This window comes from Hypanus sabinus, chromosome 25 (genome assembly GCF_030144855.1).
Source record: "Hypanus sabinus isolate sHypSab1 chromosome 25, sHypSab1.hap1, whole genome shotgun sequence".
Taxonomy (NCBI): domain Eukaryota; kingdom Metazoa; phylum Chordata; class Chondrichthyes; order Myliobatiformes; family Dasyatidae; genus Hypanus; species Hypanus sabinus.
In genome coordinates this window covers 34,544,953-34,605,900 of record NC_082730.1, presented here as the reverse complement: position 1 = coordinate 34,605,900, position 60,948 = coordinate 34,544,953, and the positions used below count along the sequence as shown (strand labels likewise).

At 41.3% G+C, this 60,948-nt stretch overlaps 1 protein-coding gene across 5 annotated transcripts; it reads left to right on the top strand.

Annotated features, from left to right (window-relative positions):
• The first annotated feature begins 292 nt into the window (after positions 1–292).
• On the top strand, positions 293–46,296 carry LOC132381159 (peptidase inhibitor 16-like). Of its 5 annotated transcripts, none has more exons than XM_059950442.1 (8): positions 293–1,323; positions 5,331–5,549; positions 9,111–9,220; positions 9,474–9,562; positions 23,481–23,501; positions 27,595–27,612; positions 29,212–29,235; positions 44,266–46,296. In XM_059950442.1, exons 1-8 carry the CDS (start codon positions 1,171–1,173, stop codon positions 44,367–44,369), a joined length of 738 nt encoding a protein of 245 aa, XP_059806425.1. In that variant the 5' UTR covers positions 293–1,170; the 3' UTR covers positions 44,370–46,296. The 5 variants fall into 5 exon arrangements, with proteins under 5 accessions (XP_059806425.1, XP_059806428.1, XP_059806426.1 ...); XM_059950445.1 differs by having other exon boundaries at positions 27,546–27,612; positions 44,266–44,376; XM_059950443.1 differs by lacking the exons at positions 23,481–23,501; positions 27,595–27,612.
• The last annotated feature ends 14,652 nt before the right edge of the window (positions 46,297–60,948 follow it).

The window sequence follows — 60,948 nt, the reverse complement described above, 5'->3', positions numbered from 1 at the left end:
GATATCATGGAAGTGGGGAGATTTTAGGACACCCATTTAGAACAGAGATAAGGAGAAATTTCTTTAGCCAGCAGGTGGCTGAATGAATATCTATAGAGAGAGAGAGAGAAAGAGAGAGACAGAGAGAGATCTTAAACTTCATTACCATACTGTACATTAAAAAGACAGATAATGAATTTCACGATATATGCCGGTGATATTAAATCTGATTCTGATAACGGGTTTCTATTTAAATGCAATACATATATGTTGCAGAAAAGTTATTACTCGGACACGAAGGGAGATTGCTTTTGAAAGTCTTTATTAAAACATGATACGTTTCATGGAGAGCTCAACCTCTTAGAGTTCTTGAGACTCTCCCCGAGTACACAGGCTTTTATCATTATATAGACATAGTGTACGTTATCAAAAGCTTCCAAGCATGTTTGTGAAATACAACATGCAAGCAGGTAATTCCTTTGCTCAATAATCATGTCTTAGCGCAGTAAAAAAAAATATAATCAGGGTACTGTTATCTTTATCTATTCAAAGCTACTTCTGCCTACAACCTTGAAGTTCAGCTATTTCAAAAAAACAGAACATCACGTGATTATGCTTTGATTCCTCCCTCTCTGTTAGCCCTTTACAGCAGTCCTGCAGAAGCAGTTTGAGGGTGCTGCGAATTAAACTCTCTAACCCCTTATAGTATTTAGCTAGTAACAAAATTTCTTCCACTATATATATATATATATGTATACATAAGCACAGTGTATACATATATATTTCACATCAGAATGGATGTGCAGTGACACTAAGTCTACACTAAAGGTCTGCAATAGTTCAAGAAAACAGTTCAGCACCACCTTCTCCGAGACAACAGGGGAAACTGTCGCCCTTGTCAGCGGTGTTCACAACACATGCACATATGTACATCGGCTCCCCAAAAGCTCCTTTCCAGGAGATCACAGAGCCCCACCTTCAACATCTGTGTCTCCTGAATCAAACCTGTTAGTAATTGCCACCAGCCCCGGTTTTGGTGCTGCGAAATAAAGCGGAGGCGTCACAAAGCCGAGGCGTCACCGTTTCCAGGGTTATCATCATGGGCTCCGCTTCCTCCCCCTCAGACCGGGAGTGCCCACCTATAAAGTTAGGTGAAGCACTTCTGACCCGCCACGGGAGCAGCGAGGAAGGATGACTCCGACTCTGCAAGTACTGCTCCTGTTCATTGCACTGGAACTGCCCCAGACAGCCCCCGCTCTCACCTCTGCAGAGAAGAAAGCCGTGCTTAATGCGCACAATGAGTTTCGCTCCAAGGTACCCGATGCCGCCAACATGCTGAAAATGGTAAGCGGAGTAAATTCTTTCTCACCGAATCTAAATATAACAGAAATCCTGGCGGGATTTGTCGCTGTCACTCACAATTTACCTGATGTCTCTTCACCGACATTGTTTTAACTACTTGCGGCGAGGGCGCGAATTTCGACGGTCTGGTGGAGTCTCGGTTTGCGCACTGAAGTTCGCCGCGATGTCCTGCCTCGTTTAAATGCAGCAGGCGCACGTTTTCACACCCGTAGCTTTCCAGCAGGGAGAGGATTTTGACGAGAAGGAAACAGCAGCACCGGAGTGAGGTGGATAGTGTGAATGGAAGTTGAGTTTACCTGAGCTGAAAGGGTCATGACCATCAGATGGAAACACGGAGGAGACGAAAGGGTGCTTCATGAAGAACGGAACGGCCGCAATGGGTGAAACTTGCAAGGTCTCTCCATACTGATTGGCTATAACTTTTCTGGTGAGACTGAGTCCGTCCATGTAATATCGACATAGAGATATCTTAATAAACACACGATATTCCAGAGTAACACACACAGAATGAGAAGGAACTCGGCAGCTCGGGCAGCGTCTATGGAGAGGAAAAAGCGATCGACGTTTCTGGCCGAGACCCTCCTTCGCTCTGTCCGCAACAGGCTGGAAAAGCGGGAGGCCAGCCACTTTAATCCTACTTGCCATTCCGATTCCGACGGGTCGGCATATGGCCTCCTCTGCTGCCATTATGAGGTGACTCTCGGGTTGGAAAGCACGACTTCATATCAGAACTGGGTCACCTCCAAACCGACATTGATTTCAATAACCTCTGCAATTTGCACCCCTCCCTCCCTCCCCCACACACACCTCTCTTTTTCTATTCCCCATTCGGGCTTACACCTTCTCGGCACCTGCCTCTCACCTATCTCTGTTGCCCCTCCTCCATCCCTTTCTCAGGTTCATGTTCAGTTTATTGTCATTTAGAAACCACAAATGCAATGCAGTTAAAAAAAATGTTACAACGTTCCTCCAGAATGACATCACAAAAGCACGTGACAAAACAGACCACACCAGAAAATCCACATAATGTTTGGCAATCCCCAATCCAGAGTCCGGAGAGGCTGCTGCGTATCAATATCGCGCTACCGTCTTAGCGCGTTCCCCAGAAAGGAGCTCCAATTCCACCAGACAAAACAAGACCATAAACTAAAGCTACAGGACCCGCACAAAACCACATAATTACAACAGTGCAAACAATAGCATAATTGATAAAAAAAAACAGACCATGGGCACAGTAAAAACAGTCCAGAGATGTTAAAAGACTATAAGTTCAAAAGAAACCACCACACAGTTTCCACAAGTCCTCTCATGGTTCGCTCCACTCTCCTTTTAAGTTCCTCCTTCTTCAGCACTTTACCTTTTCCACTAACCACGGCCCAAATTCTCTCCACCCCCACACCCTCACATGGTCTATCTAGAACTTGCTAACTTGTTCTCCTTCCTCTCTCCCCACTGTTTTCCCCTTTCTGTTTCTGTTCTGAGGACGGGTCATGTCCTGACACATTGACTGTTTATTCTGTGATGTGCGATGAACAAACCAGGGGCAGATGGGGTCCAGAGTTGACCCCCATGTGAACTATGCTGTTAACGAGAGAGAGAAAGAGAGAGAAGAAGAGGGGGGAGGCATCCTGCTGCAGATGCTGATAATGAGAGAGAGAGAGATGATTTAGTATCATGGCTTTTTCAATAATTGTTTTCTTTTGCTCCAAACACACTTTTGCCTACTTGTAAGATTCTTGCTGAGACAGCAAGGTGGGACCTGGTGATGGGCAGGATGGATGGCTGGTACCCCGGCAGGGCAGATAAAAAGCAAGCCTGCTGAGACACAAGCAGTCACACCACGGGACACTGAAAGAGCGTTGTGCACCCACAGGAAGGTGGGGGTTTGGAGGATCGATTCGGGGGAATCGATCAGAGGCTCACGGTGTGTGAAAACAGACCGATGGGGGCTTGTGTGTGTGTCCACCCTCGTCTGGGTGACAGGCTCACCACTGAAGAACGGTCTGGCCGGGAACCGAGAGGTCACAGTCAGTGACCACAACAGGACAAGAAGACAACGGAAGGTTTGCCTGCTGCAACGGTATCACCTTTCTCTCTCTCTCTCTCTCTCTCTCTCTCTCTCTCTCCAATGGTACAGCAGCAACTATCTTGACTTAAACTAAACTGAACTGAACTCTGCACCATCTTAAGACTATTCATTTACCCCTAGACTTCAATAGAGCTTGGTTTTGATTCCTATTTCCACACTTCTGTATATATCATTCCTAACCTGTTCTATATGTATATTTGCATTTTATTATACTGTATTACTTAGTTTACTAATAAACACTTTTAGTTACAGTACCACCAGACTCCTATGTATTATTCCATTTCTGCTGGTTTGCTAACCCGGTCACAGGGTACGTGACAATTCCTCTCCACTGATGGTGGCTGACCTCCTGCGTAGCTCCAGCATTTTGTGCTGTTTAGCATCTATTTATTTTTCTTTGATTAAGATCTAAGGGCTGATCAGATTAATGCTAATTTACACATAATTCCTTGAGATAGTTGCAGTTTAATAGCTGCATTAGGAAACACAAGTAAAGATGTTTTTGAATATACTTTTATAAACAGGGTGGGGAGGGTGGTGGATAGAGGGGGTGTTAGCAGAGTATTTTTATTATAATTCAGTAGAAAAGAAAACAAAATGGTCTAAGTTTGGACTGTTATTCATAAAGTAGGTTATGGGTTCAAAACCAATTCTAGCACATGAGCTAAACAGTACCAGTAATGTAGTGAGTGATTTCTGCACTGTCAGAGGCGAAATCTTTCAAATAAGTCTGCCTTTCCCAGAGCTTAGAACAGTTTTACAGGTCTATTTGGAGAAACAAAAATTGGACATTTTCTGACCAGCTATTGATCAGTCATCATTTTCTCCTTTGTGGGATCATAGTACATGTAAATTAGCTGCTGTACTAACTTGCAGAAGTACAAAAATAATCACTATGCATGCAGCACATTTGGATTATCATAGGGCATGGACAGTATCATATATGATTTGTAATTATTTTTCAGTTAAAAGAATAGTGAGGCGTCTGCTAGTTCAAAATACTTTGCACAAGCATAGGACCCTTCTGATACAGGTCTGTACTTCCCACCAGATGCAAGGTGATAATGTAATGTAATCTAGTGTAGTTTTTTTTCTGTTTTGTTTTTTACGTAGTTCAGTCTAGTTTTTGTACTGTTTCATGTAACACCATGGTCCTGAAAAACATTGTCTCAGTTTTACTGTGTACTGTACCAGCAGTTATGGCCGAACTGACAATAAAACTTGACTTGACTTGACAATGACTTATTGTACAATTGTTTGTATCTGATTCCTAGCAGGGTAAGGGAGTGTAGTTCTTGTTACTGATTCTGCAGGGTTGTTTCACTGTCCTGTTGAGGTCTCTCACAAATAAACCTCACTAGTAGTGGGGAAACGATTGTTGAATTCAACAAGACTTGGACAAATAAGTATTCATTGAGCTCCCTGCTTGTGAGGGTTGCTGGAGGCAATGAACAATGAAGATTCAAGATTGTTTAATGCCGTTTCCAGTACACAAGTGGAAAGGAGAATGAAATAATTGTACTCCGGATTTGATGCAGCACAAACAAATATAAGAAAGTGATAATTTATAAAACAAAATAAATATAAATACATAAGATAGCTTATATACACAGAATGATTGCCTATCTGTAAAACACTGGGGCATGTCTGTACATAAGGACAAGAAATAAAGTTGAAACATAAAGACTAAATTTTGAATACTGTAGACTGCATTAACAACCTCACTATGCATAACCACTGTTTTACATAATATTATCAAACAATGTCTCATAATGTTTATCACGGAGTGAATTTTATATCGCCATATTTACTTGCTCAGAGCAGGACTGAGTTACTGCTGCTTGTTCAATTCTGATAAAGTCCTGATTTTACATTTTCTGATCAATGGATTTACTTTTAGAGATGGGACAGACAGTTGGAGAAAATTGCTCAAAAGTATGCAAAGAAATGTGTGTGGAAACACAATCCAAACAGAGGGAGAATAGGAGAAAATTTATATGCAACAAGTGGTCAACTAAATCCGGTAAAAGGAGTGGAGGACTGGTATCGAGAAGTTAAAGATTACACATATGACACAATGGCATGCACCCCAAAAAAGATGTGTGGACACTATACCCAGGTATGGTTTCTTACTTGCTTCTCAAAACTTTATTGTATTTTTTGCCTTAGTATTTAAAAGCTGTGCAACTGTGGTACCTCATCAAGCTTGGAATATTGTGAAATTGAGGAAGTTGCTTGATATTGATGAAATGAACACTTTAGAATAGGTCTGAGCTTGCTCATACAGTCTAGATACCCTTTTAAATTGTGTGAAGTGTGTCACTACCATATAATTTCTTGCTCTGTGAATTACCTTTATAAAAGTGTTGAATCTCTTATTTAATTAGAGAGAAAAATGAGAGTATGGGCTTTCCATCTCTTTCATGTCTTAATCTTAATGCAATATGAATTTCCTCCTCATAACTTTACATTTTATACCTGATTTGTTGCTGAATTAGATTTGTTGCAGACTTTGGTGTCTTCATTCATTTACTTACAATCGTCCAAGTTCAGGAAATGCACACTTGCATTCATTGCTCACACATCCTTCCAAGGAATGTGGATCCTTTTCGACTGCCCTTCCAATTCAAGGGCTAAAATCACATAAGCAGCTTCTTAAAACTTACCTAGTTTCATAAACTCTGCTTTTATAAGTAATTTTAAATTAGCTGCAGCACTTGGGTCAAAGTGACCAATGCTGCTGCAGAGCTCTCTTAAGTATCCATTTTTGAACCACCGAATTTTAAGCATCCATACAGTTCTCTTCCATCATTTAAATCTAAGCATAATATCATAATCGGTTTTCATTTTGCATTCAAAATATGACTCATTATCAAAGCAAACTCTTTTTCCTCCAACTCTGGAGTCTGTCATTGCAACTACTTTTTTCATTTTTTGAGTATCTGTTAATAACAATTCTCAAATAAATACTTTTCGACATCATAGCAGACACTGCTATCTTGGGACATCACTGATTGTATTTATTTTGTCACCTGCTCATTTATTTTGCTCATTATTCACTCCTATTTGCCCCTAGACCTGGGTAAACATATGTATATCACTTCCATATATAAGGTGTGGGTGTGGGGAGGGCAGGGAAGGATAATGAAAAACAAATAGAGCTGTTAAATTTATCCTATGCCCATTTATATGTTTACCTCTCTGAGTCAACGTATATCTGATTCAAAGACTCCTGTTAGCTTAAAATTAATCAAATTACACAGCTATAACATGTTGTCTATTCTGTATCTTTGAATACACATCTTCAAAATTAAAGGTCTTTTCATCACTATTACTGACTTCGAAGTGAAAGTTGCTTATATTCACAGATCTTGCCAAACTAGAAGGGGCAAATGAATCAGATTAGAAATAACAGAATGGGAAGGACCAAGTGTGAAAATTGATATAAAATGACATCTCAAATTTAATGTGGGACAGTGTGAATTTTTGTGTATCGGAATGTATCAGACGCACATGCCTAATAAAAGATAATTCAGAAGAATAATCAAATGCTGAACTACAAAACCATGGAAGGAGAATACAAACACCCCAGCATCCAGGAAATTTCAAGGAACAATGCCTCAAAAAGGCAGTGTCCATCATTAAGGACCCCCATCACCCAGGACTTGCTGCATTCTCATTGCTATCATCTGGAAGGAGGTACAGGAGCCTGAGGGTACAAACTCAGTGTTACAGGAGTAGCTACTACCCCTCTTCCATCAGATTTCTGAATGGACGTTGAAACCTTGAACACAACTATGCTACTACTTTTTTCTTGTTTTGTACTAATTATTTAATTTAACTTTTTACATCATATAGTTTCAGAATTAGGTTTAATATCACTGGCATATATCATGTAATTTGTTATGTGGCAGTAATACATAACAATAAAAACTTTAAACTATAGTAAGAAGAATTTCACGACATATGCCAGTGGTATTAAACCTGATTCTGATTCTGAGGTTCAAGTTAAGGCCTGGCCTTGTGTGCTTTGTCTACTCTGATCACTAAGCAATGCAGAAGCGAGCTGTGCTGTTCATTAAAGATATCACAATTCAGAATTATGAGGAGCTATTTAGGCTTTTCGGCCCTGAATGGAGGCTGCTGAGAGATGATCACCTTAAATTGTGAAACAATTAACAGCTCCAGTGACCTGGGTTCGACCTTGACTTCCTGTGGTGTCTGTGCAAAATTTGCATGTTCTTTGTGTATTTTGTCTAACATTGGTCCAGTTTTCTCCAGTATCCCAACAACATGTAGATTGATACCTGGACTGACAGCACTGAGAATTAACATGCTGCTGCTGGAACCCCTTTCTCCATCATAATTCTGCAATCCCTTGTCTCTCAGATTCCACCATCAATCCTTGGATCCTTGGAGCCTTTATATTCCTCCCACCCCATCTTCCCTGAACGCTCCAGCCCTCCTCTCTCCTCAGACTCTACCAACCATCTTCCTCCCTCTGATCCCATTTCCTCCGACCTTCCCCTCTCTGAGGCAGAACGTTCTGCCCTCAGTAAGGGCCTCACCTTTGTCCCCCCTGTGCCTGCACCTCAGTGAGTTCTGTGCCCATCATGATGCTAAGTTCTTCTTCCACCACCTCCATCTCCATGCCGACTTCTTTGCCAAGCACTCTGCAGCCTGCACTGATGACCCCCTCATCCTGTCTTCAGCACTTCTCTTCCTGGACACCCTACCCTGGTTTTTAACCTGCTCTGGATCTTTTTATTGCTAACTGCAGATGAGACGTCAAACATCTTGACTTTAACACTCTCCTTCCATTCTAACTTCACTCAGTCCTGATAAAAGGGTGATGCCCGGGACATTGACTGTTTACTCTTTTCCACAGATACTGCCTGGCCTGCTGAGTTCCTCCAGCATTTTGTTTGCGTTGCTTTGGATTTCCAGCATCTGCAGATTGTCTTGTGTTTTTAGATTGATAAATTAGTAGGCAATGTAATTTGCCCTGATGGGGGAAGGAAGGGAATGAGATTATTGCAGAAAGGTGCTTGAATATCTTTTGTCCCAGTGGGCTGAATGACTTGTTTTCATGCTATACGAAACTATTAGAAATAATTGAAACTGACGTGTGACATTGAGGCAGAGGTTTAAGTCTGAGAAAGTAAGTTATAGGAGTACTGTAATCACAAATTGAATTATTGGCATAGGGAACAGGCTTCTCCACAGAATGGGGAATGTGAAAAACTTGGAATAATGTAACAGTCATTAGGGAAATTTGGATCTTCACCAGCTGAAAGCTAAAATATTCCAAGTTGCCTTTCCCAATGTTAATAATATTAGTTGTGTTTACTTGAATGATGAATGGTGGAACTGCCAACAGTAAGCAGGAGGTGGAGATTTTAAAAGAAATAAAACAACAATGGCAGGATGGAAAAACCATAGGGTTAACCAAAACTGTGGAAATTTTCTAGGTTAAAGTTAAGATTTCAACAGCAGTTTATAAGAAAACAATATAATGGTTTCTTGTGCACATCAGAGGCTCTGACGTGTCAGAACTGATCTGAGGGCACAACAATCATTCTTGATCATAAATGTCAACTAACTTACCTCACATTTACAGATCATTGTAAGCTCAGTTTAGCAAAATATTCAATTTCACATGTATTCCATTGTTTTACAGGTAGTATGGGCCACCAGTGACAAAGTGGGCTGTGGTGCTCACTTATGTGATAAACTGCAAGGTCTGAATGGTAATAAACTCACTATTCTGGTATGCAACTATGCACCTCCGTAAGTACAAATTACCTGCAAGGATCTTTTAGCCAGTCTAGAATAAAATACATTTCTTATGTTACACCTTAGCGTCTCTGATCTCTTCAATTAATATTCTACCATTGCCGATGAAGTAATAATATGCCACCATTAATGTAAATAAGTGCATAATGAGTAAAAGTCACAGATCCAAAATATCTTTTCCGTTATTTGTGAATACAAAACAGTTGAAAATTCTGATCAGATTTTTGCATGGTATTTCTTTTCTCAGAGGTAATTACATTGGTTCAAAACCGTATAAGAAAGGAACTCACTGCAGTGCCTGTCCACCTGAATATAAGTGCATTGATAACCTTTGCAGTAAGTATGCTTTTGCATGATAATTGAAACTAAATTGTCACTGACTTATTGTCTTCATCCACTATTTATCTCTCTAAAATATCATGGATCTTGAAGTTGTTCTAACCTAATATTCAAAGTTTGCAAACTATTATCTGACATGATTTATACCAGATCTATTTTGGTGAGACTCTAAGTGCAACAAACACTCTCAAGTGGGTAAGCTGTTGCAAAAATTGGCATGCTGTACGATTTGATGCTGCTCTGCATTCTAGACCACTATGACCTGACTAGTTTTCTTTCTGATATTTGTACAGCTAAACAAGCAATCAGTGGCAGTGGGCCTACCACTAGCAATATGAAACAAAATCACTGTTAGTTGTAAATTGATTACTATTGACTTTTTTTTATATAATTCTATGTACTGAACTCTAAAGGGAGGAGCGTGGTAAAGGAGAGAAGGCTTTTACAGAATTATCCTGAGCAATTTTCAAACTTTAACATGCAGGAGACATCTTGCTGTTTACATGGACATCTTCACTTAAATCTGCTGCTTGTTTGAAAAAGCAAAAAGCAGCAGGTCATAAACAACATTGAACTCCAATCCAGAGAGAGGGCCTCGACCCAAAATGTTTTCTTCCATAGATGTCACCTGACCCACTAAGTTCCTTCACCAGTTTGTATGTTACTATATTGTTGATTCCAGTCAAGGTCACACTGACCACTGATAAACTCTGTTCAGAGAACAGATTACAACCTACTTCCTTGCTGTAGAAGGTCGAACTTGGCAGGAGAACATCTCAGCACCAGCAAGCTTCATTTGATCCTGTCTTCTAAAGTTGTCTGAATGGAGTTTGCACTTGTTCTCTGCCTGGGGTGCTTGGGCTCACTCCCACATCTCAAAGCCATGTGGGTTCATAGGTTAATTCCTGATTCGAAACTAGATGGATAGTTCAGAGTTCAAAGTTTCACCACCAGCTTCTCAAAACACTTCATCACTGTGGATGTAAGTGCTACTGGATAATAATTATTAAGGCAGGTTATCATGTATTTCTTAGGTATCAGTATGATTGAAGCCTGCTTGAAGCAGATGGGTGCCTGAAATTGCCAAAGTGAGAGGTTATTGATCTCAGTGAACACACCAGCCAGTTGATCAGAACAGGTCTTTAGTACTTGGCCAGGTACCCTGTCTGGGCTGGATGCTTTTCGTGGGTTCTCCCCGCTGAAGGTTGCTCCCGCATCAGCCTCAGAGACTGAAATCACAGGATTGTCAGGGGCTGTGGGAGTTTGTGATGGTTCCTCCATGGTTTGTCCGGTCATTGTGAGCATAAAAGGTATTGAGCTCATCTGGAAGCAAAGCCCTGCTCTCGCCTATGTCACTTGATTTAACTTTATAAGAGGTGATAATATTGAAGACCTGGCACAACTGTTGAGCATCCTTTGTTGATTCAAGTTTAGTCTGGATTTACCACTTTGCCATAAGATAGCTTTCTGGAGATTGTAACTGGACCTCTTGTAACTTCTTTTGATCAGACTTGAATGCCTCGGATCTGGCCCTAAGCAGTTGCAGATCTCATGGTTCATCCGGGGCTTTTTATTGGGGAAGACTCAATGATTTTGTGGAAACTCGCACATCTATAACTTTTCTTTTTTAATAAAGTCTGTGACAACCATGGTGTATTCATTCAGATCCACAGATGAGTCCTCGAACACGGCCCAGTCCTCTAGCTCGAAGCAGTTTGGCTGCTCCTCTGCCTCCTGCAAACTCTTTGTTGTCCTAATCTCTGGAGTGTTGCTCTTTAGCCTCTGCCTGTCTGAAGGTAGGAGAAGGACAACAAAGTGTTCAGATTTACTGAAGTGCCGTCTGGGCATGGAACATGAGGAATTGCTTATCTTAGTATAACAGTGGCCTAGTGTGTTGGGACCTCTGGTACTACAGGTTATGTGTTGATGCTAATTGGGCAGGGTTTTCTTCAAACAGGCCTGGTTGAAATCCCTGACTATGATCTGAAATGCATTGGTATGGACTGGTTTTAGTTTGGAGAGGGAATCATATAGCGTCTCATGCCCTTGATTATAATCAGTCATTGGTGGTATGCAAACTGCGGCCAGGATTATGGAGGAGAACTCCCTAAGTGAATAGAATGAATGGCATTTGACTGTCAAGTGTTCAAGGTTAGGGGAACATGAGTTTGACAAAGCAACTACATTGGAGCATTACCAAGAGTTTATCATGAAAGACACACCTCCACCATTTTATTTATTTCAAACCAGTGGTCTGGACCATACAGCAGATCGAGAAGCCTTCCAGTTTGATCGGTGTATCTGGTATGCCTGGAGAAACCCAAGCCTCGCTCAGACATACATAGAATATGCAGCAATCTTGCCCTCAGGTCCTCCAGCAACTGCACATTTGCTAGCAAGATGCTGGGTAGTGGGGGCCTCATCCCTCTGCGTTTCAGCCTGGCTTGGAGTCACCCACCCTTGCTGGCCTTGCTTTCAGCCATGGTGATGAACCTTTGTCCGCCTAAAGATGCCATACCTGCTTGGTCTGTTGAGTCCTTCAGAAGTTTATGAAATCGAAAGAGCAAACATGAGGAAATCTGCAGATGCTGGAAATTCAAACAACACACACAAAATGCTGGTGGAACACAGCAGGTCAGGCAGCATCTGTAAAGAGAAGCACTTGTCGATGTTAAGGGCCGAGACCCTTCTGCCTGGCCTGCTGTGTTCCACCAGCATTTTGTGTGTGTTGTGAAATCTAAAGTTGATTTAAAAGGACACTACAAGCTGCAGGTTGCAGTGAGAGTAATTCAAAAGAGGTATATTTGGAAGCATTGTACATAGCCTGCAGAACTTCTCCATGAGTCACCAGCTCTAGCTCGCAGTGTAGAGCAGGGAGCTAAGCATGCGCCCCTTTGGTGCTGATGGAGGTTGTGGAGGAGATACTGTTGCCAATCCAAATTGCAAGTGAGGAAATTGAGGATCCAATTGCAGAAGGACGTAATGAGGCCAATGTCTTGAAGCTTATTGATTTATTTCCAAGGGTTAATATTAATGAATGCTGAGCTGTAATCAATAAACTGCATCCTGATATATGCGGCTTTGCTGTCCAAATAGTCCAGGGTTGTGTGGGAAGCCAATGAAATGGCATCTGCTATGGACCTGTTGAGCCGGTAGGCTCATTGGAATGGATTCAAGACACTTCTCAGGCAGGAGTCGATATGTTTAATCATCAACCCCTCAAAACACTTCATCACAGTGGATGTAAGTGCTTTTGGATGATAGTTCTCAAAGCAGCCTATCATGTTTTCCTTAGGCATTGGTGTTATTGAATCCTGTTTGATACAGGTGCGTACCTCTGGCTGATGAAGCAAGAGGTTAAAGGTATTGGTGAAAGCTCAAGCTAGTTGATTAGGACAGGTACCCCGTCTGGGCTGGATGCAATCCTTGGGTTCACCATCCTGAAGGACGATCTCACATCGGCCTCAGAGACTGAAATCACAGGGTCACTGGGGCCTGTGGGGACTTGTGAAGGTCCTTCCATGTTTTGACAGTCAAAGCAAGTGTAGAGGGAATTGAGCTCATCTGGAAGTGAAGTCCTTTTGTCACTTATGTTACTTGATTTCACTTTGTAAGAGGTGATCGCTTTCAAGCCCTGCTACAACTGCCAGGCGTCCTTCATTAATTCAAGTTTGGTCCCGAGTTGCCACTTTGCAAATGAGATGGCTTGCCAGATGTCATATAGGGACCTCTTGTAACCTACTTGGTTGTCATTCCCAAGTGTCTCTGATACGGCCCTCAGCAGATTACAGATCTCATGGTCCATCAAGGGCTTCTGGTTGGGGATGACTCTGAATGATTTTGTGGGGACACATTCATCTAGGATGGTTTTTATTAAGTCTATGACAAACATGGTGTACTCATTCAGATCCACTGAGTCCTTGAACATGGCCGATGCAACTGAATCAAAGTAATCCCATAGCCACTCCTCTGCCTCCTACAACCACCTCCTTGTTGTCCTAATCTCTGGAGCCCGTGTGCATGTAGGAGAAAAACAGCCAGGTGATGTTGTGTACTTGGATTTTCAGAAGGCCTTTGACAATATGCCACACATGGGGCTGCTTAACAAGCTACAAGCCCATGGTATTACAAGGAAGATTCTAGCATGGATAAGGCAGTGGCTGATTGGCAGGAGGCAAAGAGTGGGAATAAAGGGAACCTTTTCTGACTGGCTGCCGGTGACTAGTGGTGTTCCACAATGGTTTGTTTTGGAACTGATTCTTTTTACTTTATATGTTAATGATTTGGATGAGGGAATTGATGGCATTGTAAAGTTTACAGATGATTTGAAGATAGATGGAGGGACAGGTAGTTTGAGGCTATAGAAGGACTTAGACAGATTAGGAGAGTGGGCAATGAAATGGCAAATGGAGCGCAGTATTGGTAAGTGTAACGTCATGCACTTTGGTCAAAGAACTGAAATGACTATTTTTTTAAATGAAGAGGAAATACAAAAAACTGAGGTGCAAATGGACTTGGGAATTCGTGTGGTGAGGAAGACAAATCAAATGTTAGCATTCATTTCAAGAGGACTAGAATATAAATGTTGAGATTTTGTAAAGCACTGGTGAGGCCTCACTTGGACTATTGTGAGCAGTTTTGGACCCCTTATCTTGGAAAGCATGTGGTGTAACCAGAAAGGTTCATGAAAACGATTCCAGGATTGAATGGTTTGTCATATGAAGAGTGTTTGTTGGCTCTGGGCCTGTATTCACTGGAATTCAGAAGAATGAGGGGGAGATCTCATTGAAATGGTGAAAAGCCTTGATAGAGTGGATGTGGAGAGGATATTTCCTATGGTGGGAGAGTCTAAGGCCAGAGGACAAAGTCTCATAATAGAGGGGCACCCTTTTAGAATGGAGATGAGGAGGAATTTCTTTAGCCGGAGAGTTTTGAGTCTGTGGAATTCTTTGCCACAGGCAGCTGTGGAGGCCAAGCCTTTATGTATATTTAAGGCAAAGGTTGATAGATTCTTCATTGGTCAGGACATGAAGGGTTATGGGGAATGCAGGAGATTGGGGCTGAAAAGAAAATTGAATCAGCCATGAAGAAATGGCAGAGCAGACTCAATGGGCCAAATGGCCTGATTCTCTATATCTTATGATCTTTAGACCTTTCATCTTCCCAAGCACCTTCTCCTTAGTAAAAGCAACTGCTCTCACTTCTGCCCCCTGACAACCTCTGGCATACTGCTAGTGACTTCCACAGTGAAGAATGATGCAAAATACTTATTGAGTTCGTCTGCCATTTTTTTGTCCCCAGTATTTCCTCTCCAGGGTATTTTCTAGTGGTTTCATATCCATCCTCGCCTCTCTTTTACTCTTTTTAAATCTGAAAAAAACCCTTTTGGTATCGTCTTTTATATTATTGGCTAGCTTACTTTATTATTTCATATTTTCTTTCTTTATTGCTTTGTTAGTTGACGTTTGGTGGTTGGTTTTTTAAACAGATTTCACAATCCTCTAGATTCCATATTTTGCAATATTGGAAGCCCTTTCATGCTGCCCTGGACTTCCCTTGTCAGCCTCTTCCTCTGAGAGTAATCAGAGGAAAGTAAGAAAGCGTTTATCCAGTCTGGACATAGTGTGTGACTTCGGTGCTGGAATCAATCTGATGTTGTTGGCAGGAACATACTGAATGTGATAGAGCAGATCCAGAATGCTTGATGACTGGACGGTCCTGGGAATGCTTACAGTATTCAGTATAGATGGCGTCAATATTCTTGCTGGTCTGCTCTACTCCACATGCTGTGGCCAACTTGAGGACTTTGCCACCAGTTGCACAGACACAGAACACAGGAGGTGGAAGGGTGGGGGAGAATGGAAGGGAAAGGAAGTGGCAATCTTGCCATTTCTGGCTAAGCCATTTATAAATCTAGTAAATGCAGTTCCAATCCATCTGTTACAGATAGCCAGCCTGAACTTTGGCCCATTATTAATGGTCAAAAGAAAGCAGACATACAAGCCATTACAAAACAAAAGCAAACAACTTTATAAGTCAGAGAAGTATTTAAGCAATCCTGCCCTACCAGCAATGGTTTGTAAATTCAATTATTAATTTAAAATTAGTAATGATTACACAAAAAAACTTATTATTGCATAAACATATCCAGTTCACTGATGCCCATCAAGGGGGTAAAGTTCATCTTCCATACTTGCCTACCAAGTGATTGACTCATAAATTCCCTCTGAGCTGGACAACCCTATACCAGCTTGTACTGTAACTGCAGTACTGAAAGAGAGAATGAATGGCATCAACCTAGATACCAAATTCAGGTCTGACAAAATACTGCTTGAACAGTCAACCTCACAAAACTGTCCTCACAAGCATCTATGAACAGGTATCCAAACTGAAATCATCATAGAGTAAGATCTTATGGGGAAAAATGTTCTGTCCAATTTGTACTGCTGGAAGAGACTAGTAGTAGTAGGGTGGTGGGGTGGAGATACATCTCTACCAAAAGGAGGTGTAAGGCGTCCCTTCCCCCGGCTAGCCTGCAGGCCATCCTTGGGCAGGGCGTAGCACCTGCTTAGACACCGATCAGGGTCACGTTAAGCTATGGGAGCCGGTGGTGGATGGTCATATGAGCAGCTGGTACTCATCACTGGTTATGTGACCGGTAATGCCAGGCAGATGATCTTTGGAGTACTGTTAGTGGCTGGGGTCACTCGGCTTGTAAAGACACTACCCAGAAGGGGGCAACGGCGAACCACCTCATAGAAAAAATTGCAAGGAATGATCATGATCATCTGCGTCATACAACATGGCACATAATGAATGAAGGAATATTGGAATCTCAACATTGACTCTGGACTCCTTGAAATCATAATGGCACCAGATCAAACATTCCCATGGAAACCGACCTCATGGTTAGCACCTATAGCCCTTGCTCCACAGAGGAATTATTATTCTCCCGTGTTAAATCCTTCATAGAGTTGTACCGAATAGAATCAGGCCTTAAAGACCACTGTTTCGATTCCAACCTTTTTTCCACAACTACATCTAATGTAAAGCCTATGTAGCCAGTGTATTGCCTACTTAAGTGCCTGACAAGAGGTATCTTAAATGTAATGACTGTATGTGACTCTACCACCCATCTGGTAGCAAATACCAGATATCAACTGCCCTGTGTGCTTAAAACTAAAACTTTTTCCTCAGATCCCCTTTAAGGCTCTTTCTTCTCACTTTAAACCACTGCCATGTTACGTTGAAAGCAGTATATAGAACATTGAAGAGTGCATCACGGGAACCGGCCCTTAGGCCCATGATGTCTGCGCGGAACACAGTACTAAATTAAACTAAATCTCTTCTGCCTGTACATGATCCATATCCATCGCTCCATTCTCTGCATGTTCCTGTGTCTACCTAACAACCCCTTGAATATCACTGCCTTAACTGCTTCTACCACCATCCCTGTTCCATGCACCCACCACGCTCTGTGTTGCTTCACACATCTCCTTTACGTTTTCATCCTCTCACCTGAAAGCTATGCTCTGTGGTATTTGACATTTCTATTATGGGGTAAACAATCTGGCTGTCTACCTTATCCATACCTCTCATAATTGTATAAGCTTCCATCACGTCTCCCCTCAGCTTCCAGAGGAAACTCAATTTTGTCTGACCTCTCCTTATTCCCTTTATTCCTGGTAGCATCCTGGAAAACTTCTCCTGCGCCTTTTCCAAAGCCTCCACATCCTTTCGGTAATGGGGCAACCAGAATTGCACACAATGCTCCAAGTGTAGCCGAATCAAAGTTTTATATTCATGCAGCATGTTTCTGTTACTGTTATATTCTGTGGACTAGCAACAGCAGCAGAACTATATATACCACAGTTTGTAACCTCACGGTGTGGCAAAACTATTCCTATTAGCTTCATCTCAGAAAGGACTGCACAAGGTTATGTCGTGAACAGCAGCAGCAACCGTAAAGACGTGCCCAGCCTGGTGAAGTTACAACACAGGATAACGTGCATTTCAAAAAGCTAAAACGGCATGTAAATGAACAGAGTTGTGTCATTTCCATCATGGGCACTAGCCTCCCCACCATTGAGGACACCTTGAAAAGGCTACGCCTCAAGAAGATGGATTCCACCACTAAGGACCTTCAGCATCTGAGACAAGCCCTCTTCTCATTACTACCTCATCTTTGTGAGGTTGACTGTGCTAGCAGTAAGATGACCTGCAGGCTAGCAAAGTGAAGGGATGCTTTACACCTCCTTTGGTAGAGATGTATCTCCACTCTGCCATCCTACTACTACTAGTCTCTTCCAACAGTACAAGTTGGACAGAACATTTCTTTCCCGTAAGAGGTACAGGAGCCTGAAGACACACACACAGGCCATCAGGTTTCTGAACAGTTCATGAAGCCGTGAAGACCACCTCACTTTTTGCTCTCTTTTGCACTACTTAGTTACTTTTAAATATTTCTCAGTGTAACATATGTTCATTTTTTACACATCACACTGTACTGCTGCCACAAATCAACACATTTCACCGTATACATTAGTAATAATATACCTGATTCTGATTCTGATCTCACAGCTCATGGATCAGAAGTGATCATGTCCTAATTAGACAGCTAATTGAGGAGAAGAGACCGAGAACACTCCCATCCTCAATAGTTGAGTGTTAGGAGAATGGGAGGCCTGGTAGCATAATGTTTAATTACAATGCCAGCAACCCAGCTTCAATTCTGCAGTCGTCTGTGAGGAGTTTGTACATTCTGCCTGTGACCACGTGGGTTTCCTCCCACGTTTCAAGAATGTATGGATTGGTCATAAGGGTGTAAGGCCTCATTAGGCTGGAAAGGTCTGTTACCGTACAGAAACATTCAGTACCACATCCCAGTGAAAGTACAAAGTGAACCATCCAGCTTAGCTTTGTTATGGTGTCCCCAATATCACAGAGGCCACACTTCAGCTAGTTTGATTCTGCCTTCAGTGCCTCGTCGTTATTGCTACATTGGTCTCGCTGAGGAGGTGAAGAGAGCTGGAGGTGAAGAGAGCTGGAGTGAAGACAACTATACTCACGTCCTCCTGCCGTTGCTCAGTAGAGGGCATCCTAACAAACTGCATCCATGCACGGGATGGAAACCGCACTGCGGTGGGCAGGAAGGCTCCACAACGAGTGGGCAATACTGCACAAAGCATCATTCCGGAAGCAGCCCACCCTCCATCAAGGACATATATACAATAACATCACCAAGGGTTCCAACCACCCTACTCGAGGGCTGTTTTTCCCAGTCCCATCAGAGGAGAGGCTACGTAGCCAGGACCACCTGGCTCAAAAACAGTTACTTCCACCAAGTAGTCAGGCTGATCAACACCGCCACCCACTAACCCACCACTGCACAAACCCAACCACCACTACTTTGTCATTTCCTGTCAGTGTCACCTAATGTACAGATACTCCTGTGCCTAGTGTCACTTTATGGCACACAGTCAGTCTATGTATATAAGCTATCATATGTATTGATATTTATTGTGTTATTATCATTATTGTATAGTTAATCTTATTTTTTGTGCTGCAGCCATCCAGAGTAACAATTATTTTGTCCTCTTAATACTTGTGTACTGGAAATAACATAAAGCAATCTTGAATCTTGAATCTACTGCGCTGACCGCACCCATTTGCTTTGATCTGAAGCACTAGGATAATTTTAACTAGTAGGGGACTGAAGGGGGAGACTCAGCCTTCAGTTTGCAAACCTCACACATTTTCATGGACCCCAGGGGCAGAGAATGATGCAGAAACTTGATCTGATCCTGGAAAAGTCAAATCTGAAACTTCTGAACCAAAGCTGGGGGGAGAAAATAAGATCAGAAAGATAGAAAGAAGGGTTAATTGTTTCTATTACGATATTAATTTGAAATCACACTGCAGTTATAGATCTGAAGTCTGGTCAATATTCTTCCCAGCTCTTGGACAATTTATATAGTTTGTTACGAATGTGAATCAACTCTAAGGGGCTGAAGGATACCAAATTAGCCGAAAAGGAAGAAGAGCAGGAAAGAGCTGAGAAACAAAGGGAGCATGAGATTCAGTTAAAACAGCTGAAAGCAGTTGAAAAGGAGAAGGAAAGGGCTGAGAAAGAAAAGGAAAGGGCCAAAAAGGAGAAGGAGAGAGAGTATGAGGAGAAAGAGAAACAGAGGCAACATGACTTGAACATGGAGAAGTTAAGGCAAAAGCAAAGAGCTCAAGGGTCTGACCGAGAGGTGCGGTTTAATGTTGGTCGGGAGTTTAGGTTAGTACCTCCTTTCAAGGAGACGGATGTTGATTTTGAAAGTGAGTCAGAAGTGGCCCAAAGAGCAATGGGTGGCGTTGTTACAAAGTGTGTTAAAAGGGAAGACACAACAGGCATATGTGGCGTTGTCCATGGAGGAGGAAGAGTCTGAGAATTATGAGAAAGTAAAGGAGGCCATTCTTCGGACCTATGAATTGCTACTTGAGGCCTATAGACAAAAGTTCAGAAATTTAAAGAAAGGGTGGAATCAGATGTATACCGAGTTTGCCAATGAGAAGGGTGTGCTCTTGAATAGTTGGTGTACAGCAGAAATAGTGTAAGATGATTTTTGGCATCTCAGGGAGTTAATTCTGATTGAGGAATTTAAAGGTTGTGTTTCGGATGATATCCGGATGTATTTGAATGAGAAGCCGAATAAGTCCATCTCCGAATTTGCTAAGTTCGCAGATGAATATGCCCTAAACCACAAGACAAAGTTTTCCTCGAATAAAAGTTACCAGAGAGACCGTGGGAACGGTAGAGAAAGCCCGCCGGCAGAGGCAGAGATCCCGCCGGGAGCTAGTGGTAAGATTGAGGAGGAGAGGCAAGATGGCAGGAGAGGTCCTGGCTTGACCTGTTTCAATTGTGGAAAGGTGGGTCATATTGCATCTAAGTGCCTTGCTCCAAGGAAGGAGACAGGAAAATGGAAAGCCGCAGTCCCTATAGGATGTGCTGTGGTGATCAGTAAATCGACGAGAGAGCCCCAGGTAGACAGAGTACGAGAAGGGTCTAAGAAATGTATTTCAGAAGGAACTGTGTCTGTGAGAGAGGGAGACACACCAATTCCAGTGCGGATCTGGAGAGACATGGGAGCTGAGCTGTCATTGATTAGCAGTAAGGTACTGGATTTTGGTTGCAAGACTGGAGAGGTAGCTTTGAGAGGCATAGGAAAAGGGACAGAAATGGTGCCCTTGCATAGGATCATTATAAATTATGAGCTGGTATCTGGACCAGTTGAAATAGGGGTGCGATCAGAATTCCCGAGAACTGACGTAGACATCCTTCTGGGTAACGATTTAGCTGGTGGTGAAGTCTGGTTGGCCATGAAGCTGATGAGCTAGCCTGTAAGTGTTGAGGTCCCGCCCATAGGTTCCAAGATCTATCCTGCATGCGCGACCACTCGCAACATGTCGAGAAAGGCAGCTGAGAACGAGACCAGTTTAAATCCGGCCAGTATCATTTTGGCCGAGACATTTTTACCGACCCTGTACCAAGAGGGCTTAGAGGGTGGTAAAACAGAGAATAGGAAAGTGAAAGAGAGTAAAGGAGAGGAGGTAGACCTGCCCTTAGCCAGGAGGAAATTTATAGAGGCACGAAGTAAAGATGAGAAACAGATAAGGCTGTTAAAAGGTCCAGGGTTGGACATGGATGATCTGGCTGGTTTGACAGAACTGTTTGAAGAAGTTGAAAATTCTACAGGTGTTCCCGATAATGAAATGAGGGCAGTCTTAGATGAAAAGGATGCCATTTCCTTGAAGAAGTCTGCTGGGTTGGCAGATGAGGTTGTTTCAGCCCGCGGGGTTGAGTTTACTCCGGAAGGGAGTTGCCCAGAGAGTAACTGGGAGGATCAGGGGAATTTAGAATTTGAAAAGGGTATGGGTGTAGAAAGCCTGGAAGAGGCAAATGTCCCGTTTGAGTGTGTTCAAGATGTGGACGCACATGGTACTGAACCTGGTAATGGAGCTCAGAAAAAGTCTAAGGTATTTGATTCAGTTGAAAAGGAATGCAGTCCTTGTGGGTCAGATGAACTTGGTTCAGTAAAGAAAGGGTTAACATTGGTAATAGTGGGAAGTGAGAATTCCCAGTTGTTTGTGCTCAAAGGTGTATTAAAAGTTAGTGAGGAGATAAAAGGTGGTGAGGTGAATATTATTATTGAAGGAAAAGGGAAAAGTGTAGTTCCTAAATTGAATGAAGAAAATTTAAAGTCTGGATTGATGTCAGAAGCAGCAACCAGGCTACAGAGACAATGGCCTGCGAATCAATTACAGGTTGATTTGGAATGTAAAGGTGCCCCACACGCTATTGTTATTCAAGAGTGTGCTGTGAAAAAGCAGAATTTGAAATGCTGTTTGAACGAAGAGTTTAAACTGAAAACTAATAGCATGAAGGATCCTGAAGAGAAAACTAGCAACTTGCTTAAAATTCAAGAATTGTGTGGAAATTCAGAAAATGGTCTAAGTTTGGACCACATTGTTGATAAAATAACTCCTATGAAAGGAGCAGGCGAAAGCCTATTCCACACTGGTGCACAAGCTCACCACGTGGGAGTTAACTGGAAATGGGGCGAGGGTTGACGGGATGCCATCTTAAATAACAGGATCTGGTTTTAAGGGATTTTGACAAAGCATGTGAATAATAAAGACAACCCCCATGGAAGATTGACTGTTAAGTTTGGAAGTAACATAAAGATTAGTATTTGCATGAACTTTTGTAGTATACACGTAAGCTAAGATCACAACATTTTAGTTTGTTTGCTGAAGAAAAGGAATAAACTAGGTGGTTATTAAATTGGAGTCTGATGCTACAAGAATTTATTAAGGTACAAGATATTAAGATATTAAAGGAAGTGACAATGTAATCGCTAACTGTTTAGATACTGAATTGAATGTATAAATGTATTACTCTGCTGTGAAAAAAAAACTCTTTTGTATTGTATTAGATTCTAAAATCCTGTAGGACTCTGTATTAATTCATTTTTACCGATGGTAAAAATCTTTGAAGGAAGAGGGTGTTACAAATGTGCCACAACTCTGAGGGGTCGAAGGGTACAAACTTGCCCCCTCCTTTTTGAGAATCACAAGATCGCTATTAATTCGGGTCTGGGACCCAGGAAATGAGAGAGAATCTTCAAGGTTTTGGAATGTGTCCTGGCCTCAGCGAGACAAAGCCACGGATAACGGCCATTATCTCTTGGAGATGGAATTGTGTATTGAGTACTGTACTATTCATTGAAGCCCTCAGGGGACGACTAGAGTGGGCTGGTTGAGGGATTGCTTCATCCCAACCTGATTGACATCTGAGACCCCGTGAGTAAGGATAAAAGAGGGTCTGGGGAACAGCCCCTTCAGACGCACCAGGAGAAACGCTGGAAGTCCAGTGACAAAGCCGGTGGGGCCCATGTGCGTCCTCCCTTGCCTGGGTTGGCGGGCTTACCACGGAAGAACGGCTTAGCTAAAAGAGAGGCCACGAGTGAACGGCCACACCAACGGGACTTCTGACGGATCGAAATCATAAAAAGGAAAGCCGGCAAGTTTCTAAAAATCTCTCTCTCTCCAACCAAAGGCTGCAGCCTGAATGAACTGAGTGACTTTTATATTTCCATTGGACAATACATTATCCCCTAGACAGCAATAGAGATATTTCTTATTGATTATTATTATACCCGCACTTTCAGATTTAGTATTGACGACATATATTATCTGTATGTTTGCATTGATATGTATTTTTACTAATAAATACTGTTAAAAATAGTACCATCAGACTTCAATGGACCTCTCTATCTTTGCTGGTAAGTGACCCAGTTACGGGGTTCATAATAAGTTACTATAACTGTTATTCTTTAGCACTGAAGTTTGCTTTTTGATTACTTTGCAGCTTCCAAGGCAGGCACAGCTGGTAAGAAACAATGCTTAACTGTAGATGCTAATTACCTTGTAATAACGTTACTGGTTTGGAAACAGCATGGAAATGAGATGGATGGGTTGGGTTTGCATTGTATCACAGTGCTTCAATACTGTGGGGAAGGATGAATGTGGGAACTATATTTCTTGCGATACAAGGATTTGAAATTATTATTATTGTTTTGATTGGCTGAATTAATGATAGTGGGTAAAAATTCTACAGGCCCACACTACAAAATGGCTTCCTTTTGAAAACAAGTGATACCTTTAGATTGTGGGATGATGGGAAGTACTCATTGGTGGATAAAGATCTGGGCACACAGTACCTATGGGATTAATCCAGCTCATAATATGCGCAAATCTTGCCAGTTGGATTCAACACCGAACTGCTTAAAGACTGTCTTGAGACTGACAAGTGGACTGGCAATAGTGGCAATTATTTCTTTTCTGGATTATAAGACTATAAAACCATAAGACATAGGAGCAGAATTAGGCCACTCAGCCCACCGATGCTGCTCCAATATTTCATGATGGCTGATTTAATATCTTTCTCAACCTCATTCTTCTGCTTTCTCCCCATAGCCTTTGACATTCAATACCCTTACTAATGAAGAACCTGTCGACCGCCACTTTAAATATACTCAGTGCCTCAGACTCCATAGCCATCTGTGGCAATGAATTCCACAGATTCACCACCCTCTGGCTGAATAAACTATTCCTCATCTCTGTTATAAAAGGGCTGTTCCCTCTGGTCCTAGCCTGCCCCACTATAGGAAACATCCTCTCCACATCCACTCTATCTGTGTCCTCTGGTCCTAGACTCCCCCACTACAGGAAACATCCTCTCCATATCCACTCTATCCAGGCCTTTCAGTATTCAATAGGTTTTAAGGAGATTCTTCCTCATTCCTCTAAACTCCAGCGAGTACAGGGCCAGAACTATCAAATTCCCCTCGTACATTAACCCTATCATTCCCAGTATCATTCTCATGAACCTTTTCTGGACTTCCTTCAATGCCAGCACATCCTTTCTTAGACAAGGGGCCCAAACTGGTCACAATATTCAAAGTGTGGTCTGACCAATGCTCTATAAAGCCTTGGTATCGCAATCCTTGCTTTTACATTCTAGTTCTCGCAAAATGAATGTTAATATTGCATTTGCCTTCCTTACCACTGACTTGACCTGCAAGTTAACCTTTACAGAATCCTGCATGAGGGATCCCAAACAACCTGATTTCTGAATGTTCTCCCCATTTAGAAAATGGTCTATGCCTTTATTCCTTCTACCAGACCGCATGGCCATACACTTCCCATCATTGTATTCCATATGCCACTTCTTTGCCAATTCTCCCAATCTGTCTAAGTTCTTCTGCAGACTCCATGCTTCCTCAACACCACCTGCCCTTCAATCTATTTTTGAATCGTTCACAAACTTGATCACAAAGCCGTAAATTCCGTCATCCAAATCATATACAGAAACATGAAAAGAAGCTGTCCCATCACCAGCCTCTGAGAAGCACCACTAGACACTGGTAGTCAACTTGATAAGGCTCCCTTTATTACTGCTTTTTGCCTCCTGCCAGTTAGCCAATTTTCTTTACATGCTAGTATCGTTACAGTAGTACGATGGGCTATAATTTTGTTCATGTGTGGTATCTTGTCAAAGACCTTCTGAAAGTGCAAGTATGATAATGCATTTTGGTAAAAGGAGCAATAGTGCGGACTCTTATCTAAATGGGGAGAAGGTTCAAACATTAGAGGTGCAGAGGGACTTGGGACTCATGCAAGACTCCCAGAAGGTTCATTTACAGGTTGTGTCTGTGGTAAAGAAGGTAAATGCAATGTTGTCATTTATTTCAAGGGGAATAGAATGTAAAAGCAAGGAGGTAACGCTGACCTTTTATAAGACACTAATCAGACCACACTTAAAATATTGTCAATAGTTTTGGGCCCCATATCTCAGAAAGGAATCATTGGAGAGAGTCCAGAGGAGGTTCATGAGGATGATTCTGGGAAGGAAGGGGTTTACAGTTGAGGAGCATTTGGCAGCTTTGGGCCTGTATTCACTGGAATTTAGAAGAACATGGGGGGGATCTCACTGAAACCTACCAAATGTTGAAAGGACTTGATAGGCTTGATGTGGAGAGGATGTTTCCTAAGGTGGGGGTATCCAGAACTAGAGGGTACAGCCTCAAAATTGAAGGCTGATCCTTTAGAACAGAGGTAAGGAGGAATTTTTTTTAGCAATAGAGTAGTAAATCTGTGGAATGCTCTGCCACAGGTTGCAGCAGAGGCCAAGTCCACGTATATAGTTAAGGGAGAAGTTGACCATTTCGTGATTGGTCAGGGCTTCAAAGGATATGGCAAGAAGGCAGATATATGGGGTTGAGTGAGATCTGGGATCAGCCATGATGGAAAGGTGGAGCAGACTCGATGGGCTGAGTGGCTTAATTCTGCTGTTATGTCTTGTAGTCTTATGGTCTAAACCCTACCCAACAGCTCTAGCAAGCCTACACACAAGAATATTGATCTCCCTTGGTTCCTTTTTGTATAAGTCATACTTTCACCAGAAGAGATCCCAATTATCCAGAAATAGGAACCCCTGTCACCTGCGCCAATTCCTTAGCCATGCATTCATTGGCCAAATTATCCTATTGTTACCCTCATTGGTGAGTAGCACATGCAGCAATCCAGATATCATGTACTGAACTCCCTGTATTCCCTCTTCAGGACCTCATCTCCTTTCCTACCCACAGTACTCTGTGTTCGGGACACGCACATACATTATTTTTGCCTGATATTTTTGCACAGTACTGTATATGCCAATGTGAATTTATAAATCAGGTGGGAGCAAAGGATGTTGGGAATGTCAAGGGTGGAGTGGTGCGGGAGAGGCGGCAGAGGGCTGCCGGGGTGGAAGGTGGCGCAGGTGCAGACACGCCCAGCCCCGAGACACCAGACACGGTCATGTAATTCCAAACAATTGGTTTATTGATCACTACAGAATGTCTCTCTGGTGTGCCTCCCACTCCCTCCCTTTTTCCAACCATGATTCCCCTCTCCCTACCCCCTTCCCACTTTCAGTCCACAATAGAGACCCATATTACAATCAGGTTTACTCACATGTCATAAAATTTGTTTTTATTTGTGGAAGCAGTACAGTGCAATATATAAAATTATTACAGTATTATGCAGAAGTCTTAGGCACCCTAGCTACTGTATTAGCATACATGTGTCCAACACAGTTTTGCACAGTACTGTATGTCAATGCTAGGGATATGATCAGAGACATTCCTGACCCTGGCATCTGTGAGGTAACACACCACCTGGGTGTCTCTTTCATGTCCGTATAATCTCTTGTCTGCTCCTCTAATATTAGAGTTCCCTGTCACTACAGCACTCCCCTTGCCTCATCCCAGATTAAGTTCCACAACACATTAAATTTCCAGTTATTCTGCTAAGTCCCTGGGATAGTTTTGCTCTCTGTGTAATCTGGAGCTTAGTCAGACATTCTCAGTGTCGAGATTTTGATGAAGGCTTCTACACTGCCCCACATCACTGCATGTGTCTGTATCTTAAATCAGTAACTGGTACAAAATTCTAAGAAAATAATATAGTACATACAACATAACTTTCTAAAGATGGTCAAGCTGGATGATGAATAATATAATTTTTCATTGAGCACCCCAATTGTGGATGTGCATGTTTGTCTAAAGTAAATGAGAACTTCTATGTAAATCTTGATTAATGTTCATTAGTCCTAATCATTAGATGGCTGGTGTTGTAGTGGCGTCCGCACTAGAGTTCGAACTTGGCCGGTTCCCGGCACGCTGTCCATCCGTGCTGGGTTGAGCATTGAGCGAGCTACTCTGCCTCGTAAAATACAGACAAAAATGCTAAAGGAAAGGCAAGGTTGCCGCCCTGCGCACCACAAGGCACAGAAAGGAACAACCATTTTATTCTGGAACTAGTTTGTTTAGTATTTATGATTTTGTCACGTTAATTACACTAGATGTTTAATTTTGCTCTTTAATTTTAGCCTGCAGATTTGACTTCAAGTTGAAAGTAGCTCTATGTTTCCTTTACAGCCTCTACTCAGCATATAGGTAAGAAATGCCTTTCCTCTTTTCCAAGGCAATTCTGCTACAAAACTCTTTCTCGTTATTGCTTACCAGCTAAAGCCTACACATGGGCAAGATAAAGTCAGGCCGTTTGTTTATGGGGATGTAGCCAACGTTCATAATTTGTTCTGAATATAAAGGAGGGCCGAAGGCTTTTCTGGTGATCAATGTTTTTTTTTCCTTTGGAGACTCTCTTCCCTCCCTTCACTAGACTGTGCCTGAAAAAAAAGACTGGGTAAAAAAAAATTATTCTCTCATATAATGCATGAGATTCTCCAACGTAATTTTATGTCAATGGCTCCTCACAAGGGGCCAATCTCTTACTTCATTTCTAAGAATATTTATTATGTTTTGTGAATTTATGTGCAAATGCCCCAGAACACTCACACCACAATAGATTTGAATATTTTGAATGTGGTGCATAAATATGGAGTGCCCTAGCATCATTTACTGAATACTTATTATACTTTCTCATCAAAAAATCATCAACTTCTACCTTAAATGCGCTCAAGGACTTGGCCTCCACATCCATCTGTGGCAAAGAATTACACAGCTTCACCACCCTCTGGCTGAAAAAAATCCTTCTTATCTCTGTCTAATTGGAGTCCTATTCCCTGGCTGTTCTCTCTGGTCTCACCATTGGAAACATCCTCTTCATGTCCACTCTTTCTGGGCCTTACGGTATTTTGTAGGTTTCAATTGTTACGAACCCTGTAACTGGGTCACTTACCAGCAAAGATAGAGAGGTCCGTTGAAGTCTGATGATACTATTTTTAACAGTATTTATTAGTAAAAATACACAAAAATAATATCAATGCAAACATACAGATAATATACGTTGTCAATACTAAATCTAAAAGTGCGGGTATAATAATAATTAATAAGAAATAGCTCTATCGTTGTCTAGGGGATAATGTATTGTCTGATGGAAATATAAAAGTCACTCAGTTCATTCAGGCTGCAACCTTTGGTTGGAGTCAAGAGAGAGATTTTTAGAAACTTGCCGGCTTTTCCTTTTATGATTTTGATTCTTTGAGAGTTCTTTTGGTGTGGCCTCTCCTTTAGCTAAAGCCATTCTTCCATGGCGAGCCCGCCAATTCCCAGGCAAGGGAAAAGGATGCACGCGAGCCCCCCACCGGCTGTTGCTATTAAATGCTGTAATGGGATTTCTAGCGTTTCTCCTGGTGCATCTAAAGGGGTTGTTCCCCAGACACTCTTTTATCTTGACTCACGGGGTCTCAGATGTCAATCAGGTTGGGATGATGCAATCCCTCAACCAGCCCACTCTGGTCGTCCCCTGAGGGCTTCAATGAATAGTACATTGCAAGTAGGTTGCACAGCATCTCTTTAACTCTATCTTGATGGAAGGATCCTGGCAAATTGTGCTTTTTGAATGATAGCAGACGCTAGCCACTGTGGAATCTGCTATTTATTTAGCCTTGCACTGAACTTCTAGCTCCAAAGGAACATAATTGTCCCAGAATTGTGGATAACCGTATACTGTACACGATACCATGATTAATTTTATACAATAAACTCTAATTGAACTACTTACAAGGCTGCCTTCTTCCTACTTTACAACAGGTACTGAATTGTCACAAAACCCAGGTAAGAACTCAGCATTTTGAAGCATTTTATTCCTACATTATAGAATATTTATAGTGAATATGAAACTGATGCCTTTATTAGGCATGAAAATGTCTTCTTATTTCTCTTTTTCTTGAGAAAAAAAAGATCAGTGAAACGTTAACAGGGCAGAAAAAGAAATGGAAACCTTAAAGTCAATGGCTTAAAAGGTTGTCAGGTTCTTCTGTCTCTTTGTGAGAATTGATGAAAGTTTTGTGTTGATGAAGCAGCACATTGTTTCCACTTGTTCTTCTTAATAAGATGTGTGCATATTCAATCCATTACTATTCATGCACCTAATGTATTTTGCCATAATAAGATCATAAGACATAAGAGCAAAATTAGGCCATTTGGTGCATTGCGTCTGCTGCACCACTTCATCATGGCTGATCCATTTTCCCTCTCAGCCCCAGTCTCCTGCCTTCTCCCCATAACCCTTCATGCCCTGACCAATCAAAAATCCGTCAACCTCTTGTAAGTTTTGGAAATGTGCTGTCATGTATGTACAAATTTATATTTCTACATGTAAGTGGCCCAGATGGCTCTTTGAACTAACTCACTAAGAGATCTGTGATAGTACAATGAAGAATAGGCTTCATCCTTGATATTCTGTCCATTAAGATTAAGCAGAGGAAAAGCATAGGTTCATGCCCATTTTTCGTAGTCTGCAAGTCTGAAGGGTGTTCCATCTCCAACACTGAAAACATAGCTACTGGCAAATGATTCTATTATTATCTTTTTATATATTTTATAATCATTTTTTGCTTAATTGAATTCATTATCTCCTCCCCATAATAAGCAACCGCCTCAGAAACAGCTGAGTTGAAGTTTTGTTAGGTACTCAAGATAGGGGTGTGGGATCTAAACTGCGTTGAGCTTCTGTGAGAAGATCATATTTTATAAAACCTCAGCAGCCAGACTTCGTTTAGTTCTACTTGCATTGTAATGAGTTGAAGATCTTTATCCAAATCATGCAGAAGGTAAATTCCACTTAATTCAAACAACTTAGAAAAACTCAATGCGATAAAAAACTCAGCTGGTGAGGCAGCATCTACGGGAATTAATAAGCAGTCAGTGTTTCAGCCAAGACCCTTCTTCAGGACTGGAAAGGAAGGGGGAAGACACCAGAAGTTTTGGGGGGAGTGGAAGGAGGACAGCTAGAGGGTGATAGGTGAAGCCAAGTGCGTAGGAAAAGTAAAGGGCTGAAGAGAAAGGAGTCTGATAGGGGAGAAGAGTGGACTGTGGGGGAAAGGGAAGATGGAGCGACAGTAGGGGGGAGGTGACGGGCAGCTGAGGAGAAGGGTAAGAGGCTAGTGTCAGGCAATAAGAGGGAGGAAGAAGGAATACAAAAGTTACCAGAAGGAGAAATCGGTGTTCAAGCTATCAGTTTGGAGGCTACCCAGACTACTCTACCCTGAAAATGGCCTCATCGTGGCAAAGGAGGAGGCTATGGATTGATATGTAGGAACAGTGTGGGACTCTGATATGTGGGAACTCACTGGCCGCTGTGGAAAGTGACCAGAGAGTGAGCGGGCCAGTGAAGGAGTGGAGATTTGAGGCTTTGACTCGAGAGGGTTTGACGAGAAGAGGCTGAGGACGAGCTTCACTCCAAGTGAGGTAAGGCCGAGTAAGTTCCTTTCAAAGGAGAAAGTTTCAAAAGTTGAGGCAAGTATTGGGTAGGTCATGGCAGCTGAGATCGGCCCCGTCGTTTGTTCATCCTGCAGCATGTTGGAAATCAGGGATACTTCCAGTGTCCCTGACGACTATCTGTGCAGGAAGTGTGTCCAACTGCAGCTCCTGGCAGACCGCATTGAGCGTCTGGAGCTGCAATTGGATTCATACTGGAGCATCTGCGATGCTGAGAAAGTCGTGAATAGCACGTTCAGTGAGTTGGCCACACCGCAGGTAAAGGCTGCACAGGCAGAAAGGGAAGGGGTGGCCACTAGACAGCGTAGCAGTAGACAGGTAGTGCAGGAGTCCCCTGAGGTCATCTCCCTCATAAACAGATATACTTTTTTGGATACTGTTGGGTGAGATCTCTCATCAGGGGAAGGCAGCAGCAGCCGAGTTCATTGCACCATGGGTGGCTCTGTGGCACAGGAGGGAAGGAAAAGGAGTGGGAGAGCTATAGTGATAGAGGATTTGATTGTAAGGGGAATAGATAAGCGTTTCTGCGGACGCAAATGAGACTCCAGGATGGTATGTTGCCTCCCTGGTGCAAGGGTCAAGGATGTCTCTGAGCGGCTGCAGGACATTCTGGAATGGGAGGGTGAACAGTCAGTGGTCATGGTGCACATAGGTACCAACGATATAGGTAAAAAACAGGATGAGGTCCTACAAGGTGAATATAGGGAGTTAGGAGATAAACTAAAAAGTAGGACCACAAAGGTAATAATCTCTGGATTACTACCAGTGCCACATGCTAGTCAGAGTAGAAATAGGTGAATATTTCAGATGAATACATGGCTTGAAAAATGGTGCAAGGGGGAGGGATTCAAATTTCTGAGGCATTGGAACTAGTTCTGGGGGAGGTGGGACCAGTATAAATAGGACGGTCTGCACCTGGGCTGGACTGGAACCAATGTCCTAGGGGGAGCATTTGCTACTGCTGTTCAGGAGGCTTTAAACTAATGTGGCAGGGGGATGGGAACAAGTGCAGAGAGACAGAGGGGTGTAAAATGAGGGTAGAATTAATAAGTAGTACGGTGAAAAGTAAAAGTGACAGGCAGGCAAATCCAGGGCAAAAAGCAAAAAGAGCCACTTTTCAACATAATTGTATAAGGGCTAAGAGTGTTGTAAAAACAAGCCTGAAGGCTTTGTGTGTCAATGCGAGGAGCATTTGTAATAAGGTGGATGAATTGAATGTGCAGATAGTAGTTAATGAATATGATATAGTTGGGGTCACAGAGACATGGCTCCAGGGTGACCAAAGATGAGAGCTCAACATCCAGGGATATTCAATATTCAGGAGGGATAGACAGGAAAGAAAAGGAGGTGGGTAGCATTGCTGGTTAGAGAGGATATTAACGCAATAGAAAGGAAGGACATTAGCCTGGAGGATGGGTAATCGATATGGGTAGAGCTGCATAACACTAAGGGGCAGAAAACGCTGGTGGGAGTTGTGTACAGGCCACCTAACAGTAGTAGTGAGGTTGGGGATGGCATTAAACAGGAAATTAGAAGTGCGTGCAATAAAGGAACAGTAGTTATGATGGGTGACTTCAATCTACATATAGATTGGGTGAACCAAATTGGTAAGGGTGCTGAAGAAGAAGATTTCTTGGAATGTATGCAGGATGGTTTTCTGAACCAACATGTCGAGGAACCAACTAGAGAGCAGGCCATTCTAGATTGGGTATTGAGCAATGAGGAAGGGTTATTTAGCAATCTTTCGTACGAGGCCCCTTGGGTAAGTGACCATAATATGGTGAAATTCTTCATTAAGATGGAGAGTGACATAGTTAATTCAGAAACAAAGGTTCTGAACTTAAAGAAGGGTAACTTTGAAGGTATGAGACGTGAATTAGCTAAGATAGACTGGCAAATGATACTTAAAGGGTTGACGGTGGATATGCAATGGCAAGCATTTAAAGATTGCATGGATGAACTACAACAATTGTTCATTCCAGTTTGGCAAAAGAATAAACCAGGGAAGGTAGTGCACCCATGGCTGACAAGGGAAATTAAGGATAGTATCAAGTCCAAAGAAGAAACATATAAATTCGCAAAAAAAAGCAGCACACCTGAGGACTGGGAGAAATTCAGAGACCAGCAGAGGAGGACAAGGGGCTTATTGAGGAAAGGGAAAAAAGATTATGAGAGAAGGCTGGCAGGGAACATAAAAACTGACTGTAAAAGCTTTTATAGATACATGAAAAGAAAAAGATTGGTCAAGACAAATGTAGGTCCTTTACAGTCAGAAACAGGTGAATTGATCATAAGGAACAAAGACATGGCAGACCAATTGAATAACTACTTTGGTTCTGTCTTCAATAAGGAGGACATAAATAATCTTCCGGAAATAGTAAGGGACCGAGGGTCTCGTGAGATGGAGGAACTGAGGGAAATACATGTTAGTAGGGAAGTAGTGTTAGGTAAATTGAAGGGATTAAAGGCAGATAAATCCCCAGGGCCAGATGGTCTGCATCCCAGAGTGCTTAAGGAAGTAGACCAAGAAATAGTGGATGCATTAGTGATAATTTTTCAAAACTCCTTAGATTCTGGATTAGTTCTTGAGGATTGGAGGGTGGCTAATGTAACCCCACTTTTTAAAAAAGGAGGGAGAGAGAAACCGGGGAATTATAGACCGGTTAGTCTGACATCGGTGGTGGGGAAAATGCTAGAGTCGGTTATCAAAGATGTGATAACAGCACATTTGGAAAGAGGTGAAATCATCGGACAAAGTCAGCATGGATTTGTGAAAGGAAAATCATGCCTGACGAATCTTATAGAATTTTTTGAAGATGTACCTAGTAGAGTGGGTAGGGGAGAGCCAGTGGATGTGGTATATTTAGATTTTCAAAAGGCTTTTGACAAGGTCCCACACAGGAGATTAGTGTGCAAACTTAAAGCACATGGTATTGGGGGTATGTTATTGATGTGGATAGAGAATTGGTTGGCAGACAGGAAGCAAAGAGTGGGAGTAAACGGGACCTTTTCAGAATGGCAGACAGTGACTAGTGGGGTACCACAAGGCTCAATGCTGGGACCCCAGTTGTTTACAATATATATTAATGATTTAGCCAGCTCTGTATCCCATAGATGTCCTGCTGTAAACTATGACAACCTTATACATTATTCACCTCACTTCCAAACTTCCAAAGGAATTGACTGCATCTATTATAGGGCCAGATACAATTATTAACACCAACAGCAAGTATGCAAAATGTTGCATATGATAAACATGGGGAGAGAAGAAATACAATGTCTGAAGTCTTTGAAAGTAGGTCATTCCCAACATTCACCATCATTCCCACAATCCTGATTGAGAACCTGGGCCTCTGTACCTCCCTCTGCAATTGGATCCTCGACTTCCTAACCAGAAGACCACAGTCTGTGCAGGTTGGTGATAACATCTCCTCCTCGCTGACGATCAACACTGGTGCACCTCAGGGGTGTGTGCTTAGCCCACTGCTCTGCTGTCTATACCCATGACTGTGCGGCTAAGCACAGCTCAAATACCATTTATAAATTTGCTGATGATACAACCATTGTTGGTAGAATCTCAGATGGAGACGAGAAGGCATACAGGAGTGAGATATGCCAACTAGTGAAGTGGTGTCACAGTATCAACCTGGTACTCGATGTCAGTAAGATGAAAGAGCTGATTGCGGACTTCTGGAGGGGTAAGATGAAGGAACACATACCAATCCTCATAGAGGGATCAGAAGTGGAAAGAGTGAGCAGTTTCAAATTCCTGGGTGTCAAAATCTCTGAGGACCTAACCTGGTCCCAACATATCAATGCAGTTATAAAGAAGGCAAAACAGTGGCTATACTTCATTAGGAATTGGAAGAGATTTGGTATGTCAATAAAAACACTCAAAAACCTCTATAGATGTACTGTGGAGGGCATTCACAGTCTGGTATGGGAGGGGGCTACTACACAGGACCGAAAGAAGCTGCAGAAGGTCATAAATTTAGTTGGCTCTATCTTGGGTACTAGTCTACAAAGTACCCAGGATATCTCCAAGGAGCAGTGCCTCAGAAAGGCAGCATCTATTATTAAGGACCTCCAGCACCAGGGCATGCTCTTTTCTCACTGTTACTATTAGGTAGGACGTACAGAAGCCTGAAGGCACACACTCAGTGATTCAGGAACAGCTTCTTCCCCTCTGCTATCCGATTCCTAAATGAACACTACTTCACTTTTTAAATATATGTTCTGTTTTGCACTATTTTTAATTTATTCAATATATGTATACTGTAATTTATTTATTATTATTTTTCCTCTTCCTTCATGTTATATTCAGCATTGAACTGCTGCTGCTAAGTTAACACATTTGCGGGTGATAGTAAATCTGATTCTGGTATGCTAGGGCCAGACTTACTGTGCCCCAGCTTGGAAATGAAGCAGCAATCCTGACATTGATTTTCAGAGACTCTACAGAATTTTTCAGCCCTTCCTGACTTTAAAACTGCTAGTACGGAGGTACTGTTTTTGAGAAGAAAAAGCGATAGACCAAGTAATTACGGGGTACGCAGTCTGGCATCAGCGGTGGCCCAATAATTGGAATATATTTTGAAGGGCAGAAGAAATCATTATTTTGAAAGACTGGTTAAACAAGCACAGAGGAAATGCGTGGCGATGTGTCAGTGCTGGAGAAATACCATTAAGGGCGTAGACTGAGGGGACAAAGGGACTTATCCTTTTAGTAGAGAGCTCAATAATCAGAAGGACAGAGTTTTATGGAAACTGATTGTTTGAAATACTCAGCAAGTCAGGCTGTTTTAGTGGGAAGAGATAAATAGATAGAGATAGATAGAAATTGAGAGAGAGAGAAGGAAGCAGAGAACGAGAGAGAGAGAATTATTGTTTCAGTTTGAAGATCCTTTACAAATGAAGAGACACATAAGAACATAAAAAAACAGGAGCAGAAGTAGGCCATCTGGCCCTTCGAACCTGCTCCATCATTTGATAAAGTCATGGCTGATCTGACCATGGACTCATCTCCACCTACCTGCCTTTCCCCCATAATCCTTAATTCCGCCTACTATGCAAAAATCTATCCAAGCTTGTCATAAATATATTTATTGCGGTAGCCTCTAGTGCTTCATTGGGCAGTAAATTCCACAAATTCATCATTCTTTGGGAAAAGCAGTTCCTCCTCATCTCTGTCCTAAATTTACTCCCTTGAATCTTGAAGCCATGTCTGCTACTTCTAGCCACAGGAAGCCTGTAAGTCTGCGTCAGACACAAAATGCTGGAGTAACTCAGCAGGTTGGGCAGCATTGATGGAAAAGAGAAAACAGTCGGCTGGTGTCAGCCCAAAACGTTGACTGTTTACTCTTTTCCATTGATGCTGCCTGGCCTGCTGAGTTCCTCTAGCGTTTTGTGTGTGTTGCTCTGGAAAAAAGGCTAGTAAGCTGAGCCAATTTTGCAGATGGACTGACAGAAATCTAGATGGAAACGCAAGAGACTGCAGAAGCTGAAATTTTGGAGCGAAACATGATATGTCGGGGGAAATCTTTAGAAGAAGATGGACAGTTAATGATTCAGGCTAAGTTTGTTCACCTGGCTTCTGGCTGGAGGAGGGGCAAGAAACAGAATGAAGGGAGCTGGGGTGAGGGCAGAACAAACATTGTGGATCAGGAAGAGTGAGAAAAGCAAGGGGGGGGGGAGCAGTTTATCAGATGCTGGAGAATTCATTGCTTATTCTGTCAGGTTCTAGACTACCCAGATGGAATGTGAGGTGCTGGTCCTCTAGTACAGCCGAAGGGTCTCAGACCGAAACATCGATCAATTCTCTAGTTCTCACCATAGATACTGCCTAAGCTGATGATTCCCTCCAGCATCCTCCGAGAAATCAAGTTACCTGAAGTTGCAGAATTCAATATTAGTTTCAAAAACAAGTTGCAGCCTGGCCAGATGGAAGTTGGGGAGCTGTTCTTCAGGCTTGTGCTGGGCCTCATTGTAATGGTGCAGCGGAGTGGGGGACTTAGAGTGGCAGACGGTGGGAAGCTTAGGGTCACTCACCCCTGCAGACCGATACAAGCTGGAGTTCACTGTCCAGCTGTTTCCATTCATTCACTGCTCAGATAACATTGTTCACAACCTATCCTCATGGTCACTATTTACATCATCAGAGACATCTCCCCCACCCTCCCTGCAAATTATCGAGTTTTTTTGTCTCTTCCCAATTTTGATGACCTGAAATGTTAATTCTGTTTCTCTTCTCACAGATGCAATCTGACCTACTGAGCATTTCCTGTTTTCATTATATCTCCAGTTTTTTTTTAAATTTTCATGTCTGAGACTCTTACAATTTCTTTTGTAAAATTATTTAACAACATAGTTTGTGATGAATATTGCACTGCCAGTAGCAAAACAAATTTGCTGTTTGTGTCTATGAATAATTATTTTTTTTATGGTTAGCAGGTAACATTTATGTTTTATATAACACATTTAATGTAGAAAAAAGTCTTAAGGTGCTTCACAGAAGCACGAAGAGAATTTATCTGCAAAGTAAATGGAGGAGAGCTTTGTCAAAAAGCCAGCACAATTATATATATCAGAGCAAAAAGATTGCAAGGGACAAAACTGGTCCTCAGGAAGACCAGAATGGAGCCAAAACAGGTGGGGGAGATCTTAAATAAATTCTTTGCATCTGTACTTACTCAGGAAACAAACACAGAGTATATAAAAGCGAGGCAAACTGGCATCAACTTCATGAACCCCGTACAGATTACAGAGGAGGAGGTGTTTGTTACCCTGAGGTAAATCCCCAGGGCCTGACAACGTGTGCCCACAGTCACTACAGGAGGCAGTGCAGAAATTGCCAGGGCCCGAGCAGAGACATTTAAAACATCCTTAGCAACAGGAGAGGTACCAGATGACTGGAGGATGGTCAACGAAGTTCCGCTGTTCAAAAAGGGTCTAAACATAAACCAGGAGATTATAGGCCGGTGAGTCTGACATCAGTTGTGGGAAAGTTATTGGAAGGTATTCTAAGGGAGCAGATATAAAAATATTTTGATGGACATGGACTGATTAAGGATAGTCAGCATGGCTTTGTGCATGGTAGGTCATGTCTAACCAATCTTATAGAGTTTTTTGAGGAAGTTATCAGGAAAGTGGATGAAGGCAAGGCAGTGGATGTTGTCTAGATGGACTTTAGTGAGGCACTTGACAAGGTCCTGCATGGGAGGGTGGTCAAGAAGGTTCAATTGCTCGGCATTCAGGATAAGGTAGTAAATTGGATTAGACGTTGGCTTTGTGGGAAAAGCTGGAGAGTGGTCGTAGAGAGTTGTCTCTCTGACTGGAGGCCTGTGACTAGTGGTGTGCCACAGGGATCGGTGCTGCGTCCTTTGTTGTTTGTCATCTGTATCAATGATCTGGATGATAACGTGGTTAAATAGATCAGCAAATTTGTGGAAGACACCAAGATTAGGGGTGTAGTGGCCAGCAAGGAAGGCTTTATGGATTGCAGTGGGATCTACATCAGCTGGAGAAACGGGCTGAGAAACGTTGAATGGAATTTAAAGCAGACAAGTGCGAGGTTTTGCACTTCAGTAGGTACAGCCAGGGTTGGTCTTACACAGCAAGTGGCGGGGCACTGAGGAGTGTGGCAGAGCAACGGATCTGGGAATACAGGTATGTGATGTCACAGGTAGATAGGGTGATAAAGAAAGCTTTTGACACATTGGCCTTCGTAAGCCAATCTACTGAGTACAGGAGATGGGTTGTTACGTTGAAGTTGTAAGAGACATTGGTGAGGTCTAATTTGGAGTATTGTGTGCAGTTTTGGTCACCTACCTACAGGAAAGATGTAAATAAGTTTGAAAGAGTGCAGAGAAAATTCACAAGGATACTGCTCAGCCAGGAGGACCTGAGATAGGGAAAAATTGAATAGCTTAGAAATGTGTTCCTTAGAATGTAGAAGATTCAGAGGGGATTTGACGGAGGTATACTAAATTATGAGGGGTATAGAGAGGGTAAATGCAAGCAGGCTTTTTCCACTGAGGTTGAGTGGGACAGCACCCAGAGGTCATGAGTTAATGGTGAAAGGTGAGAAGCTTAAGGGGAACTTGAGGGGTAACTTCTTCACTCAGAGGGTCGTAAGAGTATGGAATGAGCTGCCAGTGCATGTAGTGCAGGTGAGCTCGATTTCAACATTGAAGAGAAGTTTGGATAGGTACATGGATAGTAGGGATATAGAGGGCTATGGTGCCAGTGCAGGTTCATGGGAGTAGGCAGTTTAAATGGTTTCGGTATGGACTAGATGGGCCAAAGGGCCTGTTTCTGTGCTGTACGTCTCTATGGTTCTATGACTCTTGGTCAAAGTATAATATACTAAATTTTATATTCTTAATTCTGGAAGTGATTAGAATATTAACAGGAGTTATAGAGCTGGGTCCCATCTTCTATGTAAACTATACTGGACACAGACATTATGTTGATGTACAGTTGTAGGCCTCCATTAGTCTCGATAGACCATGGATTTGCACCTTGGAAAGGTTCCAGGGCACAGGCCTGGGCAGGGTTGTATGGGAGACCAGCAGTTGCCCAAGCTGCAAGTCTCCCCTCTTCACGCCACCGATGTTGTCCAAGGGAAGGGCATTAGTGATATACCAAGAAAATCATAAAATTGAAGCTTAATATTTCAATGTTTAGATACAGGGGTTCCCAACTATTTTTATGCCATGAGTCAATATCATTAACCAAGGGGTCCATGGACCTGTGGTTGGGAACTTAGGATCAGAATCAGGTTTATTTTCACCGGCACGTGATGTGAAATTTGTTGACTTAGCAACAGCAGTTCAATGCAATACATAATCTAGCAGAGAGAGAAAAAATAATAAATAAAACAATAATAAATAAACAAGTAAAACAATTACGTATATTGAATAGATTGTTTAAAAATGTGCAAAAGCAGAAATACTGTATATTAAAAAAGTGAGGTAGTGTCCAAAGCTTCAATGTCCATTCAGCAATCGGATGGCAGAGGGGAAGAAGCCGTTGCTGAATTGCTGAGTGTTTGCCGTCAGGCTTCTGTACCTCCAACCTGATTGTAACAGTGAGAAAAGGGGGTGCCCTGGGTGCTGGAGGTCTTTATCAATGGACTCTGCCTTTCTGAGACACCGCTCCCTAAAGGTGTCCTGGGTACTTTGTAAGCTAGTACCCAAGATGGAGCTGACTAGATAGACAACCTTCTGCAGCTTCTTTCAGTCCTGTGCAGTAGCCTCTCCATACCAGACAGTGATGCAGCCTGTCACGATGCTCTCCATGGTACAACTATGGAAGTTTTTTCCTGGCTTAGAAGTTAAGTGGTGAGCTACAAATTAAAAAAATATATATCATAATTTTTTAGCTGAGGGAAAAGGTAAATATTTCTTCATAATTAATATCCTTTAAATATTTCTTACAAAGCAATTGCAAGATAAGCTTCATTCTATTTTTCAATGGATATCAAAATGTATGATGATCCCTCAAAATGATACAGTATAATATAATAGAATGTAATACAGTATTATAGTTTATTATTATTATTATTATTAATGCCTATTATGTTCACATTAATGCACTATGGATTATATTTTATTCAAACAGCCATAATCTCAATAGTCTGATTTTGTTAGACTATTTCAGTGAGTAGTTATTTATGCTCATTTTCATTTCATCCACGCTTTTACTTGAGAACTATATTTGATAAATACACATAGTTCTCAAACTTGTATCGTCGCTCGAGTGAAGGTCGCCATGTTTGTCAAGCTTTGAAACTGAAGATAGTTGCTTCTGTTTTGTCTGACATTTTCTTGGCCTGAATCTGTGAACTTGCTCTATGTCCATTCATCAAGTTAAGAGTGGACAGAAGCAAAAAGCATGGTTATTTTTGTTACACACACAAAATGCTGGTGGAACGCAGCAGGCCCGGCAGCTTCTATAGGGAGAAGCGCTGTCAACATTTCGGACCGAGACCCTTTGTCAGGACTAACTGAAAGGAAAGATAGTAAGAGATTTGAAAGTAGAAGGGGGAGGGGAAAATGTGAAATGATAGGAGAAGACCAGAGGGGGTGGGGTGAAGCTGAAAGCCAGAAAGGTGATTGGCAAAAGGGATACAGAGCTGGAGAAGGGAAAGGATCATGGGACGGGAGGCCTCGGGAGAAAGAAAGGGGGAGGGGAGCACCAGAGGGAGATGGAGAACAGACAGAGTGACTTTGGCAAGTACTCTCCTACCCCCACCAATGAACCCTTCTCCCGTCTTCAACCCTTCTCCTCTTCATGGACACCCCGCTCTGGTCTTCTACTTGCTCTGGATCTCTTTATTGTTAATTGCCGACACAACATCAACCGTCTCGACTTCACCACACTGTGTTCCAATTCCAACCTCAAACTGCCCATCACTCTGCCTGTTCTCCATCTCCCTCTGGTGCTCTTCTGGCTTCAGTCTTGTCGCTGTCTGTTCTGATATTGTTAGGTTGTGTGGGGGGGTTGCATTCAAGAAAACAATGAAATGGCGCACTGCTGTTTGACAGCGTTTTCAGATTTCTCCGGTTACCCCGTCCACACTGATCTGCCCAAGTGGGGGTTCTCAAAATGACACACCTTGGAGAGCGTTTCTGAAAAGCTCCGGTTTCGGGGGACGAAAACGCTGTTTTAGTGTGGATGGAGGGTAAAAACAAAGAGCAAAAGCTTCGGTTATGGATTTATCCAGTGTAGTGTGGACGTGGCCTCAGACAGCTGTTTGAACTAGGTAATCACCATTTTGTAACTGTATCTACAAGTTTAAACTCGGTGGATCTCCACAGCATAGGGGTTTTAAAAATTTGAAGTGTTACCCACACATTGAAGAAAAATTAATGAATAAATTTCTCTGCATATTTATTCTCTTCCCATTTTTCCCTACCTGCCCACTCTTAATTTGAAGAACAAACATAGGACAAGTTCAAAGACCATGTGTTTCTATATTCAGGCTGATTGTAGTTGTCATATCTTCAACTAACATCTGGAGAAAGAATTATATTTTTCTATTTTGGGAATAATAGAGGGTGTGGAGCTGTCTGCTTTCTTGTTACAGTTCATTAACACGAATACAGAATGAGACTGGTCAGCCAAGTGAGAAATGAGTCAGTCTCCTAGAAACACGGAAATATTGCTGCGAATAACCTTCTGACCAAAAATTAGTACTTGACAAGTTAATGCACTGTGGCATTGCTGTTTAACCTTATCACATCTCAGTGAATGTCAGGAACTGCCAGAGATCTGTTTCTTCCCACAAACAAAGGCTGAATGCAATTTTCCACTGAGGTCTAACCTATGTTCTGTACAAATACATCATCACTAATGTAATTGAGAGATAAAAAAAAAACCATTGACTTTCCTTTAAACAAACATTCCCTCACAGGATGCTGCCCTCTGTGCAAAGTTTTCTGTTGCCAAGCCACATGAAGGAGTTTTTAGCATGTATCATTTCTTTTCATGATACCTCTTGTGATGAAGTTAATTAAATGAGTGTTGAAGCCAATTCTTTAAGAGACTAATGAAGTGGTTCAAAGATAATGCTGTGCCGAGGGAGAAGAGGGTAAAGCCTCTTTGGAAATGCCACTTCAGCCACTGTTTCATGATGATCATCGTCACAGTTTTCAAACAGATGCCACTAGCACAAAGCAAAACACAAAAGTATAAAAGAACTTTGCTGTATGTGATATTTTTATATGTCAGTAATGTTATATCACTGGTTACCTGCACTTCACTCCTTCTGTAGCTATTATGCTATATTCTGCATTGTTATTGTTATATCCTGTCCTACATCAATACAATGTGTAATAAGACCATAAGAAGTAGGCCATTTGGCCCATCAAGTCTGTTCCACCATTTCATCATGTCTAAACCATTATTCCTCTCAGCCCCAATCTCCCATCTTCTTCCCCTATCCCTTCATGTGTTGGAGTGGTGAATCTTTCAACCTTTGCCTTAAATATACATAAAGACTTGGCCTCCACAGTTTCCTATGGCAATAAATTACACAGATTCAGCACTCTCTGGCTTAAAAAATTCCTCCTCATCTCCATTCTAAAAGGATGTCCCTCTATTCTAAGGTTGTGTCCTCTGTCCTCGACTCCCCCGCCAAAGGAAAGCTCTTCTCCCCCTCAACTCCATCAAGACCCTTAACCATTTGATGGGCAATAATCTGATCTGTATGAACATTACCCAAGGCAAAGTTTTCACTGCATCTCAACTAGTATAAACCAACTCCAATTCCAATTCTATTCCCAATTGTCAATCTATGCACTGAGACTAACCTCAAATGTTATTTTTGTCATAACCTCATTCTATCCTGTCCTCTTGATTGTTCACAAAGAAATCTCACCATTCTTGTGAATCATCCCAAAGACCTCTGGTGTCTGTCATTCATTTATTAGCATTAATTTGACTGATAAATAATAATTGTTTCCTTAACAGCTTTTGCGTTTATTTCTGAACTTTCCCTTTTTGTCCCTTTTCTTGATTCTGTTCTTTTTTTTTTCACCCACTTTGTGTCCCTGTGCAATCCCACTATAAAATGCTGGAGAAATGCACTAGCACCTTCTCAAGGGCAATAAATGATAGCCCTTCCAGTGAAACCAAAATCCATTGGAAGAATCAGTGTTTTAAAAAAGCATGTAGATTTAATTGGGAGAGAAATGGAGGAAAATATCTCTGATACAGTAATACCAAATGGGTTAATTTTGCATCTAGAAGCCGATTATGTCTGTGTTATGTGTTGCTAATAGCAGGACTGAAAGATACGTACAGCAGGCCAGGCTATATTAGTAGAAAGAGCAAAACGGACCCAAAAACAGACAGAAGCTGGGCAGAATGACCATTTCTAATGGTAGACAAAAGGACTGAGTTACTAAAGGTTTGAGAATTTGACTTTTATGTCCAGAAGGCTGTAGCATATTTTGCTCAATATCTGGACTTGTACTGGGCAATGATTACATGGATGAGGCAACAGAGTGTTACCTAAACCAGATGTAATCATGAGCTTCAGCTAAGGAGGGGAACTTCTAAAAATTTTGAAAGTAAGTAATTCTACCAAGGATAAAGCCAAGGTGTGATAAGCTGAAAGGAAAAATAGTCATTGAGTAATATGTGAATATTAAGCAGAATATACAGTATCTTCATCTTTTGCGGATTATCATGGAAGATCCCTTTTATGAATATTTCCTTAACCCTAACTACTTACAAAAGTAATAAATAGTTATCGATAGAAGGTAGTATGAGCATGCAAATGTATTTTTCACTGTGATTTTAAAGTTCAACAAAGTTGCTATCTGATAAGCTAACTGTTCCCATTTTATTATTCAACAGAGGCCCAAGAACACCAAAAGACTCACGAGCCTATTGGGACTGCACCATTATGTTACAATTTTAAGTCAACTCTTGCGATATTAGTAATTTCACATTTTGCTTAAAGTGAGAAATACACTGGAATTAATTTCACTCAATACAGCTTTGTCTGGTTTATCTGTTGAGAAAGTTCTCTTGGAACAGTTTAACTACTTTGATCAGTGAGCTTAAGATACTCTGATCCAAAATAAAATCAAACCCTAAGAAGTGTATAGCCAAGAAACTAACAGTCTGTTTGTCTGTCAATCTTGTTGGTTAATCCAAAGGTTGTTTAAAATGAGAGAAAGTCAACAGGGTTTGAGAGGAACGTGTATATTTCAAAAACAAAGGATAAGAACAAATGTAAAAAATCATTGTATTTCATAAAGGGGTGAATCTATGGAACAGTTGTAGTGAGAATTTAAAAACATGCACTACACTTAAGTTTAAAAAATTATTTAAAAATAATTTAATGAATAAGTATAAAATACATGATTTAAAATGAGTGGAAGTAATGTAAATAAATGATGGAATTGGATTTTGTGTTAAAAGATTATGAATTTTTTTGTTTTGATGTGATTATTGACGCAAAATATGTTATTGTACATGTAAGAGGGGTAGGCGTAATAAGTTGTAGCTTCAGCCTACACCCTTCCAGTCTGACTGAAATAGAATGATTTTTTACATTTGTTCTTATCCTTTGTTTTAAAGAATATCTATGTTTTTTGTTGTAATTTTGTCTTATGAAATCATCGTTGAAAATGATGCTTTTTGTTATGTTTGTACTGACTGAAATAAGATTTCATTCATTCATTCATATCAATTCACCTCTGTGTCTTTGTAGAAGATTAATCTATATTCTTCCTACATTGTCTTATCGTATTTTGAATGAACATGGCCTGAATTTTGCAGTTGGTGACAAATGTATGGTTTCTGCAACTCATTGTATTTACATTTATTCATTAGCTTTTGCACTGTAACATGGTTGTGAATGCAAACTCATCCACAACTGTGAGCTGAACAAGTATTTTCTTAACCAGAAATAATTCTTCCAAGCCGGCTGGAGTTAGAATGGTTAATTCAACTCAAATCAAAATTAGAAAGCAAATTAGAGGTAGGAGGAGATGTGACTAAGGGAGAGGGAGGAAGTGTGAGAGAGAAAAAGGGAGAGGGAGAGGGAGAGAGGAAAGGAAAAGGTAAAACTTAGTATTTTTATTTTTGATTCAAAATCTCCAGCACTACTAAATCCTGAATCCATGCTTGTAAATGTTAATTTTCAGTTCAGGGAGACCTTTTAGTACAGCAATTAAGAGTGTAAGTAATATCTTAACTTGGGTTTAGTTGTTGTTAAGCAAACTCCAGGCCACTAACTTTTACTGGAATGGTTTCTAAGGCACTGTGGCGACCCACTTTCTGCGCAGGCGAACCGGCTCACAAATAGCCCCGCGGTGGGGGGGGGGGGGGGGACTTTGGTAACGCGCCTCCGACGTCATTTCCGCCCGGAGAGGGCGGGCGCTAGGGATTTAAATGCCAGCGCCACGAAGTTTGAATAAACTAGTCTCGAAACAACTTACTGACTGTGTGTAGCACATCGCTACAGCACCAACAATTCTCTGTTTCTGGGATGTTGAAGAACAGAAGTGTATAAAGGCTTAAAATTGAGGGAAACAAATAAACCAAAAAATAACATACTTTGTAAATTTCTACCATTCTTGAACTACTTTCAAAACCTTTGATTTGGTGTTAAAGTACAGATGTTGGCTAATAACATAAATCACTATGTGATAAGGATTTTTTTCCATCTTTCTTTCTTTACCAAACAGCTTCAACTTTGGTAGTGAGTTTAGCTTCTTTTTTTATAATAAAATTATTACAATTCATATTGCAATTTAATTAATGTACAATATAGAGTACTGCTATTGCAAGTGTGATTTAAACATAATGTATTTGGTACTATTCTATATTTTTATTCATAATATATATCCTCGTGCTCTATATTCTACATGAAAATTAATAAAAATATTGAAAAAGAAAGTAAATTTCTTGTGTGTAATTTATTTTAATACACATTATATTAAAGTTAATGGGTTTTGAAGGAACATTCCCAAAGATTCCCAAGGAAAACTTAGGAAGGAAATATATAAACGTGAACAACACACACAAAATTCAGGAGGAACTCAGAAAGTCTAGCAGCATCTTTGGAAAGGAATAAACAGTCACCGTTATGGGCCAAGATCCTTCATCTGGACTGGAAAGGAGGGTGAAGAATAAGAAGGTGGGGGAGTGGAAGGAGTACAAGTTGGCAGGTGATAGGTGAAACCAAGTGAGGGAGAAAGCTGATGGATGGGAGAGGATTGAAGTGAGAAGCTGGGAGATGATAGTGGGGTAAAGCACTGGAGAGAAATGAATCTGGTAGGAGGGGTCAGTGGATCATGGGTGAAAGGGAACGATGAGGGTGCCACCTTTTACTACGCTGAGATTCATTTTCTTACACGCATCCACAATAGACCTCCAAGAGGACCACAACCCTTGTAGGGTTTGGAGGTTTGAGTGTCTCAATGACCCAGAGGGATATGTTGGCAGGAATCAGGACTTTGTGCTTTGGCTCTTGGTAGGGTCACCCATGCCAAACAGGTCAAAGGGTAGAGGCCAAACTAAGAGTGGACCAAGGCTCAAGGCTAACAACCCTGACAGGTAAAACAAAATTGTTACAGATGCAGCAATGAAGAATCCCTCTACGTCTGAGTGTTTCTGAGTGCCTACCTGGGACGTGCAAGACGGACAGCAGTGAAAGCCGAGAGGAAGCCAATGACATGATGAAGGAGGCTCTGAATGCCACCAGCAAAGGAGGACCTTCATTGCTGCCCTAAAGCGAATGGTGTCATGGGCAGTAAGTAAGTATTCACAGTAGAACAATGCAATACTGCATACACATTTCCTGAGTGTTTCACAGATGTTAGGTTTTGCTCTAAGAGCTTTAAAGCTGGGAAACCCAATGAGCGGCCCTGACTGAGTGAATCAAAACATGAGAACGTTATCCTCACTTTTTCATTCTACAGTTAGCAGACTTCCAAAACAGGGAGTGAATTAGGTTTGCCAAGTAAATAATTTGAATATGTAAGCAATATGCACATTATCTTACATCTATTATAAATGCCTCACTACTTCAGATAATTAAATCATGTTTCCCTCAACTATTTTCTTTCTGGGCTGAAAGTTTTTACTTTCTTTGTAGAGAATACACTTTATACCAGCTGTTTTCTGTGCTGCTCTTTTTATAATCTCCATAGTACTTGTTGCGGCAGAACCAAACTGAAATAAAAACCAAGACAATGGCCACTGCCTGAGACTCAGCGGGTTTGTTCTTCTTGCATGATGCACCACCAGATCCAATGATTCCTCCAAAAGTCAAATCCTTTATTCGATCCTTTATTAGCAATTAGCAAACATACAATCTGGAAGTGTTGAAACTTATTTGTACCCAAGTGTAAGCTGAGTGTAATTGAACATTATTGAGTGTTGTTGAGTGATGGGGTGAAAGGCACAAACTGCTAAAAAATAAGCAAAGAAAGGGAGTACGTAACTTTACCTCTGCTTTTACCATGCCCCCACTCATGTGACTAGCTACCCTAATGAAGACATGTAACACAGAATACAACGCAAACAGAGAACAGGTACACGACACCCTCAGTGCATATATCCTATTCTGTTGTGAGTTGCCAAAACAACGATCTGATCCAGTTTATTCTAAAGCCTGTGCCTTTGCATTATACTGTTCTGGCTACAGTTCTTCCTCTTAATGTAGACACTGAAAATATCAAAATAATTGAAAAAGCAATTGATCTAATGCTAATACTTACCATCAAAATTGCAGAATGGAAGCAGCACAAATGATGTAATGGCCCTTAAAGAGGCTAATTGGACTACTCTCCTGTGACCTTTCCTAAAGTTTCATGAAAGTCCTTCCAGTCCCATTAGCAGGTGTGCGTGTGTGTGTGTGTGTGGGGGGGGGGGTGGGGAGGCAGGGAGGGGTGGATATTGCATCTGCATTTGTATGACCACATTTGATAAACGTGTGTACCACAGATAGTCTCATCGCGCATTCTATAACCATTGAAGTTATTCTGCTCAAGTGACTATATGTTATTGTTCAAATAATAAACAAATAGATTAATTAAAGCTTAGTAGCATCAAACAGGAGGATGAGGGTCTCAAAGTTATACCAGTGTATGGGGCTCAGCACAGAATAGACAAACATGGGAAAAAATATTGGAGGAAAGAGGATATTCAATTTGCATAGTAGTATGTTAATAAGAACATTAGAAATAGGTACAGGACTAGGCTATCTGGCATTCAATGAGATCATGGCTGATCTGACCATGGGCTCATTTCCACATACCTGCCTTTTCCCCATAACCCTCAATTCCCCTACTATGCAAAAATCTATTTAACCTTGTCTTAAATGTATTTACTGAGGGAGCCTCCACTGCTTCATTGGGCAGAGAAATCCACAGATTCACCACTCTCTGGGAAAAGCAGTTCCTCCTCATCTCTGTCCTAAATTTACTCACCTGAATCTTGAGGCTATGTCCCCCAGTTTTAGGTTCACCTACCGGTGGAAACAACTTTCCTGCCTCTATCTTATCTATCCCATTCATAATTTTATATATTTCTATAAGATTTCCTCTCATCCTTCTGAATTCCAGTGAGTACAATCCAGGCAACTCAAACTCTCCTCACAGTCTAACCCCCTCATCTCTGGAATCAACCTGGTGAACCTCCTCTGCACCACATCCAAAGCCAGTATATCCTTTCTCAAGTAAGGAGACGAGGACTGCATGCAGTATTCCAGGTGCTGCCTCACTAGTACCCTGTACCATTGCAGCATAACCTACCTGCTCTTAAATTCAATCCGACTAACAATGGCCAGCATTCTATTTGCCTTGATTGCCTGTTGCACCAGCAAACCAACCTTTTGCAATTCATACACAAGCACTCCCAACACCTTCTGCAAAGCAGCATGCTGTAACCTTTTACCTTAAAGTAATAATCTGATCTTCTATTTCTCCTTCCAAAGTGGATGACCTCGCATTTACCAACATTGTACTCCACCTGCCAGACCCTTGCCCACTCAATTAACCTATCTATTTCTCTGCAGACTCACCGTATCGTCTGCTCAATATGCTTTTCCATTCAATTTAGTGTCATCAGCAAACTTAGATCCAATACACAAGATCCCCACATCCAGATTGTTAAAGTATATCGTGAAGAGTTGCAGGCCCATCACTGACCCCTTCGGCACACCATTCACCACTGATTGCCAACCAGAGAAACACCTAAGTATCAACTCTATGCACCATCTTATGGATAAGTCTTTTATGTGGCACCTTAGTGAATGCCTTCTGGAAATCCAAGTAAATAATGTCCATCTGTTCCCACCTATCCACTGTGCTTGTTATATCCTAGAAGACCTCCAGTAAGTTTGTCGAACAGGACCTGCCTTTGCTGAATCCATGCTGCATCTGCATGATGGATTCATTTCTTTCAAGATGCCTGGCTATTTCTTCTTTAATGATAGCTTCAAGCATTTTCCCAACTACAGATGTTAAACTAACTGGCCTATAGCTAACTGCCTTTTGCTTACATCCTTTTTTGAACAGTGACATGACGTTGCAGCTAGTTGGTTTGATGGGTTAACAAGGATTGCGGATGAGGGTTAGGTTTAAATAGGTTGCAGGTGATGAGTTAGGAAAGAGTGTTAAGTGAGTCCTATTAGTTGGGTATGGACTGAGAGGTGCCTGCCTATGCAGGCCCGACATCACCACCATCAGCTGGTGGAAAGGAAATGTCCAAGGAGGAATGTTAGGTTGATTGTATTTGTCGGATTGAACTGCAGGTGGAAGGATGGTTGATTATGAGGCTGCAGAAACCATACAGCCTCTTTTCACTCTCCAGGTTGCTTTAGGCTGATCAGTGGTGCAGTGGAAACCATAATCAGTGGAGATGCACTGCAGTACAGAGGGCTTTTGTGCACACTTTGGATAAGTAATTGTCACCGTGTGTATTTTTGGTGTCTGTTTTGTTTTACCACTTTGGGTGCTCAGTTTAGGTAAGTATTTGTAACTGAGTGTAACTCAAAGGATTTACTGATTATTTAGTGTTTTCTTTGTCCTGTTCACACCTCTAAGTGTTTTTTTATCAAGCCACACCTCCAGCTTGTGGCTCCATCAATGGACCGCAGCAAAACCGTCTCGGATCTTGCTGAGAGAGGCATGTTCGGACCAGGTGGAGGATGTCCTGTGTTGGGGCACCACAGGGACAAGCAGGGGTTTGTTGGGTGCACTATTGTTGTAGTGTTTGTGCTGTTTTGGCATGTCGACTTCTGAGTCTATATAGGGATGTCCATATTTTTCTGGTAGCTCGCCTGGTCAAGCTAATGACCGGTAGTGTCTTCTGTCCCCACTCAGTGAACCTGGTTTCACACAACAGAGGCAAAAAGAATGTTGGGGAAAATTGGTAGCTCGGGTTAGCTTGGGTCGGGTTGGAAAATGTTTGCAGAAGTTTTAGCTCCAATTGAAAATGCACTGACAATGGCTTCTCGATTGGAGCCAAAACGTCTGCAAACATTTTGCCAAACTTAGCAATCAACCAAACTTCCGAAGAGGCTAAAGGAGTTCATAGGCTTGAAGAAAGACATGGCCAGAAGGAATTTCAACTTTATAGGAAGTTTATAAAGCTCAGCCACATAGGGGAGGTGGTGTGCAGAGGAAGGGAGGTGGAGGGAAATGGATGCCACACTGATACAAAAGAAGATATTATAAACCTGTAGTTTTGGATGCATTTCATTTGTGAAAAGAAGAACTCAAGAGTACAATGAAAGAAAAAAGAATGGAATTATGAAATCTACAGGCAACAAAGACACTAACCAGTGCTCAGCATGGTGGTCTGAAATATGTAACTCTTTATGGAGATATTCTTTGAGATGGAGAATAAGAGATGGAGGGAAAAAAACTCAGCAGGAGATGCATGGTCTGATTCAATCTGATAGCAGCCAAATGGAGAGTGGGTAATGAGAGCTGTTTGAAAAATTGCTGCTGCCATTTCATTATGATAATAACATTAATTTTGTATAAATATTTAATCAATAAAATACAAGATGATAAGGTCAAATTATTAATTAGCTGTTTAGCATATTCACATCAGATTTAATTAAAGCTTAAAAACCTGATCAAGTGTACACAAAGTATATTATTATTTACTTGTAGCTAACCCAATTTAGGTTTAGCTCTTTAGAAGTGAATGTATCCTCTGTCACCACTAGAGGTTTCCCCTGAGCTGCATTTCATTGTCAGAATCAGAATCAGGTTTATTATCACCCATGTGTGATGTGAAATTTGTTACCTTAGTAGCAGCAATTCAATGCAATGCATAATCTAGCAGAGAGAAAAAAAATAATAATTATAATAAACTAACCTCAGTTCGAGATCACTCTAGTGTGTGTAGGAGATCCACCTTGTGGTTTGTTTCCTTGACCTCATGTGTGAAGATATGATTATGAAAAATTATTTTATCAGAAAACTATTGGTTCACATTGAAGAGCTTCTTATTTTAATTTTGAAATCTGAAAGAAGCTTAAAGACCCATTAACTGAAGAGTGTCTGGAGCAGAGAAATAAATAGACTCAAATATTTCATCAGACACAATCAATGCTCCGAATGTTATGTCACAAATTTTATTTTTCCACTCTAATTTGTTTCTGGATTCCATCTGATTCTGTCAAAACACTAAACTTATTGGGGAGCTTAACTGAATGACAGGTTATATGAAATCAAATTCCAATTTACAAGATGAGTCATAAAAGGGTATTTTAAATATTAATGGAAATAAGTACCCTAAAATGTGCTGAGTAGAGAATTCATGCTGTTTTCTTTGCACAGTAATAGCACGTAGAATTTCTTGTGTGAGTGCTGTTTAAATGAGGATCATGAATTTTGTTGCTTAACTCTGCCCTAAGGGGCCGTCTCAAAGAGAATGGTTGTTTAAAGCAACGTGGGTATTTTGCCTTTGAATGGCAGGTGGCGAGTTTCATTTATCACCATGATTCTGCTTGCAGACATTTTGACATGGATACCTAAGATAAAGCCAGTGTGGTTGTTCCCAATTCTGTCCAAAGAAAGAAGGTCTTCCCTGTTTCTTGTGGATAGAAATTGGCAGCAAAGAAATCAACTCTCTAAACATTGCATCAGAGAAGGACTGACACTTTGTGTGATAAACAGTAAGACACTACAGCCCAGAGTAGGCCGAAAGCCTCGGCCTCAATTCATCATATTAGCGGGGCAAGTCGCTGCAATGCTTGCAGACATGAAGCACAGCAGCTGGGGCAGTTTCACAATCTCAGATTTGCGAAGGAAGCGGGGAACAAGCGGGGAGGGCGAGCAAAATCTGCCTGACTCTGGCCTCCAGAAATATTAACGCAGTAAGCAATGAGGAGTAGGCAGTCATGGTATGGTATGAACATGGGTAGACCACAGTGCTTTGAGTGGAAGGGAAGGAGAAGAAGAGGAGGACCTGATTCAGCAATAGAACGTTTCTCACAACACAGCCTTCACCTTTGTTCAGATGAGTTGAAATTACTTTATTTCTTACGTCCTTCACATACATGAGGAGCAAATAATTTTGCGTTACATCTCTGTCTGAATGTGCAATGTGCAACTTGTAGTAAATTGTAATTAATAGTATGGACAGTTAGATATAAAACAGAATAGTCATTATACCTTAGAAATACAATTGTGTCTACGTGAATTAATCAGTCTGATGGCCTGGTGAAAGAAGCTGTCCCGGAGCCTGTTAGTCCTGGTTTTAATGCTGTGATACCGTTTCCTGGATGGTAGCAGCTGGAACAGTTTGTGGTTGGGGTAACTCGGGTCCCAATGATTCTTCAGGCCCTTTTTACACGCTTGTCTCTGTATATGTCCTGAATAGTGGACAGAAGCACTGGGTTGTCCGCATCACTTTCTGCAGAGTCCTGAGATCGAGGGAAGTACAGTTCCCATACCAGGCAGTGATGCAGCCAGTCAGGATGCTCTCAGTTGTATCCCTGTAGAAAATTCTTAGGATTTGGAGGCCCACTGATGCACCATCAATAACTCACTCTGAGACGTAAAGGCGAGATATCGGCTTTTATTGACTGGAAGAAGGAACAAACAGTGAGTGACCACCATACTACATCCTGGAGACTGAGAGGCCGGGCTCAGGCCTTGGTCACCTTTATACAGGGGTCTGTGAGAGGAGCCACAGGAGCAGTCAGCAGGGGGCATGTCCAGACAGGTATATGTAGTTCACCACACCCGCACCAAATGTCTTCAGCCATCTGAGGTGAAAGAGGTGCTGTTGTGCCTTTTTCACCACCCAGCTGGTATGTATAGACCACGTGAGGTGCCATGCAGTTATACAAATCAGCCAGGTGCCTCATCCTTGAGAATGATAAGCTACTCTTGCAAGTGCAAGGGAGAACTACTGGGTATAAGAAGCAAGTCAACCAATCAGAATTGAGTTATTCAATAAATAACGTTCAACAAAATAGCAACTATGATTATCTATGCATTTCCACTATCAATGGAGGAATTCCCTCCTACTGTCCTGAATGGTTAAGAATTAATTACAAAATAAAATTATAAAATATACTCATTTGATTATTTAATGTATTTCTGTATGTGCATATTTTCAGTTTCCAAAGAATATAATTCCTGCCAATGAAGATATCCTGAAAGAAAAGGTATTACAAAGGAATTGTAGACAGCCTACAACAATGGTAAATTAAAACATTATTTTAGATCTCTGCTTACAAATGTCAATTATTACCCTGATAGGGCAAAGATGATCTTTTCAATGTTATGTAGCCTTTAAAAGGATGGCAATGGGGACTGGGTCAATTATTATAAAGTTTCATTCAAAGCTACGACGAATAGACAAGTGGAAGTACACACTCCTTTAAGAGTTAAAAATATTTTTATAGCAGTGAATAAAGAAATGTAAATTGTAGATTATACTGACTTTTTGTTGATAAAATATGTGGAAATACGGAAATACCTGAGAGGCTTTGCATGCTTTTTAAACAGAATTCTGCCAAATACCTGGCTGTATATAAATGTCTGTGGCTTAGTTAAGGCCAGTGTGGTTTGTGCATGTTTTCCATAAACAAATCCTTGCCAGAACATAAGTGTATCTGACCCAGTCAGAGGCAAAAGCTCAAAAGGAGAGAAGTGATTAATAAGTAGATGGCTAAGATATGTACCTTGTGACTGCGTTGTTTGAAGGCATTGATACAATGGAAGGAGTTTGCTGTTGTTGCATTCTACTTGATACAACAAATGCCACATCTTGCCACGGATGTTTCACGGGGTAGAATGTGAAGCTACCGACAATGGAATGCAAATCCCGTCCATGGATTACCCTAATAAATGTGACTTGCTTGTAGCTGAAGGCCTTTTCACTCGTTCAGAATGTTTCTGATGACCAGACACACTTGGAGAAGCTGAGTAAAGATTAATAATTAAAAATGCATGTTTAGCTGATCTGAATACATACATAACATGAATATAGAGTTAAATATAAAAAAATTATATGTTAATTGAAATGAAGACTGATAAGCTGAATTCACATGAACGTGGCTCCTTCAGATGTGACAGCCATGAATGCACAGAGTATAGGGGTATAGTATAAAATGGACCTTACTGATTGTACATTGAGTCTAAAGTGGAGTGAGAGGGTCAGATAGATTTACATCTGACGTTCTTGGTGTTACTGGATTCTACTTTGAAGTGTGCAGCTGCAGAAATGTGGAATGCGCTGTAGTGCACATTGCAATCAAACAGCCGTCCTCAATGGAGCCAGCGGCCAGTCATGGGCCAGTCTCACCGTATCAGACCGCGGCATGCATTAGCTGCAAAGTGTGACAGACCGCATATTAGACATTAGCGGTGCCCCCCGTCAATATTTACCACTTCTTTGCCTCGAGTTTTAAAAGAAGATATGTTTAATTCCATTTTGTTGAGCTGAGACTGTTGATTTGTTGTACGTGAAGATTGAATTGTGAACAGCGGCTCTGAACACAACATGCCCCTCCCCCACTTACATGTGCTTAAGATGAATGTACAGCGCAGACTGGTCTTGTTGGAGTGTGCACCCTTTTCCTTTCTACCCCTTCTCCCCCATTCACTGTTGTATCTCCTTGTTGAAGTATATCTGTTCCATTCACCTTTATGGAATCATTCCAGCTGGCAGTGGCAAACAGCTGGATATAATAAAGGTTTAGTTTTGGAACCAGGATTTGTTGTATTTAGCCAGCATTAGACTAGGGAAGTCACTTCTGTAACTCGATAACAGTTGCTGCTGATGCGGGACTGAAACCTCCACTTGATTCAATACCTGCTTAATAAAGGATTGAAGCTCCCATCAAAACTCCACACCCAGCTTCACGTTCTGTCAACTTTCAAGCTTCACCCTTCTGGCAGTCTCTTGCAAAGCCAAGAGCTCAACACACATCGCTGAGACCTCTTTCCTGTCTAAGCTACCACTGGACTCCATTCACTGAGTGCCATTGAGACCTGCCCTTTGCATTTCGCCTGGTGAATGCTGGTGGGTGGAGATCAGTCCAAGATCTATCCCAATGATCCCGTCTGGTAGTAAGTTCCAAATCCTTAGCAACTCTTTGTGTAAGAAAATACACTTTTAATTTACTTTAAACCAGGTCTTTTGTATTTTTGAAGCTTTTTTAGACTGCTTACATTTGTCTTAAGGAAAATTAAATTAGGCGACATATGACAAAAAATGAAAATCAAATGCTTATCCATGAGATCCGATAAGGATAAAAGATGCAAAAGAAAATATCATTCACAGTCTTATGTTGCAAGTGACTTCACAACCAATCAACATCTTTTGAAGTATGCTTAAATGTAAAGGAAGAACTTATTAGCTACTAATTTCCCAGAAGCAGCGATGAGATTAAGTGACAATTTTAAATTGCATTTCAAGTGGTCGAATACGAGGGGTGGTTGATAAGTTTGTGGACTAAGGTAGAAGGAGTCAATTTTAGAAAGCTTGGAACAATTACTTTTCGACATAGAAGTGGTCCACAGCAGGGGTGATTCATAAGTTTGTGGCCTAAGGTAGAAGGAGATGAGTTATACAGCTCTCATTACATGCACGTGCAATTCAACTCCTTGAGTGAAAATGCAGCAAGTTTGAAGTTAATAACTCATCTCCTTATACCTTAGGCCACAAACTTATCAATCACCCCTGCTATGGACCAGGTCTGGAGGTCCAAGGTGCCAACTTCTACAAAGAAGGGATCTGTATGCTCCACGACTGCTGGACTGTGTGTAAATGCTAGGAAAAATAAATGTGCTAGGTTTTCTAAAATTGACTCCTTCTACCTTAGGCCACGAACTTATCAATCACTCTGTGTACAATTACTCTTTGGGCTTTCATGTTGGTAGGCAGTATGCATAGAATTACAAATTTAGAGTAGAATCACATTTGATGGGAAAATACAAACCGCTCCACCTGTCTTCCTTTATTTAAAATTAAGCTAATGGTGCATTGTCATGAAATGTCATATGTAATCAAATCAATCCTTCAGACATTATACAGGGCTTCATTAAAGTTGAACTTTGTTTGGATATTTAAAGTGCTCTTTTTGCTCAACAGCTTCTGATTATTAGCATTTGCAAAGGCTTTGTATATAGTAACCAGACATATAGAGCCTAATCATTGTTGTATTTTGAATATTATAGACATATAGATAATCAAAAACCATGAGGAGAGAAGAAAAGACATGCTTAAACAGAGCAAAAAGACATTTCTCTTTCCCTCTCTGCCTCTCTTTCTATTCTGGCAGCTTGTACATTTATGGAGCCCTTGACCCTCCTACTAAAAACTTTGGTTAATGTCTGTATATGTGGACCACACACTAACTCTGTTGACTGTACAGCTGCCTGGCCCCATTAATGGAAATTTTGTTAGCAACACTTTCTGCAGACATGATGGCAAGCATTATTTAATGAACAGAGAATTCCCCGATGTCTTAGCTGACATTCAACATGGAACAAACACTACCATCGAAAATTATTCGGCCATTAATTCATTTCTAACTTCTGGAATCCTATTGTAGGCACATTAATTGCTTAGCTAACAAGATAGGTAACTGCATACACAGGATACAATAAACTGCAGATGAAGGCCAATTTATTAGTTATACAATTAACTGGGACATCGCAAAGTCTCTGGGGGTGGTGGGAAATGGGTTGTCATTAGACATCAATTTGTCCTTGCAGTATCTTGCACAGTATACTTGTTTTTTGAATAGTGTCAAAAATCTAGAAATAATATCTTTTTCTTAATAATAAGTTTTATTTAAGAACAAGAATCATATCCATAAGTTAGAACTTTAAGGCAAGGGTTCCAAACCTGGGGTCCATAGACCCCTCGATCAATGGTAGGGATCCATGACATAAAAATGGTTGGGAACTTCTGCTTTAAAATGAAGGCTGGTAACTCTGAAATTAGTAATACTACCTTGTTCATGTTTGGTCATTCTTTGATTCACTCACTAAATTATGGGTAATTAATTTAATGTTTTAGAGTGCATTGTTATGATTCTTATCCCACCAGACCTCTTTGTTTTTCTTCATGGCACCAAAGTCAATGCCTTGAGCACAAGAGAATAGGAACAGGAGTAGGCCACTAGGCCCTTATTCAATATGGTCATGGCTGGTCTATACTGGCCAGATCCCACTTATCCTTAATTGCTCAATCTATCAAATATTTATCTATCTTCATTTCAAATATATCTAACAAGCTCGTCTCCACCACCCTTAGGAAGAGAAAATTCCAGGGGTACATTTACTCTCTGAGCAAGAGATTTCTGCAGACTTCCATTTCAAATGACCATCTCCTTATTTTGTCCCTGTTTTCTCATTCATGAATCTCACTTGTGAAAGCATCTCAAAAACAACCCTGTCAATTCCCCCCAGGGAACTTAGATATTTGATTAAAGTCGGTGCACGCAAAAAAAGGGAGACCAAAACTGGATAGCCTCTCTCAATAGGACAACCCTCTCCTCCCACGAACTGAACTGGCAAATCCATTTTCAACTGTCTCTCAAGCTGGCATATCCAATGTTTAATGACTATAATCTGTATTAATTTTACAAATACATCCTTTTCTTTGGGAAGGATGCCAAATATTTCAAGAGTAGCTTAACCAACACACTGTACAATTATATAAATCTCCTCATTTTTAAATTCCAACTGACTTGCCATGAAGTCCAACATGCTTCCTTAACTACTTGTTGGTTTTGCTGGCTAACTCATGCACTTGAATCCTAGATCCCGCTGTACCTCACTTATTTGCAGTCGCTCTCTTTTTAAATAATAATCCACCTTTGCATTCCTCTCACTACCCAAATGCAATGGTAAACTTCATTTGCCAGGTTTTTACCCCATCACTCAATCATTCTATGTCCATTGCAGAACCACAATGTCCTCATCACAACATTGAACATAGAAATCTACAGAACATTACAGGCCCTTTGGCCCACAATGTTGTGCCAACCATGTAATCTATTCTAGAAACTGCCTAGAATTTCTCTACTGCATAGCCCTCTGTTTTTCTAAGCTCCATGTATCTATCTAAGAGGCTCTTAAAAGACTCTATTTTATCCACCCCCTCCACCATCGCTGGCAGTGCATTCCAGCACCCATCACTCTCTGTGTGGAAAAACTTACCTCTGACATCCCCCCTGAACCAACTTCCAAGCACCTTAAAACTATGTCCCCTTGTGTTAGCCATTTCAGGCTTGGGAGAAAGCATTGTGTGGTTATCCACACAATCAATGCCCCTCATCAACTTATACACTTCTGTCAGGTGACCTCTCATCGTCCGTCGCTCCAAGGAGAAAAGGTCAAGTTCACTCAACCTATTCTCATCAGGCAAGCTCTCCAATCCAGGCAACATCCTTGTAGATCTCCTCTGTATTCTCTCTGTAGCATCCACATCCTTCCTGTAGTGAGGTGACCAGAAATGAACACCTCTAAGTGGAGTCTAAGGGTAGCATTACCTCATGGCTCTTAAACTCAATTCCATGGCTGATGAAGGCCAACACACCATACGCCTTCTTAACAAAACTGTCAATGTCCAGCACTTTGAGTGTCCCATGGACACAGACCCCAAGATCTCTCTGACCCTCATACCCTTTCACTTATTTTTATGTCATCAAGACTTGAAAACTGTGCATTTTGTTCCCTTCTGCAAGTCATGAATGTAAATGGTAAACAATTGAGAACCAAGAGCAAATTTTTGAAGTATTCCGGAAGGCAAATGATGTTAGCATCCATATCGAGAGGACTAGAATATAAAAAGTTAGAATGTAATATAATGCTGAGACTTTATAAGGCATTGGTCAGCCATACTTAGAGCAGCTTTGAGTCATTTATCTAAGAAAGGATGTATTGCCATTGGAGAGAAGATTCATGAGAATGATCATGGGAATTAAAGAGTTAAGGTTTGAGGAGCTTTTGATGCCTCTGGGCTTGCACTTGCTTGAGTGTAGAAGAATGAAGGGGGATGTCATTGAAACCCACTGAATATTTAAAGGCCTAGATAGAATGAATATAGAGAGGATGTTTCTAATAGTGGGATTGTCTAGGATCAGAGGACAAAGCCTCAGAATAGGAGGATGTTCTTTTAGAATAGAGATGAGGAGGTATTTTTCCAGCCATAGGATGGAAATATGTGGAGTTCATTGCTACAGATGGTTGTGAACACTAAATCATTTGGTATATTTAAGATGGGAGTTGATAGGTTCTTGATTAGTAAGGGCACCTACGGTTATATGGTGAATGGGATTGAGAGGGGAAATACATCAGCCATGCTTGAATAGAGGAGCAAATTTAATGGGCCAAATGTCCCAATTCTGCTATTATATCTTATGGTCTTATATCTCTCTGGACTGATGTTTTCCACATGACAGTTGGTTTTTTTTAACCCAATCTGACTCATTTACTTTAAATCCTTCCTAAAATATCTTTGATGTATTTTAAGAAGCTGGTTCATAAATGATGAGTCCAAGCTAAATGAAAGTGATTGACAGAAAAACCAAAAATCACATCATGAAACATTTTTGATGCAGCTAATTGTAATGAGCTGCCCGGAGTATTTGTGGGGGCAGGTTCACTATGGCATTGAAAAGGAAACTGGACAAATATCAGACGGAATTTCAGGGATGTGTGGGAAGAGGACAAGGAATTAGATTGATTGCTTTTACATGGAACTGGTACAGTCTCCTTAGGTCATATGGCCTTTGTTGTAAGAACTCCGTGATTCTAAGAGCCAACTCTCATTAGTGGAACTTTATGCAGTTCGATTACAATATTTCCCTGCACGACAACAGTAACTTCCTTGAAAAATGATGCACTAGATGCAGAGCACTTGCTAATATACCAAGAATGTGAGAAGAGACATGTAAGTTAAAGTTCATGTTATTTTTCTTCTATCTCACCTTCAATTACGGGATAGTACAATCAAGTTTTGACACGATTAGACTTCTTTTTGACACTGCTGATTTCAAAGTTTCAAAGTGCATTTAATATTAGAGCATGCATCCAG

What these genes read in the sequence shown, in the direction of transcription:
- LOC132381159 (XM_059950441.1), top strand. Translation starts at nt 1,171, where the DNA reads ATGACTCCGACTCTGCAAGTACTGCTCCTGTTCATTGCACTGGAACTG. An exon ending in CCGCCAACATGCTGAAAATG is followed by an intron (nt 1,324 to 5,330) that starts GTAAGCGGAGTA and finishes ATTTACTTTTAG; the next exon opens with AGATGGGACAGACAGTTGGA. An exon ending in GTGCATTGATAACCTTTGCA is followed by an intron (nt 9,563 to 18,544) that starts GTAAGTATGCTT and finishes TTCTGCCTTCAG; the next exon opens with TGCCTCGTCGTTATTGCTAC.